Source organism: Gigantopelta aegis, unplaced genomic scaffold, assembly GCF_016097555.1.
Source record: "Gigantopelta aegis isolate Gae_Host unplaced genomic scaffold, Gae_host_genome ctg3076_pilon_pilon:::debris, whole genome shotgun sequence".
Lineage (NCBI taxonomy): Eukaryota > Metazoa > Mollusca > Gastropoda > Neomphalida > Peltospiridae > Gigantopelta > Gigantopelta aegis.
Window position 1 is genome coordinate 3,924 of NW_024533166.1, and position 72,089 is coordinate 76,012.

The window sequence follows — 72,089 nt, forward strand, 5'->3', positions numbered from 1 at the left end:
ACCGCAGATGAAGCTGCACCAGTGACGTCTGGCCGTTCTGTGACGTGGTAGGAGTGGTGGCCGAACAGCCTGGCGACGGCAGCGTAGATTATTGGCTCTCAGACGATTGCGTATGGTTTGATCAGACACTCGAGTTCCAGTCGCAGTCCGCAGATTGTCACGTAATCGGCGTGCAGTTGTTGTGCGTTGACGTAGAGCCATATTGGTGATGTAGCGGTCCTCTCTATTTGTAGTGCTTCGGGGTCTTCCCGAACGTGGACGATTTCGAACAGAATTCGTTGCTTGGTATCGTTGCCACAGTCGGCCAACGACACTCTGACTGACACCAAGTCTCAGAGCAACATTTCTCTGTGTATTGCCATCTTGAAGCCAAGCAAAAGCCCTTCCTCGATCTTCGATAGTCAGTTGAAGTGGTACCATTGTCGAATTTGGAGTGTGCACCGTACACGAACGCAAGCTCCAATTATACGGAAATTCAGCATTGGGAACATGGAATACACGTGCAAAGCGTGCAAATGAAGCGCTTTGTGAAAAAGCAAGTTATGGGCACTTAGCAGACCTCTCGCTTTCGCCTTAATTTACGTGCAAATGTAAGCATGTTTTCGCCATTAGAACTAGTCGACAGTGTCAATGACAGTGGATTTTAATTCATTTATGGGTTGCTTAGACCCACTTTCGTCAAAATGGAACAATACCATGCGTGACATTATGGTCTAGCTAATATAATTGACATTCAGAAAATAATGTCGAAAATATCGTCTGACCCTTAAATTCTTTTGAGTAGTATATATATATATATATATATATATATATATATATATATATATATATATATATATATATATATATATATATATATACTGAACAAAATAAGAAACTTCCGCTAACTTTGCTTGAACATAACTTGATGAAAACAAACCGGGGGAATAATTGTTATATATGCGTTTAAAGAGTGTTCCATGATGCATCGTTACCCTAGACGATTCGTACACACTACCGTTTTATACCCTAGACGATTCGTACACACTACCGTTTTATACCCTAGACGATTCGTGCCCAGTACATTTAGGACATGTTCTATGTTGAATTGCACAATGAAAATGTTTGGTCCGTCTTAGTTAGTTGTTCGCTTTAGGAACTGTAACTGGGTACTCTTTCCAAGGTTCAAACATGCTTACTGTGGGCATGGAAAAATAGCAATTTCTTTTTAAACATTTTTTTTAACGATATTTGACAATATTTTATCAATCCAAATATTATATAAATAACGAGTATGACGTAATGTCGCGTATCTATACAGTTATGTCGCGTAACTAAATACTAATTATACTATACAACACAAACAGTTATGATTATAATATTTTTATTGGGATTAACAGATTGTTAAAGAATGCATTAAATAAGAAATAAAATATTTGCATTGCATAGCACTCAAATCGATATTCAGTCATTTCATCAAATATCATAATTATAAAGTTAAAGTTTGTTTTGTTTAACGACACCACTAGAGCACATTAATTAATTATTGGCTATTGGATGTCAAACAGTTGGTATGTATGACTATTAGTGATCAGAGCAAACCCGCAACATGTTTCCTAATGCAGAAAGGGATCTTTTATATGCAATTTCCCACAGACGGGAAAGCACATACCCCGGCCTTTGACCAGTTGTGGTGCACTGATTGGAACAAGAGAAAAAAATCATAATTATAATGCAATAATATATCAATATTGAGATAATAAATTGCATACCACAAAATTACATATTAAATCAACGGTAGTGTGTACGAATCGTCCAGGGACAAAACAAAATGGGTACGAATCGTCCCGTAACCCTAAAGAAGCTGCAACAGCAAAAAGCTGTCCTATCCATTACGTGGCCCCTCCCTCACATATCTCCCACAACTCCATATTTTATATTTTTCTGTCATTCCATAACAGGACTCATAGACAGTGTGGTTGGACACATCCCCCACCCCCTCCCCTCCCCCCCCCCCCACCCCACCCACGTACTATAAATGACAGATTTTTCATACAGACTTGACCATCAGTAAGGTTTATATTCTGTGGTCATCTTTGTTGTTGATGTATTTTCTAATTAAACTTTGTAACACACGGCTTGTATGTACAGAGACGTCCACTAAAGCATTACGTATTACAGACACGACAGAACAGCGGCCGCGGCACTTCAGCCCCTTCCATAAGCGCACGAGACAGTGGGCAGGGGGTAGTGAGGCAGTACCCCCAGTGCTTGAAGAAATCCTCAAGTTCTGACAAAAACGAAAAAGATTTTCGGATCTCAAACCTTTTCACCATGTATTTCGATAAATCCACCCAAAATGTTAGTTGTAATTCATGTAAACATTTGAATAAATGCCGTTATTCAGATTCGTGCCAAACGCAACCTCTCCCCCCCCCCCCCCCGTACGCTCTTCAGTAATTCTGAATCTCTCTCTCTCTCTCTCTCTCTCTCTCTCTCTCTCTCTCTCTCTCTCTCTCTCTCTCTCTCTCTCTCTCTCTCTCTCTCTCTCTCTCTCTCTCTCTCTCTCTCTCTCTCTCTCTCTCTCTCTCTCTCTCTCTCTCTCTCTCTCTCTCTCTCTCTCTCTACTCCTTTATTGATCCCGTCGGTGGGCCCATTGCGCGATTTCTTGTTCCAGCCAGTGCACGACGACTGGTATATCAAAGGCCGTGGTATGTACTATCATGTCTGTGGGATGGTGCATATAAAAAATCCCTTGCTACTAATGCAACGATGTAGCGGGTTTCCTCTCTAAGACTATATGTCAAATTACCAAATGTTTGACATCCAAAAGCCAATGATTAATACATCAATGTGCTCTAGTGGTGTCGTTTTAGAGAAAAAACTTTAGTGCCCCCATCCCCACAGCCTTTGTCGTTATTTGTTTTGTTAGTGAATGTGAAAAATAATAATAAATCGTTTATTAATAGTATTAAACTACAAGGACATTGCAAACCTAAACCCAGTGTTTAATTTTGTGGCAGTGTGAATTACTGCCAGTAAACATTTAGCTCTGTACACAGGACATTTTGCAGGGGTGGGGGTGGGGGGGGGGGTGTTATACTGAAGCGAGAACTGTTTAGGGGGTCGCGTTTGACATAAAAAATGCATTAACAAAATTGCTTGGACCAGGGGATCGACCCCACCCCCTTCCCCCTTGCAAACGCACCCCCCCCCCCTTTGCAAACGCACCTGTAATTACGTTTAACATTTTCTAGTGAACTTAGAACGTAGTACAGACACGTGACATGGACAAAGTATCACTGCTTTACTTGGAAAGAGATCGCATGTCACACGACACCAATATCCATGACGTATTCATGTCAAGTACATTAATCAGGCGGTTATCTTTAACCAATGACACGATCAGTTTACGTATTGCTGACTCCAACCGCGTGTTTAAGATACCCTGATATACCGCTCAGACATCACTCTCGCTAGAAGACACCAGACGACAACTCGCTCGTTTAAAATAAGTCTCTCTTTGTTAAAAATAAATCTCACTCTCTTTGCTTCAGCTCAAAATTTTGCTGTGAACTGCTAAAAGAAGAAGGTAACTATAGTATAATTATTGGTGATTTAGTAATTAGTATTTTTAACTTTCGTGTTTTTTCGTGATTCCGCACCTGTAATTATGAAAAATAACGGGTGTGAAAGTTAGTTGTTGTTTTTTCAATTAATTACTTTAGCCTATTTTTTTTTTTTTTCATTATTATTATTATTATTATTATTATTAAGCGCCTACGAACATGGTAATAATTTACTTCTTTGATTTTGAATGACGGCATTATCACTATGCAGGACCGACACCGGATATTGATAATGTCGTAGCTATAATCTTAGGACATTTCTTAGCTCCACGATTGAACTATAATAATAAAATCCATGGTTTTAACATATTAACTTAAAGTTATAACTGATAATTAAGCAATTATAGATAAATTCTTAAGACTTTTAGCAAACAATTACGCCAACAGTTGTCTGAGCAGTGTTGGTTTAAGGATCCGCGGGGCCTGTAGCACAAATAACAGTGGTACCCCCTTCTCAGGATATACATATTGCAACCCCCTCGGGGATAGGGGACAAATTACCTGGCGGGGGGGGGGGGGGGGGGAATAAATGTACGTCACCGCGAGGACCGTAGCACGTGCTACATGTGCTACTAGGATAAACCGGCTCGGTTTCCGAGTATAAATTTAAACGTTCTTCGAAATTGTAAAATAACTGAACAAGCAATTCGTCGTACAGTCGCAATTTGAATTATCTCGCCTTCATGTAAAATTCTTTAATCTCATTGGTTGTTTGCCGTTGGACAAATCCCTTATCCCCCTGTGGGCGGAGCCAAATTCTCTTATACCCCGTCTGTAATTTCCAACAGTTTCCAGCCGCCCCAGTTAATGCTAAAGCAATAATTAGATTATAAATAACATTGATAATCAATCAAGTATACATAATTAATTTAATTTTTACTATAAAATACACTATTTCAATACTTTTAATAGCTGCAATGTTGAACTCTGCCACCTAATTACGGTCGAGGTGTTATTGTATTAATGCGCGATTAGCAACAGTTTTTTTTTTTTTTTTTTATTTGTTTTTTTTACATACATTTCTGATATAAAAAAAGTTTTTTTTTTATTTTGGTTATTAATATCTGTTTCAGACAATTTCGTATTACAAACATTTGAAGTTTGTAACCGAGACGTGGTCGAAAGTTTCCGTTGTAATTGTTGCGACGGAGTGTCACGAAGCGTAGCTGAATGTGGGTGCTGTCGGGTTTCTTTCTGTAGTATGTGTATTAGTGATTAATATGTGGATTTTTTTGTATCATTTAACTCGAAAATGATTGATGTAAAGGTATTTGACGTCAAACATAGGATTGTTGTGGTATTAGAGCGGGACTCGTTGCCTACCGTTTGGTAGTCAGGAATTGCCAAAAAAAGACATAGGTTGGTCTCTGACTGTAATGAGAGCGTGTTTATGTCCAAATGTCCGTCTAGCTCTCTTACAGTCAGAGTACTCGGGCTATATTTGTCTTTGTTTTGTGGGTCGAAACGTAGCCCAGTGATAAGGCGCTCGCCTAATGCACGGTCGGTCCAGGATCGATCTCCGTTGGTTGGCCCATTGCGCGCTTTCTCATTTCAGCCAGTGCACTACGACTGGTATATCAAAGGCCGTGGTATGTGCTATTCTGCCTATGACATGGTAAATATAAAAGATTCCTTGCTAATAATGGAATAATATAGCAGGTTTCCTCTCTAGGATGTGTCAAAATTACCAAATGTTTGACATCCAATAGTTGGTGGTTAATAAATCAATGTGCTCTGGTGGTGTTACACAAAGCAAACTTTAACTTTTATTTTATTTATTATTTAGTTAAGAAAGGATATGATGTAATCTAACAACGTGTCATCACATAAAATCAATTGTGCTGTCGTCATATTAATTACGTCACGTACTTCGGAGGCTTCCACTCCTGTTGAAGAGTATTCCATAAAAAAGTAAAATGGCAGGCGAAACATTGCATGTTTTTTGTCCTAGGAGATCTTAGCGAAGTCGAGATAGATGACATGTAGTATGTGGAATTTGTATCAATGTAAAAAAAAAATGCACGATTTTTGTTTGGAAAATTGTGGGTAAAATGTATTGGTAATCAGTGACGTATTCAGGGTGTGTGTGTGGGGGGGGGGGGGGGGGGGAGGCAACGTCCACCCCAATCATTTTGTTTCTTTTACTGTATTAGCTACATCTTATAAAATCATACATACATACCTACCTATAGCGCGTCACATCATTCTATAAACATTATTTTAGACAATATCAATCTGGTTTGACGTAAGAAGAAAAGTATAAGTGTTTTGGAAATTAAACAAAAAAAACCTATTTTTGTTTGAAATTTACAAATAAAAATTGGATCAAAAATAAATAACTTGTTGTACATTCCATAGTATGGAAAAGGGCGTTCCCCGTGGGACGAACTGAGTGTGGGTTGCATAGAGGGGATGATTTTCCGTTTCAGATTTTGCCACATTCCGTTTCAGATTTTTGCAAACTCCGTTTTCTCCCGTTTTTGTGTTCAATTAGTGTCATGTTTTATTGTTATAAACTATATACATTTGTTATATTGTTCCAGCTCTGAGCTGGTTTGCTATTGCTATTTTTTTAAATACCTGTAAAAATCATTTTTGAAACAAACTTTTAAAAAAAAGTGTATAAACCGCACCACTTAGTTCCCACCTTCATCCGTAAATAAACCGCACCTTTAAATAAGCCGCGGTTAAAACAAAGCCACAAACTTAATTACGGTTAATTTTTTTTTTTTTATTTAATAATAATAAAGAGATCCATTCTCACTTAAATTCAAGCAATAAATAATTGTTGATTGTGTGGCTTTCAGTTTCATTTCATCTGATGGATTATGGGTAAGATTCATTTATAAACAAAACACACCGTTGACAAACCCCGCTATTTTCACGAAAATATGAACAAGAACTTTGGTAATGTATTGTTCGTAATCTTACATTAGTTGCCAAAAAATATGTATGAATAAATAAATACATGATAACATTTTATTAGTTTCAGTATGATTACAAAACGTGAACCAAAAAAAAAAAAGGGGGGGGGGGGGGGGGGGGGGCACACGTAAGAATTTTAGTACTCACTCGATTACACATATATGTTTCTCTGTAACCTAACTAGTGTGCCGTGTGCACAAATTAAATATTCAAACGAGGTCGGGTCAATCTGGATATAGGCCAGTGGTAGTGAACCGAAACTAAACACTGTTCTGTCGATTTATAACTTTAAAAAATATATATATTTGCCTAGAATTATATATTCAGAGCCAGTTTAAGGATTCGCGGGGCCTGTAGCACAAATAACAGCTGGGCCCAATTTCCAAGATATATATTTTGCAACCCCCTCGGGGAGAGGGGGAAAATGTACACAATGCCTCACCGCAGGACCCCCTGAACCGCAGAGTCTGTAGCACGTGCTACATGTGTTACAATAATAAACCGGTGAGAAGAAAAGTAAAATGCTATTTTTGTGTGCAATTTAGAAAACAATCGGTTCAGAAATAAATAACATGTAGTAAATTCCGTAGCATGAAAAATGGCGTTCCCCTTGGGACGGACTATAAATGTGAAATGTTTCCGTACAAATTAACGAATATGCCCGAAGTTTTACGAAATTACGTTTTCTGGCGAAAGCGTTGTGTAAATTGGCTATGCTTTTGAATCGTAATAAGTATTATTGAAAAATATCGAAATTGAACGTACTAGAAATCTTATTATATAATCAACATTCTAAAATTGTATTAGTAAATGTTTATTTTTATATTTCAAGTTAAATTTCACTATGTAAAGTGACACGGGTAAACAGTGACATGCGTTGTTGCAAGCTTACAGTTAAGCGTAACTTCCGAGAATTAACGGTTCTGAAAATATTTAGGCATACAGTACACACCATGAAAGTTCGCATACCAAAACACTATGCGTATATTATCAATATTGAATCTTAAAACTACTAAAAATATTTATTATGGTGCTTGAACCAGAAATACAACTTTTGAAGGTTATTTTTTTAAAATTGCAAATTCCGTTTCAGTTACTAAATTCCGCGATTCCGTCCGTTTTTCCGTGATCGCGGAAAATCATCCCCTCTAGTTGCACCCCCCCCCCCAAAAAAAAAATCATGGTTAAGCCATTTTCGATAATTAATGGTAGGATAATAATTTCTTGTCGTTGTTAAAAATGTGGGTCAGACATGAGTTAAATTAATGATAGTCACAGGGACGGATTGGAGAGGGTGGGGGTGGATGTGTGTGTGGAGGGGGGGGGGGGGGGCGTTACGTGCCGCTTTTTTTGTTTTGCTTTTTTCTGTATTGTCGGTTGTAAAGTCCGGGTCGCAATTTTTACAGGTACTCCAATAGAGGACGAAATTCTCGAACAGAATAGAAGCAGACATAAATTTGATAATAACTGCTAACTTGTTTATTATCCTCTATGTATGTTGATAATTTTGATATATTTTCACAATAGATAGGCCTATTACTTTTATTGCTATCTCACATGCATTTATCTGGCTGTGATATCGGCTGAAAATATTTTATACTGTGTAAACACTAACATAATGTTTTATTTTTAATTGTTTTTTATTGGCCCTTCTGTCAATTTTCATACCCTTGTTTTGCTGCTTACACACACTGGCGTTTTATATTGGGGAGGAGTGGGGGGGGGGGGGGGGGCAGACTGGCTCTTACCTGAATTAAACAAAAATGCCCGAATCAGTATGTGTGTTACTATGTATGATTTTATAAATTTAATACACTAAAAGAAAAAAAGAAGAAAAAAAGGTTTGATTGGGAGGGGGCGCATAGACCCCGTGACCCCCCTCGCTAAGCCACTGCTTACAGTGTACACAATAAATATAAAGTCCGAACCAAATTGTTAACAACTACAATAAATAATAATCCTGTTGTAACATATCAAACACTAATTGTTTTATATGACGAATGGTAGGCCTACTTTTTATTTATTTCATCTTTAAAACTTAAACTTAATATTTGGTCTAAAATTATGAAAAATAAAAACATACCGACCTCTAAATGTCTGCTCAAAATATAACTTGAAATTATTTTATAGACTTGTTTTTTTTAATTATAATATAGGCTAACTAATTTAGAATTTTAATGACGTCATTATTTCAATGACGTCACTTAGCATCTCTTACGAATAATCTGGATACGTGACGTTTCAGTTTTTAGAACGCTGGAAAATTCCAATGCAAAATTGCTGTTCATTTTTTTTTTTGCTTCTTTAAAAAATACTAAAGCACCCGATTGAAGAAAAACCTTGCAATTATAAATCTGTACTGTATGAATTGGAACTCAAATTACGATAAGACTAAAGATGTTATATTTATTGAGTACGAAGAAAAACAAAACAAAGGTCGACCTTAAGCTAGGTAGAACAACGAAAAATTAAGAAATAAATATGTGGTCAAACTTTTTATTTCAAGCAAAAATATGTACCAAAAAATGTAAATTAATGAAAACCGGACGGAAAAATATTTAGTGGTTAGAAAATTATAGCCCTTTGAAGTTTGGCGTGCTGTGAAATATGTCTGCCAAATTTGAATCGCTTTTCTAAACTTGCCGGTTAAACTCAACTACTAATCACCATGTCTCGGTGGCGTCGTGGCAGGCCATCGGTCTACAGGCTGGTAGGTACTGGGTTCGGATCCCAGTCGAGGCATGGGATTTTTAATCCAGATACCGACTCCAAACCCTGAGTGAGTGCTCCGCAAGGCTCAATGGGTAGGTGTAAACCACTTGCACCGACCAGTGATCCATAACTGGTTCAACAAAGGCCATGGTTTGTGCTATCCTGCCTGTGGGAAGCGCAAATAAAAGATCCCTTGCTGCCTGTCGTAAAAAGAGTAGCCTATGTGGCGACAGCGGGTTTCCTCTAAAAACAGTGTCAAAAATGACCATATGTTTGACGTCCAATAGCCGATGATAAGATAAAAAATCAATGTGCTCTAGTGGCGTCGTTAAATAAAAAAAAACAAAAAAAAAACAAACAAACAAACTAATCACCATGTGTATATTTCACTTTAAAATCGATCTGAAACACGCCAAATATTATTCTGAAATATGTAATAGTGTTCTTGAAGCCACTGGAAAATGGTAACATATACCATTATAATGTTACAATGTAACCATGAACCCTAACGTCGTTATAAACGTAAAATCGGAAAATAAGCAATACAAAGTGACGTTGTTGTTTTCACAACTTAATATATTTAGTTAGCCTATCAGGACAATGCAACGCTACCCCATTCTTTTCCAACTTCTTTTATGCATAAATAGTGAAACAATGTTACATAAAAAAAATAAAGGCAGTGCACATGGGCGATTGAATGAGCACGTGACGAAAGCTAGTGGCAGGGACTAGTCCATTGTAATACAATAGGGTAAAACAGTCTATTTAATGATAGTGAAAATATTTTGAAGAAAAATAAAGTTGGTGGGGGGGTGGGAGGGGTGACTGGGGTGGTGGGGGGTTGTTTTTTTGGTGGGGGGGTTCTTGATTTAAGCTGAGTAACAAAAAATACATTTGGAAAAAAAATATAAAAGGCTGAAAAATATATATTTTTAAATGATAATAATACAAATGTGATTAATGATAGTGAAAATATTTCGATGAAAAATAAATGTTGGGGGTGGGTGGGTGACATGTCTTCTTTTTTGGGGGTGGTGGTTTGGTGGGGGAGGTCTTGATAATAATAATAATAATAATAATAATAATAATACAAATGTGATTATTGCATGCCACTGTAAATATAGATAGAAAATGTGCGTGTTCGTCTGGGTTATATGTTTGTTTTTGTTCTTGTTGTTTTTTTGTTGTTGTTGTTTTATTGTTTGTTTGTTATTGTTGGTTTTTTGTTGTTTTTTTGGGGGGCGTGTGTGTGTGTTTGCCGATGGGGAGGGGTATTTTGTATTTTATTTTCGGGTGGGTTGGTGTTACTGGGGTGGTTTGGGGGTGGTGGTGGATTGGGCTATTTGTTTTTGTTTTATTTATGGTTATTTATTTTGATTTGCCTGCCAGTTATGCTAACAACTATGTGTACAACAATGTCTTCATCTAACATGTTGGACATCTAGGCCCTACCTATCTTGAAAAATCGACATGCAAGACCAACATTATAAACATGTTTATACAAATACTAATGTTACAGTTACTAGGTCGATGTTTTTAGGATAAATTATTTTTGCTGTTATTACAGCAAAATTTGCAATTTAGCATGTTTATAATACAATTTAATGCACATATAAAATTAATTTGAAGCATTGAAACGAAATATTTTGTAAAACAGGCACCTGTGGAGGAAATTGTGTAGAGTCAAGACTGTGGCTAGCAAAGGTTTGTGTGTGTGTTTTGGGATGGGGGTGGGGGTGGGGTCATGTTTCCCTGGAAAATACATTAAAAAAGAACATTGCAATATAGCATGTGGGGGAGGGTACTGTGTGCTGATCGGAATATTACCTAAAATATCTTTAATATTTTTTATTTAACTGTCACACACAATTCTTTATAAAAACTGTAGGTGTGTTTCTAAGAGGTTATGCTAATTAATGTGAGGCGAGGTTGCAGCTTTAAAAAAAGGAAGACAATTTCCATGCAAGAAACAACCAAAACAATGTAATTGTGGGTGAGAGCTCGCTAGCCATAATGTATTTGGGCTAGATTCACCTCCGATATTTGACACATGGTCAGTTATAACAAAACGCAATTTCAGCAACTTAGGCCCTGATATTTATTTTTAAAAACTAAAACACATGTAACACACTAGGCAGTGCCACCTTGAAGCGATGCATTATGGGATTGATAAAATGGCTGCCGCCATGACTGCTGAGACATCCCCAGTTAGGACGCCTTGCGCTCAAATGCGCTAGGGTGAAATGACTTGAAACTTCAAAGAAAACATAGAAATAGGTTCAATTTAACAACTGAATATGTGAACTCGATGTGCCGAAGTATAGAAATATATTCAAAATCCATTTGAAGTTCAGTGTTTTTTAAAGTACATTTAAAATATCACATTTCGTTATCAGTGACAAAATCGACCTTTCTCTATAATGAGCCACGTCTTAAATGCCTCAAAACACTTCTAAAAGAAGCCATTGACGTCAGACGCCGCGTTAAGACAAAATTATCATGTGACCCTATCAGCTGTAAAAATGGCCGCGACGTCATACTTTTTACGCGACGTCATTGACAGAGCTCTCTTAAAAATCGTTATTGGTGTAGTTTTAACCGAATTACAAATTAAATAATTATATCAGCTGGAAAGACGATAAAACGCTATGTATGTACATGTATTTAATATCACTGTATTTTATTGGAAAGCTGTAATATTTGTGTTGAAAAGTGAGTCATTTAAGCTGGTGGCAGATATGCAGCGCAAAGTGACGTCAAACTTTGTCATACCTACTTAAGCTTAACGTTTTTGGTTTGTTTTTCGGGGGGGGGGGGGGGGGGGGGGGGGGGGGGGGGGGGTGTCTATTAAATATATTGTTGTATTAGTATTGCATTGTTATTATTATTATTTTGTTCTCTCTCTATTTTTTATAATTAATGTGCAAGTTATGAGTACACACACATTTTATCTGGATCACTAAATTCCGAACCACATTGTTAACACCTACGATAAATTACTCTCCTACCTTTAATTATCATTAAGGTCGACGACAGTCACTCTTTGTACCCTTGTTTTGGCTTCGTACACAATAAATATAACACAGCAATCTTACCATCATTCCACATGAAATCCATATTTCGTAAAAGGTACGTTTTTATAATCACAAGATTTTCTTTAAAGATATTCAGGTGCATTAGTAATGTTAAAAAAACAAAAAAACACAATAATAATAATAAATTTAAAAAACCCCAACTAATAATTCAATAGCTATTTTGCAATGAATTTTTTCTAGCGTTCTTTAAACGGAAACGTCAAATACCCAGTTTGTTATTGTAAGGAGATGTAAAGTGACGTCATTGGAAAACTGACGTCATTAAAAAAAAATAAAAAAATAGCTGTGTTATTACAGATTGTAATAGACCAAAGCAATTCCTATTGCCGATAATGTTAACGTGTAGTAATAAAACTGATATAAGCAACGTATCAACACACCCAGGAAGTACATCAATTAAAAGTGTGACACCTCACATCTAATCTACCTCAATCCTTGAACAACTTGCTAGATCCCATATAGGTTTAGTCTTCTCAAACTGCTTCAATAATAAAGTGGGGGTGGTAGGGGGCTAGTAATTTTTTCTGGGGACTAGTAACTTTCCTCAGCTACTAGTCCCCCGAGCCAGTAAAAATATTTCCTAATTTCTACCACTAGTACTGTGGTGATAATACTAGTGACTAGGTGTTAACCACTGTACAGTGGTGATAATACTAATGACTAGGTGTTAGCCTCTGTCCAGTAGTGATAATACTAGTGACTAGGTGATAACCACTGTACAGTGGTGGTAATACTAGTGACCATATGTAAATTAATAAAAGAAATTGTTCATAAATGCAGTAAACCCTAAAAGAACATTGGCCTATAATTATTTACAATGTCTATCACTACCTAAGTATCCATATATACATGCAGGGGTGGAAAAATACCATTGCCCGACTCCCGTGTACAGTAATATTTCATGGCCGGGCAACAAATATTGGTACGCCAGCTTGCCCGTGGGCAAGTAAGGAATTTATTTATTTATTTATTTTTATTATTATTATTTTATTTTTTTATAAATACTTACCTTAAGCTAGGAAAAGTTCTGTGGCTCACCTATATTTATGTCTTAAAATACTGTTAACTAGTAAGGTGAATAACTTACTCAACAAAACAACGAACGATCGATAACATGTTTTAATTACAGTAGTTATGTGCAACCGCCTATCAATAGTGTTAGAGTAGTCTCCCTTGTAAACATTTATTTTTATCATGACGCAGAAATCCAAATCGATTGAAAAAAGAAAAGGACCTTGGTAAATGAAACAATATTAGCAAAGAATTTAAAAAATGATGACAAAAATCGGAAACGTAAATTCGTACCGAGTTGGAAGGAACAGTTTCCGTGGGTCATTTACGATCACGAAGCTAACGTCATGACATGTTCTGTTTACTGTAAATTCCCGAGCGTTAATGCAAAAAAATCTGCAAATTAGTTGAGCTGATGTTCGTAATGAGCCCGTGCACAGCTATATGCGAGAGAATGTTCTCCAATATGAACTTAGTCAAGACGAACCACAGGACTGTTTTAAACCAAGAGACACTTGAAAACACTCTGACAATAATGACACATGGACCCAAGACACTGAGAGATTTCTGCCCTAGAGTTGCTATAAGGGAATGGCCTAGCCGGATTCAAAGTGCCCAGGGTACACGCCATATCCTGTCTTTAGAATCTGATACGGCTGAAGGTGGACCAGAAACTTCAACAAAACCAGTGGATTAAAGTAAACAAATAAAAATCAGAAAAGTTTCTTGTTATTCACTTAAAAATTCAACATTCATCACATAAAAAATCTGGGCAAGTATTGTATAATTCAGGGCAAGTACATTTATAGTTTTTACTTGCCCGAGGACAAGTACATTTATAAAACAATTTTCCACCCCTGACATGTATGTGTTCGTGTCTGATTAGCACATTTTGGTAGTAATTACAATAATGTGACATTACTTTATTCTAATTGTATTTTATTATTGCCTTTATTATCCTATTGTATTTGCATTATACTATTATCTCTATTACTGTATTGCATTTGTATTAATACCATTGTTCTACTGTCTCCTGTAAACAGTATCTTGTCACTACAGTTTATATATATCATGTTCCTCATATGCCGTTGTGTAACTGCCTGAGCGTAATACAGTTCTGTTCTGTTCTGACTATGTAGGTGATAACCACTGTACTGTGGTGTTGGCACTAGTCATTAGGTAATAACTACTGTACTGAGGTAATAGCACTAGTGACTATAGGTATAACTGATGTACTGAGTTTCTAATACTGTGGTGATAACTTCTGTACTGTAGAAATTATAAATATTATTAGTAACTGATAACATTATTATTTCACTGGTATTTTCAAATATTCAATGAAATAGGATAAATAAATTAATAAATATCCTCATCATATGATCATTAATATAAAAACAATTATTATTATCATTATTATTACTAATAATATTATTTATTACCCCAGCAGGCACTCATAACGGGGAAAATAAAAATCATAATTTCTCACTGCTATTGGATGATTTGACGCTTACAAACCAATGAACTTGTTACTAAATATGACGTCATCACGATTTGGCAAATACACACAATGACGTCATGTAGTTTAAAGAGTTAGCGTTTACGGCTGTCTGTTTTTGGTGTTAAATTTATAACAAAATGTCATTTTAATGCAATTCATTACAGATTTTGTACCAGATTAAAAAGAACTTTTGTTTTTGAAAATTATCTATGAAGTGACTAAATTACAAAGTTATAGGAATACTCAGAACAGAGCGTAAATCTATTTATATTGTTTCTATACATGTACGTGCATGTGTGTCCAAAATAAAGGCTTTTAGAGAAAAAATAGCAGAGGTAATAAATAGAATAACAAACTCGGTACCAGTTATTATCAAATTTATGTCCCTCGTGAAATAATTTTCATTTGTCACTCGCTAAAGCTCGTGACAACTGAACATTATTTCACTCAGGACATAAATTTGATAATAACTGGTAACTCGTTTATTATCCTCTATGTATTATTATTATTATTATTATTATTATTATTATTAAACAATGTTTCTTATTTCTATTCTTAGATATGGCCTCTTCATTTCTGGGATCTAGTGAAGACAGGGTATCCTGTCCCCTGTGTATCAGTGTGTACAAAGATCCAAGGAACCTGCCGTGTGGACACACGTTCTGCTCAAACTGCTTGCAAAGCCACATATCTGCCTCTATCAGTCCTGACAAAACCTTCAGATGTCCCATGTGCATGCTTTCCATCAACATCCCAGATAATAAGAAAGAAGCCAACAGGTGGGCCACACAGTTTCCCCTCAATGTGGCCTTAACCGACGCCATAGATGAAGTGAAGCAGTTGAAACGATGTGAGTTGACCAGCTGATGTTGAAAGTATAGTATGCATGAAGTTAACATTCACTTTTACCAGTAAAACTCTCCAGTATTGTCACGTTCAACATTGTTAATATTAATAATTATACAGATACAGATATCTTGAGGGTGGTGGGTGTGAAGTGTCTGGTTTGAGGTTTTCATGCTAGTTAAATGCTGGTAAATGTTAACAGTCTAGTTAACATATTTATGTGATCTAACTAAAATTATAATGCTGCAATTAGAAGTGATATTAATTAAAGCCGCACACCCTAGTTCCATCCAGCGAAAATAAATTATAATTTGGTTAATCTACAAACCTGTAACACACTTAGATCACGTTTTTATCAAATGGAGTGAAAAAGCAGGTTTTATATCGATAAATACCATGGGAATCCCCATGTCCCAATTGCTTGAAATAATTTTGAAAGTTTGTATTCTGATGTCACCGGTAGATGTCGCTCGAAGCACAACAAATTAATGCCTACGTCACGACAAATTTCACAGACTTGGGGTGCGTTCGTTTCACCTCTCCTGGATATGTTCCAACTGTTCTGTCCTGGTTGTATCCCCTCTCCAGATATCGTAAGACTTAGCAAAATTATTGGTTTTAAGGGTTTGTAACGTTTTGTATTGAGACACTTACTTGTCTGAACTTTAATGTTACTGAAAATGTTCACGAACTGTGAAGAAAAATCTCACAAATGAACAACAACAAATCGGATGTTGATTGCGCGAACCGTGCACGAGAAAACAAACCGAACCAAAATGATAACGGTCACGTGATATACCAACGTCTGTGACATTGAAATGGAAATATTCTCTCTAAAAATAGATTGGACCTCGCTTGCTTAACGGTTTTTTCTAGACAGCACGTCTTGTGAAAAAATGCAAAAAATGCATTTAGTGGTTTTACAAACATCAGGATTACCAAAAAGCACTTCAGGTGAATGGAAATGTGTATTCTAAATAATAAAATGTAAGTAAAGTGCAATTTTATTTGTGAAAAATGGGGTTTAATAGCGAAAAACAACGCCGTAATGGTTAACAAATAGCCGTAACTAGGGTTTTAAGTTTTGATTAGATATTTAATATTAATTTATAATTGTTTAACAGTAATAGTTTTAGGCCAACCTTTAAGTTATTTCTTGTAACCTTATATACACAATGTAACTGTGGAGTAAAATATTCATACATATAAAGATAATTAAAACATTTTTTATTGCTATTTACATGTCTCAGCGGATCAAATTATAACTTGTATAACAACAAAACATTGTTTAAGTCATTATTGTACGGTTATTTTACAATTTTATTATAATTATTACTATATTTATTAATATGCTGATTATTACAATTATTATTATACATATTATTATATATATTATAGATAATTATTATTATTATTATTATTATTAAGAAATACAGAAATAAAAGAAAATTATTTATACAGTTTTATTCGGACAGTATTCTGAGAAATGTTTATTTAAAAAAAATCACAATATTGAAATACAGAATTTATAATATTAGTTTGTACTCTTTAATATACAAGTATATTTTTAATCTTAAATAAACGCCACAATAGTAGAATGCAGATGTGAGTTGTTTTGGGGTTGTTGTTTTTCTTCTAAATAATACATCAGAAAACATTTAAACAAAACACTGAGTAGAATGAAGGGTTAACCAATTTGCATGTTGCTAATTATAACTATTTTACAGTGAACTCGCACAAATACACAAACACAGTATTAGGCTTAGACAAATTTTAAACAGCAGATCTCTTGTAATCTTTCTAAAAACTATAAAAATGTATCCATTAATTTCCATCATTCAGGTTACATAATTTTACCCTTCGTACCCTTTGGCCCTGGGAGTAAATATAGTAAAAATAAAATAAAAATAAAATAATAAATAATTCAATGTTAAGTTTTCTCATTTTCATTTCTTACAAACTAAAAGTCCTAGTTCAAGCCAGCTATAGATCTATCGTTGTTCAACTCAATGAATTAACAGGGGACAATATTTCGAAATCTGAGGGAATCGGAAGTTGGTTCACATAATTTTTACCTAGGTAACCAATTGTTCGGTTACGTGAATTATATTTGCATAACCCATGGGTTACCTGATCGGTTACCTTAAGATTACGCTGAAATTATATTTTAAATACATAGTTTTTAGCTGAAACAAAGTTAAGACAAATACAAAAGAAAACATTTTACAAAAACAAAATGTCTTTAATGCTTGCTAAAGTTAACAATATTATAAAAGAACTGAATACCAACCCCAGTACTGAAACAAAATACAGGGGCATAGCCAGAAGTTTTCTTACCATTACACACGCCAAAGGCGTGCCAGAGCGGGGATATTTGGGAGGCCTCCCCCTGTAAAACGTTTGAAACTCGGGATGCCTGTAGATGCAATCTGAGCCTTTTTGGAGGCTTTTTTTTTTTTTTGGTAATCTTGTTTTCGAGTCAATTTTAAGAGGATATTTTATAAAACAATTACAGACAGTCTCGACCTATTCCCGGATTTTGTTTTTGCATTACGCACATGCGTACAGTACTGTGCGTAATGCCTTTGAAATATATACATAATCATTTGGAAGGATTCCTTTTTGCGTTTTGCAGTGGCTATGCTACTTTCACTTTATCGATGGTACTTCTATACTACAGTGACGTTCCAAATGTTTCGTTTTTTAAAGCTCATTATGCGATGTTAGTATTTTTAAATTTTTGTGACACTTTTGGATTCCTGTTTACGTTAAAACTGTTTTTAACATATGTAAAATTATAGTCAATCCAATATTATGTCTACATATATTCCTTTAGAGATAAAATAGCAGCAGATAATTTAGCCGTTCCCAGCGGTCTGAGCACATTTAAGTTACAGTCTCTGGTTACCATATTATAACATCGTGTACAAATATGAAATACAAGCTCAAATGCACTTTTAAAAAACGTGTATGTTCGCTATGAATGGAGATCGTCAAAAGTATACGCTCGATTCGTCGCCTGTGCTGCCATTGCTCGGCAAAGCACAAACGACAGCCTGTCGTCAGTTCAGTTAACACGTGCATTTGCTGATTTCAAATTGTAGGGTTCGTCTCAAAAAATTAAATGAGAAATCTTGCAGCTGTACGAAGAACGTTCGGTTGAGGATACGGTACTAGTCTTTCGTTAAAACGGGTTTGATCTTGACAATGTATTATCGACAATCGTACCTTCCTATTTCAGAATTAATATTTTATAAAGTGTTAGTAAAACGTTTAAAGTTTAGTTTGTATACTAGTAACACATTGATCATGTATATTTATTTTTTTAAATAAAATATACTAAAGTAGACAATGAACATTTTCACTTCTTAATTTTACGTGTGTTAAAATCGACAAATTCAAATAAATATTCTTTCGTTTGGAAAGGGTAAAGTTAGTTGGTTTTTTTGTTTTAGTTTTTTGTTTTGTTTAACGACATCAATTGGATGTCAGACATTTGGTAATTTTGACATATAATCTTAGAGAGGAATCAGGTGCATGTTCAGGGGGAGGTATTGGCGGTCGAAACCCATACCTGCCCAAGCTTTAAAAAATTGAAATAGGCTATATTTTCTGGGGGAGCATGGCCCCATATAAACTTCGCTCAACACAGTCTATAAACCCAGCCCCGCTGAAATCCCTGCACACGCGCCTTGGAAACCGCTACATTTTTTTTTTTTAGCAAGCGATCGTTTATATGTACCACCCCACAGACAGGATATCACATACCATGGCCTTTTATATACCCGCCGATGGGGATCGATCCTAGACTGACTGCGCATTTCCAAAAAACACCTTTTTTAGGTCTAAGTAATGAATACAAATAACATATAGTCTTGAAAAATGTTACGTAAATCGAACACAACACCTTCTTCCTCTACCCCTAGAGCGTTACGTAAGTATTAACACCCCCTTACATGTAACGCGTATGCTAACCGCTGGCCACTGTCAAAATTTCAAGGCGAATCCCCCACCGACCTCTGGAAAGGTGTTGTACCATACCTGTATGGATATAAATATTTTTTGGAGATATGAGACGACCCCTCGATCAAGACAGTTAAATTTGTTGAAAATCACGTTAGAAGCTCAGCGCCTGTGCAAATCACGTAAAGTCCCAGTTCTACTGGCGTTCCACTAAATGAAAAAAAAGAAGCTGGCCAATGCATTTGTAGTTGACCTAGATAATGTAGATAAGCGAGCATTGCGAAACTATAGCAATGTGGTGGACCTTTTATCTACCAAACAGAACTGAATCATCTATTCTATATGCTTAAATAATAAAAAATATTCCAGGGACTGCAGCTTTAAAACTTTTGGCTCGACTCTATACTGAATATTTACTTTAGACTGGTTGCAAATTACAACTGTTGAAATATAATGTTGTTTACTGATTTGCTGCACATCAAGTATCTAAAATTCAGCCTAAAACATTTGTCAAAATACTAGTAGTATGTCTGCGTGAATAAACGTCCTGCAATCGTGAAGTTTGCAAGTTTTAATTTCTGAATGTTTACAGGTCATGACATAACCAGTTTGCGGTTCAGGTAAATTTAATTTTGCGTAACCGACACGCGAACAGAACGGCGGTTCGCGTGAAATATTGTGCCCTGAATTAAAAGAACATTAATGACAGCCAATGTATGTATTGTGCTGGCGGGGGTGTCGTTTAAACATTCATTCATTCATTCATTATTTTTTTTAAATGTATTGGAATAAATATTTTCATTAATAGTTTTATTATTATTGTAGTTAACTAAAATTCAAGATTGATCATGATTTCTTCACCATATAATGGATTTTACAAAATTAGTTATCTTATAAATTAATTATTAAACATATTATTACTTTTAATTAGCCTAGGTCTATTTATTATTAATATTGCATATTGAGGTAGATATCTATGGGTACAGCTGTGAGTTTATTGTTATTAATATCACATATTGAGGTAGATATCTATGGGTACAGCTATGAGTTTATTATTATTAATATCACATATTGAGGTAGATATCTATGGGTACAGCTTTGAGTTTATTATTATTAATATCACATATTTAGGTTGATATCTATGGATACAGCTATGAGTTTATTATTATTAATATCACATATTGAGGTAGATATCTATGGGTACAGCTACGAGTTTATTATTATTAATATCACATATTGAGGTAGATATCTATGGGTACAGCTGTGAGTTTATTATTATTAATATCACATATTGAGGTAGATATCTATGGTTACAGCTACGAGTTTATTATTATTATTGTCACGAGTTTATTATTATTATTGTCACGTATTGAGGTAGACATCTATGGGTTCAGCTACGAGTTTATTATTATTATTGTCACGTATTGAGGTAGATATCTATGGGTACAGCTACGAGTTTATTATTATTAATATCACATATTGCGGTAGATATCTATGGGTACAGCTACGAGTTTATTATTATTATTAATATCACATATTGACGTAGATATCTATGGGTACAGCTGTGAGTTTATTATTATTAACATCACATATTGAGGTAGATATCTATGGGTACAGCTACGAGTTTATTATTATTATCACGTATTGAGGTAGATATCTATGGGTTCAGCTATGAGTTTATTATTGTTATTGTCACGTATTGAGGTAGATATCTATGGGTACAGCTATGAGTTTATTATTATTATTAATATCACGTATTGAGGTAGATATCTATGGGTACAGCTGTGAGTTTATTATTATTAATATCACGTATTGAGGTAGATATCTATGGGTACAGCTATGAGTTTATTATTATTATTATTGTCACGTATTGAGGTAGATATCTATGGGTACAGCTATGGGTTTATTATTATTATTAATATCACGTATTGAGGTAGATATCTATGGGTACAGCTGTGAGTTTATTATTATCAATATCACGTATTGAGGTAGATATCTCTGGGTACAGCTGTGAGTTTATTATTATTATTGTCACGTATTGAGGTAGATATCTATGGGTACAGCTAGCTATGAGTTTATTATTATTAATATCACGTATTGAGGTAGATATCTATGGGTACAGCTACGAGTGTATTATTAATATCACATATTGAGGTAGATATCTATAGGTACAGCTGTGAATTTATTATTATTAATATCACATATTGAGGTAGATAACTATGGGTACAGCTTTGAGTTTATTATTATTAATATCACATATTTAGGTTGACATCTATGGGTACAGCTATGAGTTTATTATTATTAATATCACGTACTGAGGTAGATACATGTATCTATGGGTACAGCTACGAGTTTATTATTATTAATATCACGTACTGAGGTAGATATCTATGGGTACAGCTACGAGTTTATTATTATTATTATTATTATCACATATTGAGGTAGATATCTATGGGTACAGCTACGAGTTTATTATTATTATTATTATCACATATTGAGGTAGATATCTATGGGTACAGCTGTGAGTTTATTATTATTAATATCACATATTGAGGTATATATCTGGGTACAGCTATGAGGTAGATAACTATGGGTACAGCTGTGAGTTTATTATTATTATTATCACATATTGAGGTATAGATATCTATGGGTACAGCTTTGAGTTTATTATTATTAATATCACATATTTAGGTTGATATCTATGGATACAGCTATGAGTTTATTATTATTAATATCACATATTCAGGTAGATATCTATGGGTACAGCTATGAGTTTATTATTATTATTATTGTCACATATTGAGGTAGATATATATGGGTACAGCTATGAGTGTATTATTAATATCACATATTGATGTAGATATCTATGGGTACAGCTGTGAGTTTATTGTTATTATTATCACGTATTGAGGTAGATATCTATGGGTACAGCTACGAGTTTATTATTATTATTATCACATATTGAGGTAGATATCTATGGGTACAGCTACGAGTTTATTATTATTAATATCACGTACTGAAGTAGATACATGTATCTATGGGTACAGCTACGAGTTTATTATTATTAATATCACGTACTGAGGTAGATATCTATGGGTACAGCTACGAGTTTATTATTATTATTATTATTATCACATATTGAGGTAGATATCTATGGGTACAGCTACGAGTTTATTATTATTATTATTGTCACATATTGAGGTAGATATCTATGGGTACAGCTACGAGTTTATTATTATTATTATTATCACATATTGAGGTAGATATCTATGGGTACAGCTATGAGTTTATTATTATTAATATCACATATTGAGGTAGATATCTGGGTACAGCTATGAGGTAGATAACTATGGGTACAGCTGTGAGTTTATTATTATTAATATCACATATTTAGGTTGATATCTATGGGTAGAGCTGTGAGTTTATTATTATTATTGTCACGTATTGAGGTAGATATCTGTGGGTACAGCTAGCTATGAGTTTATTATTATTAATATCACGTATTGAGTTAGATATCTATGGGTACAGCTACGAGTGTATTATTAATATCACATATTGAGGTAGATATCTATAAGTACAGCTGTGAATTTATTATTATTAATATCACATATTGAGGTAGATATCTATAGGTACAGCTGTGAATTTATTATTATTAATATCACATATTGAGGTAGATAACTATGGGTACAGCTTTGAGTTTATTATTACGGTATTAATATCACATATTTAGGTTGACATCTATGGGTACAGCTATGAGTTTATTATTATTAATATCACATATTGAGGTAGATATCTATAGGTACAGCTATGAGTTTATTATTATTATTGTCACATATTGAGGTAGATATCTATGGGTACAGCTATGAGTGTATTATTAATATCACATATTGAGGTAAATATCTATGGGTACAGCTGTGAGTTTATTATTATTAATATCACATATTGAGGTAGATATCTATGGGTACAGCTACGAGTTTATTATTATTAATATCACATATTGAGGTAGATATCTATGGGTACAGCTACGAGTTTATTATTATTAATATCACGTTCTGAGGTAGATACATGTATCTATGGGTACAGCTACGAGTTTATTATTATTAATATCACGTACTGAGGTAGATATCTATGGGTACAGCTACGAGTTTATTATTATTATTATTATCATCACATATTGAGGTAGATATCTATGGGTACAGCTACGAGTTTATTATTATTATTATTATCATCACATATTGAGGTAGATATCTATGGGTACAGCTATGAGTTTATTATTATTAATATCACATATTGAGGTAGATATCTGGATACAGCTATGAGGTAGATAACTATGGGTACAGCTGTGAGTTTAGTATTATTATTATCACATATTGCGGTATAGATATCTATGGGTACAGCTTTGAGTTTATTATTATTAATATCACATATTTAGGTTGATATCTATGGATACAGCTATGAGTTTATTATTATTAATATCACATATTGAGGTAGATATCTATGGGTACAGCTATGAGTTTATTATTATTATTATTGTCACATATTGAGGTAGATATCTATGGGTACAGCTACGAGTTTATTATTATTATTATTATCATCACATATTGAGGTAGATATCTATGGGTACAGCTATGAGTTTATTATTATTAATATCACATATTGAGGTAGATATCTGGATACAGCTATGAGGTAGATAACTATGGGTACAGCTGTGAGTTTAGTATTATTATTATCACATATTGCGGTATAGATATCTATGGGTACAGCTTTGAGTTTATTATTATTAATATCACATATTTAGGTTGATATCTATGGATACAGCTATGAGTTTATTATTATTAATATCACATATTGAGGTAGATATCTATGGGTACAGCTATGAGTTTATTATTATTATTATTGTCACATATTGAGGTAGATATCTATGGGTACAGCTACGAGTTTATTATTATTATTATCATCACATATTGAGGTAGATATCTATGGGTACAGCTATGAGTTTATTATTATTAATATCACATATTTGAATTAGATATCTGGATACAGCTATGAGGTAGATAACTATGGGTACAGCTGTGAGTTTAGTATTATTATTATCACATATTGCGGTATAGATATCTATGGGTACAGCTTTGAGTTTATTATTATTAATATCACATATTTAGGTTGATATCTATGGATACAGCTATGAGTTTATTATTATTAATATCACATATTGAGGTAGATATCTATGGGTACAGCTATGAGTTTATTATTATTATTGTCACATATTGAGGTAGATATTATGGGTACAGCTATGAGTGTATTATTAATATCACATATTGATGTAGATATCTATGGGTACAGCTGTGAGTTTATTGTTATTAATATCACGTATTGAGGTAGATATCTATGGGTACAGCTACGAGTTTATTATTATTATTATCACATATTGAGGTAGATATCTATGGGTACAGCTACGAGTTTATTATTATTAATATCACGTACTGAGGTAGATATCTATGGGTACAGCTACGAGTTTATTATTATTATTATTATTATCACATATTGAGGTAGATATCTATGGGTACAGCTACGAGTTTATTAATATCACATATTGAGGTAGATATCTATGGGTACAGCTACGAGTGATGCCAAATTAGGTTATGCTAGGGGAGATACTTAATTTCATGTAAATATACATGTAATTATTTATACTTTGTAATTTTGTTTCCTAGGTGATGTCCTCTCTGCACAGAAACGACCACTAAAAAACACTTTACAGTTAGTCTGCAAGACGCTGCGATCATTTTGCGGAATTCTTGAGGATAACATCAAGAATGAAGTGGACAGATTACAATCTGGTCTGGCAGTCAGCGCGGCGGAGGTGTCTGCAGATATCGACTGGAGAGGGGCGGAGATAATCCAGAAACTAACAGAAACAGTCCGCACGGAGCAGAACAGGCTGAAGAAATATTTAGAAACTTCTGTTGCAGCTACTAACAATGACATTCACACAATATTCACTAAAGATAAACATTTATTGCAAAAAGCAAAAGAAAACTTAAAACTGGGCGAAAACCTCATAAAATCAGGGTCAGATTCTGACATCAAAAGAAATCTTTCTAAATTACAAAAAATAGCGTTAGAAATTTCTCAAACAAATCCTAAAACTGAAATTCCCGAGTTGAAAATTACTTTGACCGACTCGAAAAAGAAAAACACTGAAACTTTTTCTGTTGACATTGGAGAAATATTAAAACCCGACATAAAATCTCTGACAGACAGGCTGACACTGACAGACACCCGGACAGACAGGCAGACAGACAGACTGACACTGACACAGACATTTCACACAAAGATATCATCAGATAAACTTGATCCTTGTCTACGTTCCATCGCGGTGCTGGGAGGGGAAAGATCTAAGAAAATTGTTGTAAGTGATCGTGACAACTCCTGTGTAAAATATTTTTCTGCTGAAAACTTTGAACTGTTTATTAAATATGATCTTCGCTGTAAACCATGCGGCCTTGCTAGGTCACGTGATCAGCAGGTTGTTGTCGTCCTGCCATTAAAACGTCAAATATTATATCTGGATATACAAGATGACATCCGCCTGACAAACACACTGAACACTGAGAAACAGTACTGGTTCATATCAGTGTTACCTAGCAACCATCTGGCGGTCAGTGAGTGGGGTGGGTTGTTAGGTTTCTTGTTTGGTGAGTGTGTAGACATACTGGATGAGGGGGGTCACGTCATTCAGTCTCTCCCCAACCACTTGATCCCCTGCCCCTCGCGTCTCACAGTGAAAGGCGACTCTCTAGTTGTTGTATCAAAGGGAAACAGTTTGAAATGTGTGACGTCATCAGGACGCGTCACGTGGCAGTCACGTGATTCAGCAAGGCTACGTCATCTATTCGGTGTCGCGTGTGACATGGAAGAGTTTGTTTATGTTTGTGATGATCAGAGAGATTGTATTGTCCAGTTGTCACGTGACGGAGAGGTCATCCGTGACGTCATCACGGGCCAGGATGGATTGTCCGGACCTGAGTCTGTCTGTTGTGACCAGGATAAACTTTATGTCGCCGATGAAGATGGACACGTTAAAATATTTAGATGGCTGACAGCCAACCCGTGAAACTCTTCAGACTGACTTTGTGTTTGTGAAACGAGACGGTTTAAAATGGCGAAACAGATCAAATACTTTAACACTTTTAGTAAATGTCCGCTCAAACTTCTGATAATTAATACATTAGCTAATTAATTCTCAAAATCTAATTAAAAACAATGTCTGGTAATATTATACACAAAAGACAATTACAAGTTTTATATTAATGACAACTGAACGGTTCGTACCATTTACTAATTAATTTAATTAAACAATTAAACATCTTTTATTAACCTAAAATCAGCAAGAAAATATGTAAAATCAACAAAGAAAAATTATTATTAATTAATTAATTATTTAATTAATTTTAATGTTTAATTTCTTTCTGTTTTTAAAAAACCGACCGAGTATTAATTCAGTGTGAAGACAAAACTTATAGAAATGTTTATCAGCTAATTAATGTTCTTACCTGTTCACACCTGAATCCTTTGATGTTGAAACACAACAGAAAATATGAAATCCAACAACGCGAAACATTTCACACATTTCTCCACATTCAGAAATAATTTAACAATCATCCATTTGAACAAAAAATATTTCAACATCCAGAAATAATTACGAAATCTGAGAAATATTTAATCACATCCATTGTTGTAAGAAATCCACATTTCTGAAGAATTTTTATCTTTTTAATATCGCATCCTCTTTCAAACAAATTCATTCTTTCTTCTTTGTTTTTAATTGAACACATCCATGAATTTTGTATGAAATTAGTTGTGAAAACCTTTCAACATTCAAAATTCCATTATTTGTTTGTTAAATCCTTTCCCTGTAATATTTCACAGTTTATCTCCTGTAAGAAATCTCTCTGCAGATTGTAAAATATTTTCTTTCTTCACGTCCACATTTTCCTCCTCCAATCTCGCATCGAGACCCAAAGTCTTGTCCAGTGACGTCATCTTTCGTTCCTCCAGAAAAATTAGAAAATTCATCAAAACAAAGTAATTTTTTCAATAATTCTATTCGCGATTTTCTCTTTCACTCAGGCAGATTAGAGAAATCACCAAAACCAAGTCTTCTTCACTGATGTCGACTGTGAAATCAATAAAACACAAATAAAATACGTTCTGCCTCTACTGAAATGACAAACTTCCCGTCACGTGGTCGACAGGGCCAGGGTTAGTTGGGGTGGGTGAAGGGGAGGCTGTAAAATGATATAAAAACTCGAATGTAATCCTCAAAGAACGCAAAAAGTAAATTTCATTTGAAATTTCTGGATCCATATCAAGTTCTAATATTTATGTACACCAGTACAAAATGCCTCACCTCCCCCACCCCCAAAAATAAAAAAAAAAAATAAAAAAATAAAAAATAAATAAATAAATAAACGCCAACCCCCAACCAGGTGGGCCCTTATCAATTAATGACGACTCAGCTTACTATATACAATTTGCACTAATCACACACACAGTAGAATAAAACGCTGTTTATGTTAACAGACCCGCATGAACATGTTTTGATGGGAGGGGGAACACGAGAACCTTGGGTCTATTGGGAGGTACACATTCCCATTGGGGGGGGGGGGGGGGGAGATATGAATCTTTATTTACAAAAACAAAAGTAAAAACAAACATAAAAACTAAACATTTTCCTCTTCAAATGGGGGTATGCCTGCTGCCTCCCCCCCCCCCCCCCCCCCCAACCACCACCATCACCGCCTACCATGAGCCTGATGAGTTGATTAATCATTAGGTTTAGTAAATTAGCATTTTGTCTGGTTGTTCATCCATTAAGATTGTATCAAAAGACATTTAGAGGTTTTCGCCCAGGTTTTATAATCATTTGGACATAATATTATTTATTTTATTACTTTTTTTTTTTTTGGTAATGATTGTTTAAACTTATTTTGTCATTGTCTTCATGCTGTACCAAATATGATTTTATCTCGGCAAGTTCTGCTCCGTGTAGGTCGATATCTGTTTAAATATGTTTAAAATTAATTTTTGTATATACATGTACTTATTTTATCAATGGCGCGTGTGCAGTTGGGGGGGGGGGGGGGGGGGGGGGGGACATTTTGTTTGTTTCAAAAAAAAAAATTCGGGGGAGTATGACTCGACCCCCCCCCCCATAAACTTCGATGACCAGTCTAGACACACACACCCTCCCCGCTAAAATCCCTGCACACGTGCCTGTATCACACAACATGTCAGTTATGATGTTATTAAAAACTCATGTATTTTCACTTAGTTCTGATTCGTATATATATATATATGTAGTAGTGTTGGTATAAAGTGTTCCTACTGGCAGTAGCTGGTGGGAATTTCCCTATTAGCTCAGTTGGTAGATCGCTGGACTCTCGTACTGAGAGTCCGTGGTTCAAATTCACTCAGTGGAGGTTGATTTTTCTGTTAATTTGGAGCCGACGTAGGGACCGGGTGTGTTCTTAATACAAGAATAGAACTGTAACCCAGTCAGGACCGGTTGAGTTTTCTGTTAATTTGGCCCACAGCTCCGGGACATAGCTTCAATTGAGGGGGCAGTATTAGTAGTGTTAGTACAAGAATGGCAGAACTGTAGCTCAGTTGGTAAAGCATTGGTCTGATACTGAGAGTCTGTGGTTCGAATCCCCAGTTTTCTGTTACATTTGGAACGTGCCCGTGTTCTTAATACAAGAATAGAACTGTAACCCAGTCAGGACCCGTAACAGTTCAACTGCCCGTGGCCCACAGCTCCGGGACGTAGCTTCACTTGAGGGGGTGAGTATGTAGTAGTGTTGGTATAAAGTGCTCCTACTGACAGTAGCTAGTGGAAATTTCCCTATTAGCTCAGTTGGTAAACCGCTGGACTCTGATACTGAGAGTCCGTAGTTCGAATCCCCTCAGTGGGAGGGAGGGAGGGTTACATTTAGTTTTTTCCAATTTATTTTTCGGTGGAGTATGACTCGACCCCTCCCCCATAAACTTCGATGACCAGTCTAGACACACACCCTTCCCGCTAAAATCCCTGTACACGCGTCTGTATCACACAACATGTCAGTTATGATGTTATTAAAAACTCATGTATTTTCACTTAGTTCTGATTCGTGTGTATATATATATTTCATTTTTAGGTTAATTTTTGTAGATAGTTAATATAGTTAGAGAGTAATATGTTTATGGAACGTTATCTACAATATCGTTCACGATATAAATGTACATGTATCTGACTACATATGTTTTTAAATATCAAATAACGGCCGTCATATCCTGGACCCCCGACTTTATCTACCTAAGTAGGTTTATGGGGTGGTAAGGGGTCAGTCGCACATGTATATAGGCTGCAATTTCAAACCAGGGCCGTCTGATCCTGGAAGGGGCGCTGGTCCCTTCCACTTTTGTCTTTACAAGTAGGCAAATGGTAGACAAGCTAATTAATTTAAAATGTAGCCTAGCACAATGTGATTCAGAAACTTAACTTGTTTTTATCATTACAGATCCGTACGGAGAAGGGGGCAAGGGATGTGGGGTCAGTTGCACGCCTAAAAAAATCGATGTTGTTATTTTTAATCAACAGGCGACTTTTCTGGGCACAGACTCTCTATTACTATACACCGACTCTTTTTGAACTGACACCCCTCTTAGTCTAGACTAGGTACGGACCTGCATTATTTATATTTATGATCCCCCTCCTCTACTGTTTTAAATCTGTCAGACGGGCCTGGTAAAATAATTACGTCAACTGTGAGATATATAAATATGTACAGACCACATTTTTACACGTTGTTGCACTGTGTAACAGTAATTAATCAAGCACTTTGTATGCCTTGTAATCAAATAAATATGTATTGTTAAAAACGTCTTGTTATTTTGTGCACTATTTGTGAATTGTTGTACACATGAAAACAACAGTATGCATATAACACTGACTGACTTTATACGCAGGTCGGATTCAGAAGGGGTATCCTGCACCAATCAGTCTGCCGGGGGATTTGATCCTATGACCCATCGAACATCTACAGTGGTGGAACTGGGGGTCGTATACAGGATAGGAACGGCATCTGAAGTGGAGATCAGTCTATTTGAGGGGGGGGGGGGTTACAAGTCGATATGAACGATATCTCAATTGGGGATCAGTCTATTTGAGGGGGGTTACAAGTCTATATCAACGATATCCCAAGTGGGGGGTCACAGTCTATAGTTGGGGGGGGGGGGGGGACGTTACATGCCGATAACAACGATATCTGAAGTGAGGGGTTATAGCCTCTAGTTAGTGCATGTGTGGAGGAGGTTACAAGCTGATACCACCGATATGTGAATACTGAAGTGGCGGTTACAGACTAGCTGGGAGGTGGGGAGGGGGAACCTGCTGATAGGAACGATATCTGAAGTGTGGGTGGGTGGGGGTCGCCTGTTCTACCCCACCTCTTCCTGGTTCCTATGGGCCTATCTATGTTCAGTGATAGAACTGTGGTATGTACTACCCTGTCTGTTGGTTAGTGCATATAAAAGATCCCTTGCTACTAATGGAAAAAAATGTAGCAGGTTTCCTCTCTGACTATATGTTAAAATTACAGTAAGTTAAAATAAAAGTTAGTTTGTTTTGTTTAATGGCACCACTAGAGCACATTGATTTATTAATCAGCTACTGGATGTCAAACATTTGGTAATTTTGACATATATTCTTAGAGAGGAAACCCGCTATATTATTCTAAATTGTAGCAAGGGATCTTTTATCTTTTATGCATTATCCCATAGGCGGGGTAGCACATACCACGGCATTTGATATACCATTCGTGGTGTACCAGCTGGAACGAGAAACAGGCTAATGGGCGCGTAAATTGTCCACGGTGAGCAATAAAACTGTTTCTTTATTTTTTTTCTCTTTTATTATTATTATTTTTTTTTCTTTCTTTCCTTCTTAAATTTATTTATTAATAAAACAAAATTGAAGTCACTTGGTTCAGCAAGTTTGTTTGTTTTGTTTAACGACGCCACTAGGGCACATTGATTTATTAATCCTCGGCTATTGCATGTCAAACATTAGGTCATTTTGACACAGTCGTAGAGAGGAAGAAAGGAATTTTTTTATTTAACGACACACTCAACACATTTTATTTACGGTTATATGGCGTCAGACATGTGGTTCCCACACAGGTATTAAGAGAGGAAACCCGCTGTCGCCACTTCATGGGCTACTCTTTTCGATTGATGATGATGATAACTAGTTTAACGTGCCCATATACCACTAGGGTTTCAAACACGCCCATCCCGAGTCCGACCTCCGATAAGATCGGTGGCCTGACTCGGGATGGTGTGTGTGTGTGTGTGGGGGGGGGGGGGGGGGGGGGGGGGGGGATTGAAAATGGGCAGAATTTTGAAAATAGCAATTAGTAAAAAAGTTAATAGAATAAATAAAAATCAATAAAAAGGTTACAAGCCAAAAATAAAAAAGAATTGACTGCTCGGCCGAATATTTATATAATTTGGAGCATTTTAGAAGGACAGTCTAAAATTAAATAAGAGAAAGAAGAGAGGATCGGACTATTTAATAATATAAAAAAAAAGAAGTAATTTCCACATAATTTTTTTAACGCAGATCTAAAAGTTTAAAGTCCGATCGATATGTCCATGCGAGTGGCCTCGTTAAGGCCGTTTGGGTGCACAGCTTGAAGGGACGAGATGGGTTGCATCCCGTCAAGAAAACCCCTAGATTGACAGTCGATAGACGTTGAAGGTGTAGTGCTGTGCTGAAATACAGATCTTGAGAAGCCAGATTCGTCTGAACGAGAGAGTATCAGACTAGGGTATAGTCCAGTCGTCATGGGTTGGTATAGTGATGCGGACGGGCCCGACTCTAGAGGATACGAGATGGTATCACTATAAAGCAAGGTAAAGTCTAGAAAAAGACTTAAAGTGGGGCGGTCAATCTTCTAGTGCTGCTAGGACAGGCTCGGACATGTAGAGACTAAACGCGAACAACCGTGACGTTCTGCAGAATGGCCGTCATACGAGTCACGAAAAAAACAAGTCGACAGTCAGACGGAGAAATGACGGAGGTAAGGAATCTCGCTAAAAAAAGAATCCAACCTGGTGGTGCAGGCTGTCGAAACGAGAAGCGTTCCAGCGTTCAATCAGTTCCAATGGCCGCATACATCCCAGTAGAAAACTGTACGGTGTGTTGCAGTGCATCCACCACATTGGGTTACTGGAGGAGAATCTAATCAATTCGACCCTCCCAAAATCACTAGCAAGGAAGGTGGAGGAGCTTAACTCCTTCATCAAACCGGCACGTCCAAATTTAGATATCACATTCGACTTGAACTTGACAAATCAAAATTGGGCCAATCAAACCATGAACGTGTTGATTAAGCATTATGCTAATTCTCTAAAACTACTGAAGTCTAAGATTATTTCGGCCATGTCATCAAAAAACTTAGACTTCGATCGTGCTCAATTTACTGCTATCAAGTGGGGAAGAAAAAACTACAAAACAAAATTAACCGATTCTAGTCTGTCGGAATTTTCCCGTTATCTTTCGGACCTTCTCCCCAACACAGAGAATAGTGTGGGTAGTTCTTGTCAAACTATTACTCCTCTGCCACAAAGACAAAAACGAGCACGATCCCCACGTGTTAACACCCCTTCCAACCGTCCTGACCTTAAGGCAACACCGCCCATTGCCAAACGGTCCACTGCACCTCACCTAACACCGCTGCCTAACTCACCACCCACCCCACCTATCCCATCTAACTCATGTAGTTCAGTACCTCGTCTGGGAACTTCTTTTGCTGACGCATTAAAGTCTCCCACCGCCCCGAATCGCAACTCTGGGCGGGATACAAATTTTCGACAAACAAAATTCTATCAATTTCGGCACAACGTTTCGGACAAATCTCAATGGCGCCTTCCAGAAATTAAGAAAAAAAACTCTTCTTTTTGGCTCATCAAATCTCTCCAGAATTAATTTGGACACGCATCCTGAGGTGCAAGTAGAATGTTACCCAGGCGCCAATTTTAATCATTTTCGAACCATGGCCTCAAATTATAAGGGCAAGTCTCAACCCGAAACCATTGTTCTTAACATTGGTATAAACTCAAAAGATTAAAATCCAACCAGTGCAATAAATCAGTTGCGAAACATGATAAGCTCGATTCGGAAACGTTTCCCTAGGTCAAAAATACTTTTTATCGACCTTAACTTTTCGGACAGACTTTTGGCTAGTCAAAAAACCTGCCTCAACCAAATAAATTTGGCTGCAAAAAACAATGAGGAACATACAAATTATACCTGCGCTTCACGCGTGTGATTTTGAGGTTGGGCAGGACAACATTCACTGGACAGAAACAACTGCCAATAAACTTTATCGCAGTTGGATGAGGTACTTAAATTTAAACTAAGGCCGGGAAAGGGTAATGTCCACCCTGATTTAGGACTAGGAACTAACATTGTTAACCTAACTGGTGACACTAACCTTCTAACATCCGCTGAAAAATCATTACTGGACAGGGGTTTGAATTTTGTTCCCACACCCCAACCAAAAACAGGCTTAGAGGCTAAACTTGACAATGGTGTAATGGATACGGCAGTTTTTGACCACAAAATGAAACTGGCCGACTATTTTCGACGTTCAACTGGAGAAAAAATCCCATTCACGGAAAACTCCGGCTGGTTACCCCCAAACTCTAGTGTAGATCCTGAAATCATTAAAGCTCATAAAAGGATAGTGGAAAAAGTGGGTGATATGACAGTTTACACAAATCAGCAAAATCTTTCTGTCATGGAACGTCGTGCTCTCACCAAACTACGCAAACGACGTAGACGAGTTACAAGATGCCAAGACTAAGCCTGCCGAATCGAAACATTTGAATAGGCCGCCTCCAGTTATGTGAATCGCAATCAGCAGTCACACGCCACATGAACGTCCATCAGAACATCATTTCACGTCTCTGGGACAGGTACCAGCAGTTTCAATCAGCTCAAGACCGGCCCAGAAGTGGAAGACCTCGCATAACAAGCCCAGCACAAGATCGCTACATCCGGGCTCTGCACTTGCGTCACCAAACTGCCACAGCAACGAACACTGCTGGACGCATACCCTTTTGAGAAGGGTGTCTGCACAAACCATTCGGAACCGACTTCGAGAAGCTGGTTTACGGGCTAGGAAACTTGGGGAAACTGGCGGCGAGTATGGTTGAACGACGAGTCACGTTTCCTTCTACAACGACGTGATGGACGACAACGTGTTTACAGACGCCGCAATGAACGTTTTGCCAACAACTGCGTTGCCCAAGTTGACAGATTCGGTGGAGGGAGTGTCATGATGTGGGGAGCCATCTCATACACCGGTAGAAGTGAACATGTGTTCGTGCAAAGGAATCTGACAGCTGTACGCTACCGGGATGAAATTCTTCGCCGTCACATGCTTCCCATTTTGGATCGACAGAGAGAACTCTTTCAGCAGGACAATGCCAGGCTGCATACTGCACGTGTAACAATGGATTTCCTACAGAATGAGAACATTAATGTGCTGCCATGGTCATTAAGATCGCCAGATCTCAACCCCATTGAACATATATGAGACGAACTGGACAGACAAGTACGCCAGCGTGACCCGGAGCCTTAGACGCTTCCGCAACTGTCACATGCACTACAGGAAGAATGGGCTAGGATTCTACGTACCCGGATTCAGAGACTTATTCAGTCTATGCCTAGGAGATGTCGTGCAGTGATTGCTGTTGCTGCTGGTGGCCACACAAGGTACTGATTTCAGCGTCCTCGTGCGACACTGTTTGGTGACGAAAACGCCGTCAGTCCATAGCAAGAACATTGTCACATATTCATGTCAAATTTGACTGTGATACGATCATAAATAACAAAATTATGCCACTTTGTATTAAAGAGATAATTCCATGAATATTTCGCCTATGCGTTTCTTTTTTGACAAAGTATATATTAATGAATGCAGCGTGTACAGTATCCGTATAATACACTTGGTTTGTAGATTATATGTATAATAATGAATGAGGAGAGCATATTAGAATAATGAAGAGCAATTAATGTGGAGTGTAGCTTATGTGTATAATAATGAATGAGGGGAGCATATTAGAATAATGAATAGCAATGAATGTGGAGTGTAGCTTGTATGTTATAATAATGAATGTAGAGAGCATATTATAATAATGAATAGCAATGAATGTGGAGTGTAGCTTATGTGTATAATAATGAATGTGGAGAGCATATTATAATAATGAACACCAATGAATGTGGAATGTAGATCATATAAAAAATAATGAATGTGGAGTGTATGTTATAATAATGAAGAGCAATGAATATGGAGTGTAGCTTGTGTATATTAATGAATATGGAGTGCATGTTATAATAATGAAGAGCAATGCATGTGGAATGTAGATTATATGTATAATAACGAATGTGGAGTGTATATTATAATAATGAAAAGCAATGAATGTGGAGTGCATATTATAATAATGAAGAGCAATGCATATGGAGTGTAGCTTATATGTATAATAATGAATGTGGAGTGTCTGTTATAATAATGAATAGCAATGAATGTGGAGTGTAGCTTATATGTATAATAATGAATGTGGAGTGCATATTATAATAATTAATGAATAGCAATGAATGTGAAGTGTAGCTTATATGTATAATAATGAATGTGGAGAGCATATTATAATAATGAATAGCAATGAATATGGAGTGTTGCTTATATGTATAATAATGAATGTGGAGTGCATATTATAATAATGAATAGCAATGAATATGGAGTGTAGCTTATATGTTATAATAATGAATGTGGAGAGCATATTATAATAATGAATAGCAATGAATGTGGAGTGTAGCTTATGTGTATAATAATGAATGTGGAGTGCATATTATAATAATGAAGAGCAATGAATATGGAGTGTAGCTTATATGTTATAATAATGAATGTGGAGAGCATATTATAATAATGAAGAGCAATGAATATGGAGTGTAGCTTATGTGTATAATAATGAATAATAATGAATGTGGAGTGCATATTATACTAATGAAGAGCAATGAATATGGAGTGTAGCTTATATGTATAATAATGAATGTGGAGTGTAGATTATATGTATAATAATGAATGTGGAGTGCATATTATACTAATGAAGAGCAATGAATATGGAGTGTAGCTTATGTGTATAATATTGAATGTGGAGTGCATATTAGAATAATGAAGAGCAATGAATGTGGAGTGTAGCTTGTATGTTATAATAATGAATGTAGAGAGCATATTATAATTATGAATAGCAATGAATGTGGAGTGTAGCTTATGTGTATAATAATGAATGTGGAGAGCATATTATAATAATGAACAGCAATAAATGTGGAATGTAGATCATATAAAAAATAATGAATGTGGAGTGTATGTTATAATAATGAAGAGCAATGAATATGGAGTGTAGCTTGTGTATATTAATGAATGTGGAGTGCATGTTATAATAATGAAGAGCAATGCATGTGGAATGTAGATTATATGTATAATAACGAATGTGGAGTGTATATTATAATAATGAAAAAGCAATGAATGTGGAGTGCATATTATAATAATGAAGAGCAATGCATATGGAGTGTAGCTTATATGTATAATAATGAATGTGGAGTGTCTGTTATAATAATGAATAGCAATGAATGTGGAGTGTAGCTTATATGTATAATAATGAATGTGGAGTGCATATTATAATAATTAATGAATAGCAATGAATGTGAAGTGTAGCTTATATGTATAATAATGAATGTGGAGAGCATATTATAATAATGAATAGCAATGAATATGGAGTGTAGCTTATATGTATAATAATGAATGTGGAGTGCATATTATAATAATGAATAGCAATGAATATGGAGTGTAGCTTATATGTTATAATAATGAATGTGGAGAGCATATTATAATAATGAATAGCAATGAATGTGGAGTGTAGCTTATGTGTATAATGAATGTGGAGTGCATATTATAATAATGAAGAGCAATGAATATGGAGTGTAGCTTATATGTTATAATAATGAATGTGGAAAGCATATTATAATAATGAAGAGCAATGAATATGGAGTGTAGCTTATGTGTATAATAATGAATGTGGAGTGCATATTATACTAATGAAGAGCAATGAATATGGAGTGTAGCTTATATGTATAATGATGAATGTGGAGTGCATATTATACTAATGAAGAGCAATGAATGTGGAGTGTAGCTTATATGTATAATAATGAATGTGGAGTGTAGATTATATGTATAATAATGAATGTGGAGTGCATATTATACTAATGAAGAGCAATGAATATGGAGTGTAGCTTATGTGTATAATAATGAATGTGGAGTGCATATTATACTAATGAATAACAATGAATATGGAGTGTAGCTTATGTGTATAATAATTAATGTGGAGTGCATATTATACTAATGAAGAGCAATGAATATGGAGTGTAGCTTATGTGTATAATAATGAATGTGGAGTGCATATTATACTAATGAAGAGCAATGTATATGGAGTGTAGCTTATGTGTATAATAATGAATGTGAATTATATTAATTGAATAGTACTTAATTTATTTTATTACACACCCGTCGGTGTTTATTACACACCCGTCGTTGTTTACACATGTACGTGTGTTAACAATTTCAAGACATACGACTGGCTCCTCCTAGGTGTCACCACTGCCATACATCCAATGAAAACCTACACGATGGAAATGGATTACACTGTGAAATATAGTTAACCTGACAATCCTAGGTCAGTGACGCGTAAAGCTGGTATCTCACGAAGACAAATTTCACTTGCGTATGGTATGCGACTGAAATTCGCCAATTCGCCAAATATTAGTAAAACAGTAGCAAAACTGTTGCGTGAATTCGCAGACATCGCCAAAGCATCGCCAGCAATTTTGAACATGTTCAAAATTTTCAGCGAGTATTTTGCGACAGTTGAACGCCAAATGTTAGCAAAGTGTTTGTAAGACATTCTCACCAATGTAGCACTAATGTAGCACTAACGTCGCATGGCCGGATGGCCTCTGGTTTTTCACGACATTAGTGAGAGGTTAGTACGAAGTTAGTGCTAATATTTTGCGACTGTTTGGCGTAGCTTTGGCTTTCATGTCTTGACGTGAGACATAGTCACTTACAACGTGCATGTGTTGCACGTATACGCACGTACATGTCACAAAATTTTCGCGTGACGACACTGTACCACGTGACCTCGCGTGCCTATAGATAAGGTGAAATTGAAAACTGCTGAAGTGTGGTTTTATTACATTTTTGTGGATATTTCAGTTAGCCATCATGCTGTACTGCTGTCCTCTGTACTGCTGTCTTCTGGTACTGGTTCAGGTTGTGGCTGTGGCTGCTGTTCTGGCCTCTGGACCCACTTCTTTCTCTTCTTAACGATGTATGCTGGATCTACCATTCTGTCTTGCCACTCCACACTTCCAGATCCATTGTAGTAATCCATCAGAAAGTCTTTGAGATCCTTTCCTGCCTTGGTTGTTGTGTTTCTCCCAGTATTCTGGAGTGGTAACAAGACCTGGTCTTCTTGGCGCCAACTTCCCTCAACTAGTTCATGGGTGTCAGGATCTTCAAAGTCCACTCTCCTCTGCACTTTCTGAGGTTTCCTCTCTACCAGCAGGTTGTGCAGGCAACAGCATGCCAACACGATCTTGATAGCTCTGTCTGGTCTCACCAAGATTGTACCAAGAAGGCACCTGAAGTGCTGGGCCAGAATACCAAATGTATTCTCCACTGGATTTCTGGCCCTTGACAGCCTGTAATTGAAGATCCTCATCTGCTTGGTCAAGTTCCTCTGGGAGAAGGGCTTCACAAGCCAACTCTTCTGTGCAAAGGCAGCATCTGCAACTAGGTTATAATGAACAGGCACCTGGCTGTTGGGTAGTGGCTCTGGAGGTGGCAGGCCAGCCTTCCCCTGGTCAAGGGCCTTGTACAGACTAGTGCCCTTGAATACTCCCCCATCAGAACAGCTTCCATTGGCACCAACATCTATGTAGAGCAACTTGTACTGGGAATCAACCACTGCCATCAAAACAAAAGAGAAAGTTCCCTTGTAATTGTAATAGAGACTCCCACTATTGGCAGGTGCTTGGATCTTCACATGCTTGCCATCAATCGCCCCAATACAGTTGTGGAAGTTCCATCGATCAGCAAATCCCTTGGCCACTTCTCTCCACTCATCAGGGCTACTGGGACACTTGATCAACTCTTCATGGAACTTATCGTAGAGAGCTTGACATACTTCAGGCACTACACTGCAGATGGTGTTAGGAGCAACCCAGAAACCATAGGCCATGGACATGTATGTCACCAGTGGCCAGATATCTCAAGGTAATGGCAACCTTGAGCCCAGGTTCCAAGCATCTTCTCATGTTCGTATCTTGCTTCTGTATCCTTGGAGTGAGTCTCACCACCAACTCATGGAAAAGGTCTGGGTCCATTCTAAGAAAGTTCTTGTACCTGGTGATGTTACCTTTTTCAAGGTAACCTAACAACTTCTCGTACCATCCGTACTTTGGCCTGTCCTGCAACCACTTGAGCATCCAGATTCTCTTGGGTCTTCTCTTCTTCTTCTTTTCTTCCTCCTTCTTTCTCTCTTCTTGCTGAATGGCAACAGCAACAGCTGCAAGCAGGTAACATTCCTCTTCAGCAGCAACTGCAGCCTGTAGATCAACTTCCATAGGTTCAAGGTCCATATTTTTAGAGGTTTAATAGCTCTTCTAGAGGTCTTCTTGGATGTCCTACACTGATGATGATCACATTCAGATTGATGCTCCACTGGTTTTCAACAGAGGGTTGTATAGGTAGCTTCTAAATGCCAAATGTTCGCCAAACATGCGCCAAACGTTCGCATTTTGGTTGCAAAATTAGTGAGATGTTAGTGCAACATTAGTGCGACTGATGCGAGACTGTCATGCGACTAAGACGTTGCATGCGACGTTAGTGCGTCAGTTGCACTGATGTTGCACTAACGTCTCACTAATGTCTCACTAACTTTTGGCGAATGTTTGGCATTGATTACTCCATATGAGGCCAAATACGCCAAAAATTCGCACTAATGACACTCAGTAATGTCTCACTAACTTAGCACACATGTTTGGCGATTGCTTGGTGACTTTTTTGGCGCAAAAATATGTCTGCGACAATTGCGTTTTCAAAAATGCAATAGTCGCAAAATTAAACGTGACAATTTGTCTTCGTGAGATATAGGCTTATAAGTTAGCTACAAGTGCAACAGCTGTAAATAACTTTTAGTCGAAACTATTTTTAATGCACATATTACTTTTTTTTTGCTCTTCCTCACTTACATAAGTATATATGAAATTGCCATATGAATTGTAAGCGCATGAGGCATTGGCACTCGGACACATATTTGAGTATTTGGCGCCTCTAAGCTACTAATACTTTTGCGCCGTCACCCCACCCCATGGGCGTCTGAAGACTTTTTTCAGAGGGGGGCAAGACATGTTGGCACTTAATATTAAAGCATATGCATGGTCAGGCATATGCAGGCATGGCGAGAGCTAGTGAACATTTGGGGAGGGGGCTGACTGGTTGTAATTGTGTACGGAGGTTCGGGACACGCTCCACCGGGGAAATTGAAAAATAGATGGTCTTTGTATTGAAATAAAACTGAACTCTGGTTTGACGTCTTTGGTGGCGCAACCGGCCTCGGTGGCGTCGTGGCAAGCCATCGGTCTACAGGCTGGTAGGTACTGGGTTCGGATCTCAGTCGAGGCATGGGATTTTGTATCCAGATACCGACTCCAAACCCTGATTGAGTGCTCCGCAAGGCTCAATGGGTAGGTGTAAACCACTTGCACCGACCAGTGATCCATAACTGGTTCAACAAAGGCCATGGTTTGTGCTATCCTGCCTGTGGGAAGCGCAAATAAAAGATCCCTTGTTGCCAATCGGAAGAGTAGCCCATGTAATGGTGACAGCGGGTTTCCTCTCAAAATCTGTGTGGTCCTTAACCATATGTCTGACGCCATATAACCGTAAATAAAATGTGTTGAGTGCGTCGTTAAACAAAACATTTCTTTCTTTCTTTTGTGGCGCATTTACGTCATTTCTATGGGGACTCGAGATCCGGACATCTTTCCACGTAAATTTTTAAAAACTTTATATTCTAAAATGCAATTTCTGCTTTTTACAAATAAAATTCATCATGGCAAATTTTGGTAAATGCCAATATTTTAAATATGTAAATGTAACATATACTTCAACTGAGGAATATAAGTAAAACAATTTTTAATTTCAGATCTAAATCCAGGAGGGTGTAAGTGCCTCTCTTGTCACCCGCTTCGGGAGCCCATAATATTGGTGGGTGGTGTGGGTGATCATATAGATTTAAAAAGTATAGATTCTACTACTAATTAAGTGGAAACATTTAGAGATAGGCGATGAACATGAGCGGGGATCTGGCATAACGAGTAGATTCAACTTAGAACAAATTAGGGATAGGTGGCTAAACATGAGCGAGGGGATTGGTGGTTTGATGGTCTGACATAAAGAGCAGATTCTTCTATTTACGGGAAAGGTGCAAAACTCGTTTTTTTTTTTTACAAGATTTTTTTCGCCACTTACAATTTGGCGCCTTGAGCCTAATAGGCATGTGCACTAATACGGCTTTGGTGGTAGTCCCACGACGTAACTGGGGTGTGATCGGGGGGGGGGGGGCACATGGGTGCAGTGGCCCCCAATCACACTTTTTTGTTATCCCCATCACGCTATATATATGTGTGTGTGTGTGTGTGTGTGTGTGTGTGTGTGTGTATGTGTGTGCATATGTATTATGTATGGTCCTGTCGCCCCATGACATGACTCGTAAATTATGTGGTTCCCCCCCCCCCCCGATCCACCCCTAATGTGGATGCCCTCCCACCTAATGGTTGCGCCAGTGGGTAGTCAATTACTGATTTTATTAGGTTTTTTAAGGACAGACCCATAAGGACAGACATTGCACGTGTGGTCACGTGTGTCTACAGGGAGAAGGTGCAGACGGAGGGGGTGTAGGACGTGTGGTCACGTGTTCGTGCAGGGAGAAGGTACAGATGGAGGTGGCGCAGAAGTGTGGTTACGTGTGTGTGCAGAGCAGGTGCAGACAGAGTGTGTGTGTGTGTGTGTGTGCGTGTGTGCAAACGTGTCGTCACGTGTGTGTGCAGAGAGCAGGTGCAGACGGGGGGGGGGGGGGGCAGACACTGGTCACGTGTGTGTGTGCAGAGAGTATGTGCAGACAGATGGGGTGTTGGCGTGTGGTCGCGTGTGTGTGCAGAGAGTTGGTGCAGACGGAGGGGGTGTTGACATGTGTCCACGTGTTTGTGCAGAGAGTAGGGGCAGGCGGAGGGGTGTAGACATGTGGTCACGTGTTTACGTGTTTACGCAGAAAGCAGGTGCAGACGGAGGGAGTGAATACGTGCGGTCACGTGTGTGTGCAGAGACCAGGTGCAGACGGAGGGGGTGTAGACGTGTGGTCACGTGTGTGTGCAAGGTGGGGGGGAGGTCTAAATTGTGGTGAGCGACGTTTCTAAGGTGTACGGGACATGACACGTTCTCTGGGAAAATATATTAACAAAAAAAAAAAAATATATATACACATACATACATACATACATACACACATACACATGCTCAATGGGAAAATATATTCGAAAGCATGTCCCGTACCCCTGAGAAACGTCACTCACCAAAATGTAGACCCCCCCCCCCACCTGCACACACACCTGACCATACGTCTGCACCACCTGCCCCACCCTTACCCCTGCACACGCGCCTGCTGGTGGTACTTGGTACTCTGATAGCTACAAGTGTGTGCTCTCACTATTTTTATATACAATTGTTTTATAATAAGGGTAAGTGATAATGCTCCAACATAAATAAATGTGTGTGTGTGTGTGTGTGTGTGTGTGTATATACATACACCCAGATAAATTACTCTTAAAACGAAAACGTAAGGTAAGTATAACGACATTGAGCGGATTCGAACCTCAGACCCACTACCAACTGAGCTAAAAAGGATTACATGCAGGTTGATTGGTTTGTTATAATTTTAATATTGTTGAGTCTTCATAGTGAAACACTGTCCTTACATTTAATTTTATTTATTTTATTTTTCATTTTTATTGTATGGTTTTGTGATATGTACTAGTGATGTGTTGTGTGGTGTGTGTGTGTGTGGGGGGGGGGGGGGGTAATTATCGGTGGCGAGCTATCCCATCTTGCTTTTCCTTTGTTTTTCAGCTTGGGGCTGAACTGGACTGGTCTGTCGATGTGAGCAGTTTACTCACTACTGCCATTGGTTGGTTTGGTTATATGCTGTTTGCATAATTTCAGAGAGATAAGAGTGGGAACATGTGGAATACGTTTGTTCAGAATTACGTATTTGTGTGAGAAAAAAATCAGCCGTCATCTAAAAGTGAAGGTTTGTACCATGTCCTTATTTAACCTATTTAAACTGATATGGTGTATGCTAATAAAAATAACGTAGATAAACATGTAGGTTTGTGCAGATATTAGCTCTGTCTGACAAAATGTCCGATTATAAAAATATACATAGGTACTCACCAGTGACACAAACATTACAACTTTTTGTTATTTTAACATTGTCTAAACAGTGAGAAAGGACACTCGCCGTTACTAGATAAGACTGCTTTACTAAATGCACTTCACCACAAACAACCCATCAATACAATGAGTTTTTATATATCAGACCATAGTGAGCAGAATTTATAAAAAAAAAAAATCTGCCTGTTAACCCCCATTATATTGAAATAAATGGAAACATCACACTAACTCCAAAACTAATCCGTATTGCCCCAATTCTAGATGCAACTCTAACACTAAAATTAACTCTAACCTATTGGGTAATTATTGGTTGGATATTTTGCCCCCCTCCCCCCCCCCAATTTTTTTTTTTTTAAATAAATATCTTTGGCATGAGTTCGACCCGTACCCCCTTTCAATGGTTTAATTTTAAGGTTAGGCGTAGGGTTAGTCTTAGAGACTTTGATACAGAGGGGTACAGGTCGAACTACATTTCCTCAAAATTATCAAATGTTTGACATCTAATAGCCGATGAATCTTAATAATTCGCACAGGCTTTGGAAGGTGCCAAAACGTGTATGGGGGTGGGGCACACATACACACACACACGTAAAATATATAAAAACCATCGCTGCTGCCAATGGCGTAAGCAGGATTTTGTATTGGGGTGGGGGGGGGGGGGGTTGGGGGGGATTGCACCTGGCAGCCAAGTAAACAATGATATCGAGTAATAATAATAATAATAATAATAATAATAATAATAATAATAAATTCTTTATTTAGTGAGGGTAACACAGTTAGCAAAAGCTAATTTACCTGAGGCCCTCAGGTACAAACAATACAGAATTACAATACATACATTTATGAACAAGTAGAAAATACATATATGGCAATAAACATATGTACAAATGATATTATTTTAGAAAATATTTCTTGAGTCTATATTTAAAAACAGCAGTATTTGGCGATGCTCGGGTAGCTTTAGGTAACTGATTCCAAAATACTGGTCCAGAGTAACTGAAAGCATGTTTAAATAAAGACATTTTAGGTTTTGGAATTAATAGATTTCTATCCTCTACATTTCGAAGGTTGTAGTGATTTTTTTCTCCAACATATATTAATAAGTTTGAAAGATAGTTTGATGCTTCATTGTATAGACATTTATAAATTTGTAAACATTTGTGATAGTGGATTCGTGTTTCTATTGTCATCCATTTTAACTGTTTAAATAGTGGGGCAGATGGAGTAATAGGATCTACATCTAATATCATCCTTGCAGCTCTCGTTTGCAGTTTTAGTAAACGTTCTAATCCATCCTGATTACAGTTTCCCCAAATTACACAGCAGTAATCGATGAGTGGTGAAATATACCTATTGTAGAAAAGTTTTCTTGCAGTACGCCACTGATCACCCTTAATTTCCCGGGATTGGGGGGGGGGGGGGGGCACTGGCTGCTGCTACAAAATGAGGTGCACTTGCCCCCCGCCCCCCCCCCCCCCCGCTTCTATACGCTAGTGATTCGATGTGCTCTAGTGGTGTCCTTAAAGAAAACAAACATTTTACTTAATATACACCTGTCTTCTTATATATATAATAATTTTAGGTGATGGTTACAGCACTATTTCTAAAATAACACACACAAAAATATAATAATAAAAAAATAATAAGAATAATTTTTTTTAAAAATGCACATTTTTACACAATTTGACTTGATTTCGATCTGAATTCAGCGTGCTGAATCATCGGAGCGGGCTGAATCTGCGAACTAGGACCCGCCCCCTTTTGACTGGGTAGGCTTAGTCACGCTAAAAGTACACCCTGCTTCAGGCCCGTAGGAACGACTTTAGGAGTGTGGGGGGTGGGGGGTGGGGACATTAGGAATCGGGTACAAACTCTATATCAGATTTTGGTTACAATGGCAAAGAAAAAAGGCTCCAAAGTGGGGGGGGGGGGGGCACGTGATCCCCGCCTCCCCCCCCCCCCCGGTTTTTACGGGCCTGGACTTCCCTATTACTAGTGTATACATACTAATGTTTCAATAAATTATCTAAATTCATAATCACACAAAAATAATAATTTAAACTTTGATATTCCAAAGTTTGTTGTATTACCGCAAAAGTTTGACAGCAGTGACCCGGATGTACAATTAATACTTATCTGGAAGGTCAAGCCGGCCATTGCTTTTCAAGTGCGCGTCAAAGTAAACACGTGATTTACAAATGCTCAAATGTCACAAGAAACTTTGTTTTGCGACATGACGCCTATGGAAAAATAATTTGGGATGTACAAGGATTCTAATTATAACATTCATTTGGATCGACAGTCATCTAAAGTCGAAAAAATGGATATAAAACAGTAGGTAAGTTGGCCGCTGATAACGATCTCATACCAGAGTTTTGTGAGCGGCAGTTTACAATTATAAAAATCGTAATTCTCAACACTAATAATAATTACTAAAATAATGAATCCTCACAGTCTGTCCATGAATAATATATAGCTTTTATTATTTGCTAATGCACGACAGGTGTTAAGCTGAAGGCCACATTCCCTTCTGGTGGGGGGGGGGGGGGGGGGGGGGGGTTGGTGGTGAGTTCTTAATGTTGTGATGTTCATTATTAGTCCAGGAACATTAATTAGGGTTTAATCTGGAAATATATAATAAATAGCTGATTTTGTTTTCCAGGATAGATGTAGACCATCATTAGTGAAAAAAAGTAAAGTTTGTTTTATTTAAAGACCCCTACAAGAGCACATTGATTTTTTATCTTATCATGGCTATTGGACGTAATCATATGGTCATTCTGACACTGGGTTTTTTTTTCAGAGGAAACCTTCTGTCGCCACATAGGCTACTCTTTAATGATAGGCAGCAAGGCGCGATCTTTTATTACACATACCCATTGAGCCTTGCGGAGCACTCACTCGGGGTTTGGAGTCGGTATTTGGATTTACCGGCCTCGGTGGCGGTGTGGATAGACCATCGATCAACAGGCTGGTAGGTACTGGGTTCGGATCCCAGTCGAGGCATGGGATTTTTAATCCAGATACTGACTCCAAACCCTGAGTGAGTGCTCCGCAAGGCTCAATGGGTAGGTGTAAACCACTTGCACCGACCAGTGATCCATAACTGGTCCAACAAAGGCCATGGTTTGTGCTATCCTGCCTGTGGGAAGCGCAAATAAAAGATCCCTTGCTGCTAATCAGAAAGAGTCGCCTATGAAGTGGCGACAGCTGGTTTCCTCTCAAAATCTGTGTGGTCCTTAACCATATGTCTGACGCCATATAACCGTAAATAAAATGTGTTGAGTGCTTCATTAAATCTGGATTAAAAATCCCATGCCTCGACTGGGATCTGAACCCAGTACCTACCAGCCTGTAGTCCCATGGCTCAACCACTGCACCACTGAGGCTTGTAACATCATTAGTAATAACATATCAATTCTCCAAATTTCTGAGCTGTGCTAACATCACAAGAGACTTTTCTTTTGTAAGGCTACTTAAAAAAAAGAAAAAAGATAACAGAATGGGCTAATACATTTGACAAATTTATTTAGATAATTAATTTTTTTAATATTAATGATTAAAATAAAGTATTAAAAAATATATTTATTTGATTTGTATCTGCAAAACATTTCAGTCGTATTCATGAACTAAGCAAATCATCTGTTGTGGGCTATTTACAAAAGTAGTAAAGTTGCGTTCCCAAACACATTTACGGGGTACTCCATAAAAAAATAAAAAGAAGAAAGAAAAAGAATGAAAGAAAAAGAATTAATGTTGTTGCTAAAAAAAAAAAGGTCCACAATCATGGCACATTATTAATACACAGTATATAAAAAAAATACACAAAGATTACATTATTAACCATAAAAAAAAAAAAAACCCACCCCAGTTATTAATAAAGTGACTTTTTGTAAAATGCTCGGGGGGGAAACACTGATCCAGTCGATTTGACCCGCATCTGAACTGTGACGTAGCATCAGGTGAATTCCACTCATTCATTAGTAGGTTAGCATGGCAATAGCATGTAATGATTCTTCGGAAAATTGCTCATTCTTATCAGACGTTAGTTTGGACATTTCGGACTTGTCGCATTTGTCTATTTATTCTAATGCTACCTCGATTGGTGAGTAAGAAAGAGAAAATCCATTAGGGGTACTTCCCTATCAGTTTGAACCGGAGTACACCGATGATGATCGGGCGAGCCAAATGTGGTCAGCCTATTTGCAGCACGGAGCCCGGACGTTGCCCGGAGACAAAAACAAAGCGCGAATGTTAATGCGAGGTGTACATTGTTCATATTGGGCACAAAGATACACCTCAACACGATGCATTTATATATGTTAAAAAAATAAATGTAGGAAAAATATTTTTTTAGAAAAAAATACTAATTAATATTAACTGATGACTGGATAGCATTTAAATAATTAATGTATTGCAATTATGATTAAAAAACAACAAATACATACATTAAATATGTTTTTAAAAAACATTAAATATAAATTAAACAAGGCGCATTCATCGTCAGTCTGATCATTACTTGGTTACAGACATCTACTAGTACGATTGGTACCTGTTTTGTTTACAAAATATGAAAATAGAAGATTTTATTGTTCGAAGTTAATCCTTTAATTGGTCAACTAAAGGCTTATTTGCAAAAGCAATACATGTCTACAGATTTCACAGACATCGGTAGCTCGGACAGCATGTGACACAGTCGGATCACTACGAGATCAAGGAATCTAAGTGGTTGTGTGTGTACTGCCAATATGCTACGGTATCTGTGATTATGTAATGTTGTTGTAAAGAGGTGTTTTCAGACGGATGCACGTTTGTTCCTAATTTGCTCTGTCAGTGTCTGAAGGTGTGAATTCCATTGTAATGAACAGAATAACACTGATGTATGTTTGTTCCCGACAGTTTGTGGTCAGATGGTGTAAATGTCGCAGTAACGACGGAACATTCGGTAGACCTATCTGTTTTTGTCTTCGGGCGATGTTCGGGATATCGTTATGTACAGCCAGAACATGAAAAATGCTTTTTTTTTCTAAACAATATTTTTCCTACATTTATTTTTTTAACATACATGTATATAAATGCATCGTGTTGAGGTGTATCTTTGTGCCAAATATGAGCAATGTACACCTCGGCATTAACATTTGGGCTTTATTTTTGGTCTCCGGGCGACGTTCGGGCTCCGGGCTGCAAATAGGCTGAACAGGGAGGATACAGGCTTGGAACAGACAAGTTCTTTAACAAAAGTTTTGGTGCCATTCCCATCGACCATCTTAGATAATTGTCGTAATCCCCAGGTGTGAAGTGGTCACTGCAAATTGTATCCCATCTTGACGATCCTTTTCAATACGCATGTGTTCGGTTTAAGAACTGCTTCCGTGCAAACAATGTCAGTTTGTCTTTTGGAAAAATATGCAAACTTCTTTTGCCTTTAACTGCAGCTTTTGTACATCCATACACCGAACAATGGTTCACCATGTTTCACATTTGAAAGATATCTTCAAAATAATATTCCAAACATATAATTCAATTCAATAGATAGATGTTCCACATTGCCACTGTCCTTTTAGGGTCGTACATCACTTGCTGGTTATAACTGGTGTGTGTTCCACATCGCAACTGTCGTTTGGGGTCCAACATCACCTGTTGATAACAATTAAGATTCAAATTAATATAATTCCATTTTATAATTACTGTTTTGTAATAGGCGTCTGGATTGGTTAAAATGCTATCACGTGATCTAAAAAAAAAAAAAAGACGTTAATTCTTACATGAACTAGAAAACTGCACTTTTTCAGTAAACAAATAAAAACAGAATGTTATTACCATTTTCGCTTGTTTGAAAAATACACGCGTTCCACTTCCATGTAAAATGACCGAAAGGCTGCAAATCACGTGTTCATGTTATGCCAGTTAGCATGTTACGGGATCATGTGACTTGACTCTTGGAGTTCAGAGGCTTTTTGGCAAGCGATGGGGAAAAACGCGACTTTTTATTGCGAATATATTAAAAACGGGTAATTTTTAAATTTTAAATTTTATTGATACTTCATATACAGGGCTAGAAATGAAAAAAAAAATCTACATGCACCAGGTGCATGCTGAAAAAAAAGTTACATGCACCATTAAAATTCTGCATGCACCAAAAATAAGGTAAATCCTGTTAACAATGAGGAAAATACTATTTTAATTACCTTGATTACAGTGTTGATTTTTTTTTTATACAAAGCTATTCGGAATTATTCGGCAATACCTATATTTATTTATTAACAGTACCGAAACGTTATACAACTGCGTTTATTACTGATTCTTGATCAAATTTGAAAATTTCACCCAACATAAACGCCTTACAGAAATCTATAATAGGCCTATTACAAAAACGTACGCATATTTGTGTTTTGTATTAAGCAAGTTATCAACTTTTTTAACTCGATAAGATCTGTTGGTATAATATAAATTAGCCTACGGAATGCGACGAGAAGTTGCGATTGAAATAATCACTGGCTGACTTCGAGTCATAACTACGCGAGTAACACACCTGCACGTTCGCAATCATCTGATCAAGTGCCCATATCTGAGGTTGAAAATGTTCAAGGCAGTTACGGTACTTTGTATTGATCACAGATCTGGTGGAGTTCAATTAGTCAGTGACGACAACAACTGTGTTATGCACGTGGATACCCCAAAGTCGGTCTCGACCACCTTCCCTAATACCGTTCACGGATATAACCGAGATATTGCCGGCAATTTTCGCAAATATATTTCACGGAAATGACCGAAAGGGCGCCATTGTTGTAAGTAGGATTATGGGATACAAAATGGATGCGCCCATAAGATAAAAGTTATCGTTTTCATGTGGTGAACAGATTACGAAATGCATACGCAAAATTCAACAACTTGAGTCTGAATCTGGTAGACAACAGGATACTAGTATACGCAATACACAGTACTTGAAAAATATTAGCATGCACCGCGGGCACCCAGTTTTAAAAGTTACATGCACACGCAAAAATCAGCATGCACCGGTGCATGTACTAACACTGCATTTCGAGCCCTGATATATATTGTAAAAGGTATACGTAGATACCAAACAATAGTGAATTACGTTTTTGATAAATGTAGACCTTTAATTAATGTTCCACGTTAAATTTCACGATGTATCAAGTCCATGTATAATTAAAGGTTTTGAAATTTACTTTAGAAGCTGTGTCACTGTTATTGGTTACATGCAAATTTCCGTTCTGTACTTACCTGTATATATCATAAAGACTTTCTGTATGTATCATGTTAGGGCAAGATGGAATGTCATTCTTCAAGAACTCTGATTCTGTTTCTTTTTTCTTTAGATTAATAATCACTAAATTGCTGATAAAGAGTACACCTGTGTGTATGCAAAGAATATCGGGTCTACTAAAGTATAATTTCATTAGGTTGATATGAAACTAAGTGCTCTTTACATTAATTTCTACATTAGAGTCTAAAGTACCTATCACCTCAGTAACAACACATACCTCAGGGTGTGCACTTCACAGTCACCTAATTGCCCATGGCGAGTCAAAATAGCGTTGGGCAAGTCAAAACCTTATCACGTGTAGCCCGCCTGGCAACTGAAAATTTCCGCATATTGTATTATGTATTAAAATGCAAATTTACCTAATCTTGTAAGAGATCAGAAAGTTATTTTTTATTTATTGTTTTCATCTGGTTTTCTATTAGTATCTGCGCAACCAAACCCATATAGGACATAATAGCGACCACTTTCCCAGTCATTCGAACTGTCTAAAACCATTCGAAATGCCTTGGCTGGTTTTGAATATGTATTCAGAAAACCACATAAATGTATTCCTATGTCAGGGCACAATATTTCACGCGAACCGTCGTTCTGTTCGCGTGTCGGTTATGCAAAATTAAATTTACGCGAACCGCAAATCGGTTACGTCGTGACCTGTAGATGTTCAGAAATTAAAACTCGCAAACTTCACGACTAGAGGAAATTTATTCATGCAGACATACTACTAGTATTCCGGCAAATGTTTTAGACTGATTTTTAGTACTTTCGGCAAACCAGTAGACAACTGTATATTAATTGCAACTGTTGTAACTTGTGACCGACGGTTCAGTATAGAGTCGAGCCAAAAGTTTTAAAGAAATGTGCACAGACCGCTAATTGCACCAAAATTATCTGCTGCTATTCTATTTCTAAAGGAATATATGTAGACATAATATTGGATTGCCTGTAATTTTACAAAGGTTGAAAACGGTTTTAACGTAAACAAAAATGCAAAAATGTCACATTGTATAAACAGTCCTTGCTAAAAAATGTAGCGGTTTTCCTCAGCACGTGTGTAACAATTTTAGTGAGGGTGGGATTATAGACGGTGGCGAGCAAAGTTTATAAGGGTTCGAGTCAAGCTTCTATTGAAAATATATTTTAAAAATAGTTTACTTAAAGGTAGGGTCAACTCAAACAAGAGCCTTATGTGTTGGAAAGATGTATACCCGGACCACCAACACATACTGGCACTTTAGCAAATGAAAAACGCGTAATTTTAGAGTTAATAAAAAAACATGATTATTCCTGCTAACTGGGGGCAGCCATTTTGTTTTGTTTTTGTGACGTCTGGTGGGATAGCTTGGGGCGAAGTGACGTCAGCTCCTGACCATCTCCTGTATGTACAGTGTAAACAAAAGCAGTAATTTTCGACAAGGCGCTTCTCTTTGATCAACTTGACTTGTAAAACAGCATAAATGACGTAATAATATAATAAACTATTTAACTAAATAAATTTCAAGTTGCATTAACGGAACAAAATGGGGTTATAGTATTTTTCTCTGTTAAATAATCCAAAGGAAAAATGTACACTATTAGGCCTATTGATATGCTACGTTGGAGCAAAATCGACAACCCACGATACCCAAGTGATGATTTTCTTTTCTTTGGGACTACGTAATTGGTCAGTTCTGTGCTTTTAGATGGAAAAGTCTGCCAGTGCAGGCGGTCCCTCCTCTCCCCTTCCCCCACCTTTCCTGTCATGGACGTGCGCTACAACAGCTTGTTCTGAATGTGCACGTAAAACCCTATGACATGACATGGCAGAACTATTTCCAGTAATAAACCCATGTCCATTACAATTTTAGGGGCGACAGGTAATATTCCACAATACTGGTATGTATTTTTGTGTAATTGGCTTGTCTGGTTACCAATCAAATACACACCTGCCAATCAGGAATCACAGGTAGAAGCAACTAACAGCATAAACCAATTAACTAAGAAAACACTCCGTGTATCATTTCAGTACGTAGGTTAATGCATGGACAAAACATTGTTAATTATTTCGACTTGTTGTGTAGCCACTTTGACAATGGTATTTTATTTTGTATTGAAAAATAATATATATAGTGCTGGATATACTTATTGCTGGCTTATTGGGATGTGTATTATTACAGAACATTGCAATGTATGACTATTTATCATCCCGCAAAAACCAGGTAGATTGTGTTTCTCTAGTTCTAAGGCTCATTCCTGACGTGACACGTTAAGTATTAGGTAACCACCAGCTCGCCAGAGGGCGTACTCACAGAGATGGTACAAAATGGCTGCGCCCATTATATATAATAGCCGTCACATTTAACCATTTTATTAATTAACTATATGATTATACGTGTTGATATTAAGCAATAATGTGCATTATATATCGTTGAATATGCATACCAGGCTAAATGCCTTAATTGCCCTCTCCTTTAAGCCAGGAGGGGTTTAGACCCCCAATATCATCCGTCCCCTGCACATGCGCCTGTTTCCGCTCTAAGAGTATATGTTGAAATTACAATAGCCGATTTATCAATGTGCTCTAGTAGTATTGTTATACAAAACAAACTTTTAACTTTCCCAACATAATATATGAAACAATATTTTATTTGAATTTGTTGGTTTTGACACTTGTCCATTTAATTGTTTTGTGGTTAAATTATGATATGATATGCCTACAATCTGATTAAAATTAGCTCTACTGGTCTACCAGTAGATATATCAGGATTGCATGGACTCCCATGTCCAGGTGACAATAATAATTTAAATATTGACCAATTACATTTCGCCTTTTATAATGTTATTTGGAAGCATACAAATTCAAAAAATATTGTGCGAGACTATTTATGTGGCCACCATACCGCGAGCAATACCAAGAAGTACGTGCCAGGTTAATTTAGGCGACTGCTCAACTGCAATATATATATATATATATATATAACTCCACGTGTTTAATTTATTTTTTAAAGAACTAAATGAATCTTCAATTTTAAATTACAAATTATTTATTTTTAAAAATAAAACATGCCGAGATCGGCTGGTGAGATATAAGTTTGTTTTGGTTTTTTGTTGTAATGACACCACTAGATCACATTGATTAATAGTCTTATTCAACTTACTGTACTAGCACAACAACTATGCTATACAACCTGAGTCATCTCCTCTAATGCAGAATTGTCTTCCCTTGCCGGATGTATATCCATATCCGCGCATGGGCAGACCATCGTTCTCAATTCTGCAGTCCTCCATTGTAGACGTTCTGTTACGAGCTCTGCAAACTTTTCGGTTTTTTCGTTAATTGTCTCACGTGAAACATTTCATTAAAGTGTATTTTTGTTTATCTATTTTCCTTAGCCCTTACCAAGGCATACGTTGTTTTTGGGATAATTGGGGTTACGAATTATTTTGGAATGTCTGACACGGCCTCATCGGGCTCAACCGCGAGGTTGACCGTGTGTGCCGAAGTCGGCTGTGGCAAGCGGCTTCCCCGGTTCGACTCACACTTGTTGTGTCGGTCATGTAGGGCCTGTTCTTTTGACCAACAGTGCGAGGTTTGCGTGACATGGCCTTCATCCATTTGGACGAAATTTTGTCACCAGGTCCGGGAGGCGGACAGGAAGAGGAATATTCAGAAAGGAAAGGGAGAGAAGAGCGAGGAGGCAACCGTGGGGGTTGTACTCCAATCGGAGGTGCCGCCGGCTTCCGAGAAGTCTGGGGGCACTGTTCGTGCGAGGAAGGGTGGTAGGCGTAAGAACGCCTCCTCTTCACACTGCCATTCGGATGGCATTGCTAGTGGTTCAGTGACGCCGGCCGGCGCCACTGGTTCACTAAAGTTCTCTGTTTTGGCTGAAGCAGAGAATCAGTTACCTGTCGGGGAGGCTGCTCCGACGGAGGCACCTGTATCTCCGACGGCAGAGGTGGCATCAACACGGGTTGTGCGTAAGGAGGCTGTGGTGGCTCCGGCCGCCGCGGTTCCCCTTTTTCCCATCCAGTGGATGGAAGCCGACTGGACCGGCTCCAGTTTGGTGAGTCTGTTTCGGACGGCGGTGTGCGGTTGACGAGGCCGGCGTTGGCTAGCGCCGTGTCAGTCTCGGTCGTTTTTTTGTTTTTACGAAATCCGACGTTCCGCCCGTTGCAGGGTGAAGCCGTGGGGATGCTGTCGGGGGCGGCGGATCCTCACTTTGCACACTGGGTGCAGGACTCGTTGAGTCCTCCCTATGTGTATGTTTACCCGGAGGGGCCGGTTCCTCTGGCTCCAGAGGTTCCGCCATCGGTTACGTCGGGTGTGCGGGAGACGGCGGCTTTTTTAGGCGCTGCTTTGCCTACCTTGTCGGACCGAGGTAGAGGTTCACAGCGGTACCCTTCGCAGAGGTGGCAGGAGCCTTTAGTTCCTGTAGATTCTCAGGGTTGACCCGGAGGTTTTCAAGAAAGTTTGTTTGAAAACTTTCTCTTGTGGCTACGCGCTATGCCGCAGGTGGGACTTGTGTCTCAGCCTTCGACTCCAGCCGTGTTGGCTGTTCCGCCGCCGCCTGGTTTTCCAGCGTGGTCAGTGCCTGTTTCCACCCATGATCGTTTTGGCGATGCGGGGGTGACGCATGGACGGAGGTTTGTTCCCGTCCCTTCCCTTCAGGGTCAGCCGCGGTCTTCGGTGCCGCCGGTTTTGAGGGAGGACTCTTCCGAGGAAGATTTGCCTTCCGGTTCCGGTTTGGAGTCGGAAGAGGTTTCGGACGATCCGGATTGCCGAGCGGCGGGAGTCGACGCCTCTGTCCCGCCTGCAGAAGATTTCGATTATGCAACGGTTCTGCAATTCGTAAGTAACAAAGTCCGACTTGTATGCGCTGACGCTTTCCCAGCGGAGGTGGCTGTTCCCACTATTCAGGACGTTTCTTTTGGAAATCGATCGCTGGTGGTGGAGGCTCCGCAGCCGGAGCTTGGTTTTCCGCTTGCCCAGGAGGCACACAAATCCTTATTGGAGATTGATACTTTGATCGCTGGCACCGATCGTATCATGAGAGCGGTGGTGGAAGAGTTTCCGGTGGCTTTAGCCATCGGGAAACTCTTACCCGGTACCAAACGTTGGGCGCATCTTTCCTGAACCATGCTGCAGTTGTTTCTGCTCGGGTTAAGACTTGATTGTCGTCCGGCGTCTTTTGTACGTGTCGCCATCGGAGACCTAGAGATGATGGAGAAGTTATCGAAACTTCTCTTTCAGGTGAACAACCATCTAGGTACCTTCCTTTTTGGGTTGGATAAGGCTGTGGAGTCTTCCCCCGATGGCTCAAGATTGTTTGGCGGCTGCCGCGAAGGCGTCGCATCACATTGCCCAGATGTCTGGGCGTTTGTGGGCAGACAATCTCTTGTTGCGACGTGATCATTACTTGTCTGGGCTACGGGCTACTGGTGTGGTGAAAACGTATTTCCGCAGCCGGTCAGTGAGGGAGACCTTGCTGTTTGGGTCGGACTTCAGCCTTGTCATGGATAAGGAGTCAGTCAAGTTCGTTCCCCTGCCCCAGCCTGGTAACGCTCGCAAGCGCCGTTCCGGTGCTGCTGCATTTCGCCCACCTTCCTCCAAGAAACCAGCTTTTCTTGAGGGGGTTCAGAATCCTAAGGTTTCTGCACCTACTTGGCAATCTGGGACGGCGCCACCCCCCCGTCAAACAGAATCGTGCTCGTCTGAGGGCAGCACGTTTTCGGGCTACCGCTAAGGGCAGGGCACCTAAGAGTGGTAAGCCGACGGGGTGAGGGTGTTGCGACGACCGGCAACTGTTATCGGAGGTGCCGTTAGCAGACGTTTCCGTGGGCAGCAGGTTACGTCATTTTCTGCCACAATGGCGTCTCCTGCCAGACCTGGACCCATGGGTTCTGTCGGTCGTCAAGGAGGGATATTGGATTCCCTTTTCTTCGGCTCCCCCTCTCACTTCTTCTCCCCAGATGCCTCCGGTGCCGTCGTCCGACAGGCGGGTTCTGGTGGAAACGATGATTGCTGAGTTTCTCAGCAAGGGTGCCATCCACCAGGTGGATTTGGACTCCCGGGGGTTTTACTCCCATTTGTTCTTTGCCCAAAAGAAAAATGATGAGTGGAGACCGATTCTCAACCTCAAGCCGCTGAATGCATTCGTGGTCATTCCTTCCATGAAAATGGAGACGGTGCAGTCTGTCCGGGGTTTACTCCAGGTTGGGGAGTGGGCGGCGTCAATCGACCTGAAAGACGCCTACCTGCATGTTCCGATTCATCGGGATTTTTGGAAGTTCCTGCGCTTCCTATTCGACGGCAAAGCTTACGAGTTTCGAGTGTTGCCGTTCGGATTGGCCACGAGTCCTCACGCCTTTACTCGTGTAGTCAAGGCTGTGGTAGGCTGTGTGCATTTGTTGGGCATTCGCATGCACAACTACCTAGATGACTGGTTGATTCCAGCTTCGTCTCAGCAGGCATGTCTGACAGGCGTGAGTCTGGTCATCGACATGATACTTCGCTTGGGATTTATTCCCAATTGGGTGAAGTCGGAGCTGGTGCCAGATCAGGTTTTCACGTATCTCGGAATTGTCTTCAACCTTGTGGAGGCATCCGTTTGACCGACGGATGCATGCCTCCACAATTTCATGGCGCTGGCTCGGCATCTTTCTCGGGAGCAGCGCATTTCGGTGCGCACGCTGCACGGGTTGTTGGGACATCTCGAGTCGTTGGCGGCATTGAATGTGCGGTTAAGACGATTCAAGAGACCTCTCCAGTGGCATCTCTCACGTGTGTGGGACGGCCGCTGTTGGGATACATTGATTCCGGTGGGGCCTTGGTTCGTGCGGACGATCCAAGAGTGTCTGGTCGACAAGTGCTTGTCCCAGGTCATTCCCTTACACCCTCTTGCTCCGGAGTTGGTCCTGTTCATTGATGCTTCCCTAGAGGGGTATGGTGCACATCTTGGGGATCAACATCTGTCAGGTGTGTGGAGTGCCTTCGAAAGGAGCCTCCATATCAATCTGTTGAAGATGGAAGCTGTTCGCCGGGCTTGCCTCCAGTTTCGGAGCATTATTCGAGATTGTCGAATTTTGTTGAGGTGCGACAACACGGCAGTCGTCACATACCTCAATCGTTGGGGTGGCACCAAGTCCGAGTCACTGAGTCACAGGGCCTTGGAGATCCAGGAATTGTGCGATCAGTGGGGCATTGTGTTGACGGCAAAACACATTCCCTCTTCAGTCAACGTCTTGGCGGACGCCTTGAGTCGTCGTTCACCTGTCCAAACAGAATGGATGTTGCACAAGGTGGTTGCGGGCAGGATTCTGCTATTGTGGGGGAGTCCACAAGTGGATATGTTCGCAACCAGGCTGAACCACCAGTTACCGGTGTTTGTGTCACCGGTTCCCGATACTCTGGCTCTGGAGTACGATGCTTTGAGCATGGACTGGACGGGGTTGGATATGTATGCCTTCCTGCCCCCAGTCTTACTCAGCAAGGTTCTGACCACGGTCGGAATGCAACCGTGTCGAGTGACGCTCGTGGCGCCGGGTTGGGCAGCCCAACCATGGTTTTCTCAGCTTCTGTCACTGTTAGTGCAGGAGCGGGTGCGCTTGCCACCCCTTCCAGATCTGCTCAGCCAGCGGCTGCGGCAGCCAGTGTAGCACCTGAAGCCGGAGGTCTTCCGGCTTCACGAGTGGAGGTTGTCGAGTTTTCCTTGCGAGGCAGAGGCTTTTCAAAACGAATTGCTGAACTCGTCTCCTCTTCGAAGCGCCGGTCAACTGAGCGAGTTTACCAATGCCACTGGAGCGCTTGGGTTCGTTGGGCAGGTGAACGGGATTTCGATCCCTTATGATCTACTGTCAATGACTTAGCTGAATACTTTCTGGCCTTGGTCCAGGAAAGGAAGCTTAAAGTTCAGACAGTCAAAAGTCATCGTTCTTCCATCTTCACTACTCTCAGGCAGTGTGGTCGGACAGACTTTTCCACGAATCTCGTATTGCATGATTTACTCAAATCTTTGCAATCCACGGTTGAGAGGCTTTCCATTTTGCCAAAATGGGACGTCTTTCTGGTTCTTCATGTGCTTAAGGGTCCGCCTCATGAGCCATTGCAGTTTGCCACTCTTCGACTTTTGACTTGGAAGACACTTTTCCTGGTCTCTTGCGGTTTGTCGCCGTATTAGTGAGATTCATGCTTTCTTGCATGATTTGGTTGATTATAACCCTGATGGGTCGGTTACATTGCGGACTGATCCCATCTTTGTGGCTAAGAACCAGGCGCCAGGGGAGGAGTTTCCTCCAGCAATCTAGTACGTTGCCTTCTGATAATTCGGACCGTCTTCTTTGTCCGGTCAGGGCATTGAAGTATTATCTGCATCGTACTACACTTCTTTGTGGTGGGAAGAAGAGGCTGTTTATTTCTTACACTAAACAGCCGGGAGATATTACTAAGAATGCATTGTTTCGATGGATTGCTGCAACAATCAAGCTGGCGTATGAGACGGCAGGAGATCATGTTCTGCGGAACTTCTCAGTTCGGCCTCATGAGATTCGAGCAATCTCAGCTTCCCTGAATTTTCACGATTCCTTGGATATTATCAAGGTGATGAATGCAGGAGTGTGGAAGGGTCGACATACGTTCGACAATCGGTGATTGCTGGTCAGCAGGTTGTTTCTGTACGACGAGCCACGAGACGAGGGAGACCTCTATTCCGGTAGGCAGCTCGTACAGGTCGTGTCGGGAGATAGTTGAGCCAACTTTTTCGGGAAAGGGTGTGGTTGCTATCTGGGGCAGTCTAGTGGTTTCCTTTCACTTGTGAGATGGTTTTGCCTCACGCGGGGGGTGGAAGATGTTTATCAATTCGGGTATTGATAATTAATAGTCACTTAGACTTTTATACCTCGTATGTCGAATGGGTAAGTACTCACGTTTTCTTACCTTCTCCCATTAATGTTGAATTCACGTGCTCTAACGGTGTTAAATCACGTCCGTTATAGCATAGTTGTTGTGCTAGTACAGTAAGTTGAATAAGACTATTAGAAAATTTGTTTCTAATTTTCATTATTATTCATACTTACCTAGTACTAGCACAACAACAGTAACCTCCCACCCGCCCCTAGGTCTTCCCTGGATTCGGTCATTACGGACTTTGAATCGAGGACGATGGTCTGCCCATGCGCGGATATGGATATACATCCGGCAAGGGAAGACAATTCTGCAGTGGAGGAGATGACTCAGGTTGTATAGCATAATTGTTGTGCTAGTACTAGGTAAGTATGAATAATACTGAAAATTAGAAACAAATTTTCTAATATTATTAAAATGTCAGATCCTTCCAATATTGAGGCTTGTAAATTTGTTTTCTCACTTTTTGACTGTACACGTTTCACCCTCCCAGGGTTCATCAGTGCATGCAGCTTGGGTTTCATATCAATTAGTATTGATAAGAAAACTGCAGACGTGTTTTTTGGTGAGTTCATCATACTTTGTAATAAGTACACATATAGTTCACATAGTTTTATAATTAAATTCAATGTTCATAAATCTATCACCAGTGATCAGTGTTCGAGATTTATAAGTTTTGGGCAGTATCCCAGTTGGATACTAACATTTCAAAATCTGGTATCCCACCTGAGAATTTAGTATCCCACGTGAAATCCATAAATAACACCGTAACACACTTGGACGACACTGTTTTTGTGCCCTGCCTATGCTACACTGATATCACAATCGAAATAGCAGAATTCACAATCAAACGAAATGGGCAAACAGATTTGCTTCATCCATGTTGGTGTAATACTGACATAAATTAGTATTTAGCAGTAATTTATAAACCTATGTATTGTATATATTTTCTGCAGACGTGGAATCAATATCTTGAATAAAATTTGAAGGGAGGAAACATCCAAAAAAAACCCCAGCAACTTAGCGGTTCCCCGTCTATTGCTGTACTTCGAGTGAGAGTTAGGGAAAATATTGTTATGGCGTAGCATTAGACTGGGTATGAGCTCGAATATGATGTTACTTAACTTCACTGGCAAATGACGACTTTTAGTTTTAACGAAAAATAAAAACTCAGGATTAAAAAACCCAACATTATATGGTATCCCGGTGGGATACTGGTTTCTTGAAGACTGGTATCCAAAATTAAAATCTGGTATCCCCGGGATATTGGGATACCGTTAATCTCGAACACTGGTGATACTAAATACCTGTAAATGTGTACAGTAGTTTGTATTCGAAAAGTTATTTTCTTTTAGTTTTATTAGCACATTTCATTTTCTTCACTGCCACTCCATTCCTATAGTCAATATAATACCACTTTCCAGTGGGTGCTTTCTTTAATTCCATACAAGAAAAATGAAACCATTCAAATGGCTTGTGGAGACAATCTGCTGTGTCGCATGCGATCATTGGTGAATCATTAGTAGAATCATCGCAAATACAATATAGTGCTGGATCTTCATCTGATTTGTCAAGTGTAGCACCAGAAGTTGATGGATCAGTCGGCAGTTCTGGTACACTGTCTTTGGGCAAAGTACTCTGAGGATTTTTCATTTTCCACATTAAAACTTGTGTCAAGTGACTGAACAGCAGTTGATACTTTTTTCTTGCTCACCAGCTGTTTACTTTTCTCAACCTGGTTAGTGGTATCTGTCATGGTAGTATCTTTCCTGCTAAAAAGCTGACCCACAAGTTCTGTCATGTGATGTAGGTAAAACAAAAACTCTGTCAGACTTCTCTGCAATGGTTTCCCAAAGCTCGGAGCAGGGTTCAATCCTCTGGATAAAAATATAATTACTATAAAGTCACAGTAATCAAAATTACAAACATGCAACAGTGAATGCACTTGGTAAAAATATGGATGGTTTCTCTTCAGCTGAAGACTGCCGTCAACTGTTTTAAAGCAGGATTTTTTTCCATCTGTTATGCTGTTATCTTTCATACAGTATGGACATATTATTTCAATACATCCCAAGACCACAGCAATCGCATTCCACTAGGCCATCTGGTGAATCACCAAAATGTGGTTATACTGAACTCAGAAATTGTCCACAACTACTTATTTGAACGTTATGGTGATCTGTTCTCGCCTGTTCCGGTCTTGCTGTCAAATCGTGTTAACATCCCAATGTAGGTGCTGCAGTAGAGAAGTTTGCCTCAACTAGATAGCATAGATGGCTTCTCATACGAGGTACTACAAACTGCCTTCATTCGACAAGCTGTGACCCGACCGGTTCGAAATCTATGCCACAGTTTCGAACTGGCCTGTTCTTTGGTGGCCAATTCAACATTAATAATCACTTCTTCCTCTGTGTCAGTAATGTCCTTAACCAGTAACTTGCAGTGAGTTATTATTTCAGATTTGGATACAGACTGAAAGTCATGTGAATAAATCTGAGTTAGGATAACAGGATATTTTGGTTCGAGTTCCTTTGGAATATAACATTCATTGTACTCTCTTCTTAAGCCAAGCATGTTGGTTTTTCGTCCTTAATTGCATTGAAAAATACAACAAACTCTGCTGATGTGGCCCCATGAATTTCCTTTCTTTAATGAGCTGTTGATTCCATTGCATTTTTCGGTGGAGGCTGATCTACCTGCTCATCCAGCCAGATTTTTTTTTTAAAGTTCTTGACAAAGTGAAGTTAATGTTTTTTAGTGGTGCATAGTCAACAGAAGTTCGTGATGCAGGCAACATTCAGTAGGCTGGTTTCTGTGTCACAGTGCTGCATTCCCTTAACCTCACACTGGCTTCAATATAAAATAATGTAGATGCCACATGAGAAAATGATTCGCCAAGTCCTGCTTTACAATTACAATGGACACAAAGAACTTTACCAGCTTTATCGAAAATAATCCACGAATAAAGCGATGTGTCACTAAGCCGTTGTGAATGCATCACCCTTGCACGTATCACATGGACTGAATTATGGATGTAAACACCAACATCCCTCACCCAACCACACACAAAACGGTCATATGCAGGGTTTCTGCCAGAGGGTAAAACGGGTATGGCGCCATACCCAAAATATTATCTTATCATTATTGTATGATTTTCTTAACACTAACCCTAAATGTAACCCATTTTCTTTGTGGGGGAGGCCCCCCCATACAGTTGACTGTGGTTGCATTCAATTTCATAGCGCCATACCCAAAAATTTCTTTCTGGCAGAAACACTGATATGCATCCAAACTTTTATAATTCTGGAAGTCCTTCAGCATATAAAAAGGGCTTGGCTAAAAATCAGGTAATTTATCAGATCTGCATACGTAAATGACGGATAGAACTGGGGGTCCTGAAGCCATTTTCCATAGCGATTTTGTACGAATCCTGCTTCCCAATATATCCAGTTTTTCCCATATCTGCTCTTTGTCGTCTTATCCAGTGTATCAAAATAATCCTGCATGTTATCAAAATAATGCTAACAGTAAAAAAAATTTATTGAAACGGAATTAAGTTATAAATCTAACTGCGAAGCTCGTATTTGTATACGACAATGAAACACTATTGTTTGCCTTCCACGATGGCCAGCTGCACAGAGGTATGGGTAATATTGCTATTTTTAGCACATATCGCGGAACCCTCAATTTGACATCAAACATATAGTCATTCTGACTGTTTTTTAGAGGAAACCCGCTGTCGCCACATAAGCTACTCTTTTACGACAGGCAGCAAGGGATCTTTTATTTGTGCTTCTCCGCAGGCAGAATAGCACAAACTATGGCCTTTGTTGAACCAGTTATGGATCACTCGTCAGTGCAAGTGGTTTACACCTACCCATTGAACCTTGCGGAACACTCACTCAGGGTTTGGAGTCAGTATATCTGGATTAAAAATCCCATGTCTCGACTGGGATCCGAACCCAGTACCTACCAGCCTGTAGACCGATGGCCTAACCACTACACCACCGAGGCCGGTGGAAATAAATAATACATAGCTGATTTTTTTTTCAGGATAGATGTAATCTAACATCATTAGTAATAATATATGTCACGCTTCAGTTAGCTGACACCCATGTGTCAAGAGACGTCGTTGTGGACATTAAACAATACGATTACACAGAAGTAAATCTTGATGTAAATTTGTAGAAAAACAATAGTTGTTCGCATCAATGAATACCTAACTACACTTTCCTTTGTCTTTGTTAATTTCGTACTCATGGTCGAGAGCACGTATGCAGATCCCGATCGTGGGAAATGAACATGCAGTATTTATGCAAATTGCAGTTAAACGTACACTGAATAAAATTTGTTTACAATAATCATATTTGTTAGATAATATTGTAAATTTGTAAGACTGTGAGGTGACATTTAATAAGTTAGCTGGACTTTAAAAAGACCATAATTTTTTTTTTTATTAACGTTTTTGGGGTGGGTTTTTTTTCAATAAATGGAATATACTGTGGAGTCAGCATTCTTAGCCTAGGTATTTTGCAAGCAGAAATCACAACACACATTTAACACATTTATTTGGGAAAAAGGAAGAAAGAAAAAACAACAACACCTTCCATAAACATCCACTCATTCCCATATTTCTGTATGTTTGTTAATTTAATGTCATAGGCCTTAGAAGTAGGGGTGGGTGTACGGGGTACTGCATGGCTTCCAACTGTGAAGATAATGCATCTACCCCCCACTGAAAAATCGAAGTAATATATATATTAACTGACCCTACCCCCTTTGCTGTCTTTGATTTTGATCAGGTAATATGGGTTTGTTATTCAGATTTATTCCAGTTGGTACAAAATTAGCTGAAAAAGATGCATTTTCTTATCCATGTATAAATACTCAATACAGTAATGCGTAAAACAATTTTGGCTAAAACATTTTCAATATGGCTAATAAACGCCCTGATTAACGTAAAAAATGTGGATGTAAAACAAATCCATTCTGGTAAACAAAAGTGAAACACCCTCCGGTAAGTCGCATGTGCGGTTTGTCATTTTCCATTTTTGAAGCCACTACATGAAAAAATATATGTTTCTTAACTGTGCACAATTGACAAACACTTAGTTTAATATTTTTTCAAATTTAAAAATTTAATTTGTCAAGCGTTCTCGTCCGGTCCGCATTTTATCAACACACATGAAAAACACTTAATGTCAATTCTGATAGGCATTACCTTTATACCAGTGAATAGTATATAAAATATAATTTTTTTAATGAATTGATTCTTAATTAACACAATTTATACACTCAAAATTATTTACATTTTTTATGAATGGATTATGAATACTATTCACTACAGTAGAGGCAAACAAATGTACGTAGCATACCTTTTGCAGATCGAATATAATAATTAAAAACAAATTCTAACAGAGGTCTTAAAAATCATAAAAATTAAATGCTTTGGCCTTGTTGATCTGGCACGTGTGAGGTCATGTGACACGCACCGAATGATATCGGTAATTTTAGGAATAAACAAAAACGACTTAGTAAAATTAATGGTTTTGGGGGTTTGTGAAGTTTTATATTTAGATATATACTTTTCTGATCTTTATTGTTTATGAAAATGTTTCCTGAACTGTGAAGAAAAACCTCATAAATAAACGACATGCCGATGACAACAAATCAGATGCTGACTGCACGAACCGTGCACGAGAAAACAAAGTGAACGGAATTGAAAGCATAACGCAGTTAGGGACGTTGACGATACTTGATTTTTTTTTTTTGATAATTGAATGGGCTAATACATTTGACAAATTTATTTAGATAATTAATTTTTTTAAATATTACTGGAAGATAAAGTATTTAAAAATATATTTATTTGATTTGTATCAGCAAAACATTTCAGCCTTATTCATGAACTAAGCAAATCATCTGTTGTGGGCTATTGACAAAAGTAGTAAAGTTGCGTTCCCAAACACATTTATGGGGTACTCCATAAAAAATAAATAAAAAAAAGAAGAAAGAAAAAGAATGAAAGAAAAGGAATTAATGTTGTTGCTAAAAAAAAAAAAAATCTCCACTCTGTATGAATACACTAATTTATCATATCACTACTAAGGAATAGCATTGGGCACGCCCATTACATAAATCACATATTTTGAGACATAAGTGTGCAAATATTTAGAACATAAGTATGCAAATTACATTATTACGCAAATTATATACCAAAATGTGGAACTATTTTCACCTGTCAAAATTGTTGACGAACAAACATGGCGTCTTTTGAAGTTGTCTTTTGCAAGTATGCAAAGTATGAGAAAATCCCCGCGATTGCAGAGACGTTATTCCAAAAATGTGGGCAAACACACAAAATCCCCTTCGATGTCCCGTTGAAGTTTTCAAGTTTTATTCTTCAAAACGACCGCGAAACGTTTGTGCTGACGACCCATTCTACATTGCTACACATACATATACACACACACACTCGGTATGCCGAAAGCAGGAGAACAGTGGTTCCTCGGTCAATGCATTGGTAGAAATAAACTTGCTGGACTGATGAAAAACATGTGTTCGAGTGGTAATATTTGTACCACTAAACGCCTGACGAACCACTCTGCACACAAATATCTGGTCCAAAAACTGAACGACAATCACGTTCCTGCTCATTAAAACATGCAGATAACAGGACACAAAAATATTCATTCAGTTAATGCATACAGCCATATAAATCACGACCAACACAAAGAACTGTCGCACATTCTGTCCGCGATATCTACATCTTGTGAATCCTCAAGTTTGGTTCCCGTGTGTTCGTCTTCGAAGGAAATCCGACAACACTTTTAAATTCGAAACAATCACAGATCATCAATATTTCCGGCGGTGTGAACACCATGTTTGGAGGCAATGCCAGTGGGGGCAACATCGTAATAAATCTGGCTCAGCCTAAAAGTCCTGTCGTCCCCATAAAACAACGAAGAATAATTTTTGACCGTGATTCCGACGGCGACTGAACTTGATGAAGCCCTTAAATAGGTCAGTGACGTAGATACGCCTATGTCTGACAATGACGTAGTATTCAGCAAAATGCCGCGAAAAGTTATTTTGAAAAATTTGGCTATTGTCAGTTATTTTATTATAATTTCATTGTTTATATATAAAACTGTTAAATTAGTATTAAATTGTTTAAATAGCTACAATCGTTCTGTCCACTTTTAACCTAGTTTCAGAAAGCATAGATAACCTTCAAGGTGTATTGACAAACCGATTATCAGCTGAGTGATTGACATGTAGGGCCTACATGTATTCATACGTCATAACAAATTGTTAGTCCGAGCGTTGGGGTTTTGTTTATTAATCATTTAAGTGAAAAATAAACAAAATTGACAGTGATATGATAAATAGAATTCGTCACGAGTATTTTTTAATATGGTAAATATCAACCTCGGCCTGTTAATCTGTATCTCGCCAAAGGCTCGACAAATACAGATTAACGAAGCCTCGGTTTATATTTCCCATATTAAAAAATACTCGTGACGAATCCTCTATATATTAATAAGGCGTATCATAAAATATTATTTGTTTCCGGTTACCCGACCGACCCTAATTTGAACCTGCCGACCATAAAACCTTTTTTGTATATCCAAAAATTTTTTTTTAATATATTATAACAACGATTTCCACGAAAACATTCCAAAACTATCACAAGCACTAATTTGGTGTCATATTTAGGGGATAACCCTACTGTGTTTTCCGATTTGCGGACGTATTTCTGTGGTTTTACTGCCGCAAATTTAGTTTTATTGGCGACCCGTTAGCCACGAAATGTTTTCTTCTAACAGTTGATTGATGGAGTTACTTCCCTTCAAATTGAAGTTCGATAACTTTCGTGAGATATCGGGCGAAGAGTCGGAAAATAGTTTTCACGAATATATGCGATCTTTTCCGATTTACTCTACATTTAGCGTAGCGAGGTGTTCCGATTAATAATAATAATAACAACTATATTTAATGATTTACTCCAGCGACAAACTGGCCTTGTAGAAATTTAGTGACCTTCTGATAAACTAGGGGAGGGAATGTTTACGGATACTGATGGAGTTTACTGCCAAATCAAATGATTAAATATGTCAGTAAGATCTCGATGCGTTTTTGTAAGTGGTCACTGGGAAATTCGTGGGTTTCCTCTAAAAACAGTGTCAGAATGACCATGTTTTTGACATCCAATAGCCGATGATATTAAAGATAAAAATCAATGTGCTCTTATGGTGTCGTTAAATAAAACAAACTTTACTTTTCAACATTCGTTTGAACATCCTGAGCATTTGTACTGCATTTCTATTCATTGGACCAATTGATTGCTTCAAACCAAGTGTGTACTTTAATACTGGATGCATACAGAATAAAACTAACATTTATGTATATTATAACAATTACAAAATTGGTATTGGTTATAATATACATAATTTTTTTTTTACATGTTATTGTTGGACAGATAAATATAGAACCCTTCTTGTCAGTTTTCATTAAAAGAAATTGTTATAACTTATTTACTGGTTTCTATCCAATTAAGGTTCAACCAAGTCTGTCCTGGACCAGTACAGAAGTTAAGTGTTAGTATGAGAGTAAACCTGCCTATTATTAAACAGCAAGGGGTCTTTTGTATGTACTCTCCCACAGATAGGTTAGCACCATGTTGCCCTCAAAATCAAAATGCCTTGCCTTTTATAAATTTATAAGTTGACCATGTAAAAAGAAGCCTTTAAACACACCTATGTGGATAGTACTACATATTTCCTTTTTTTAATTAAGTTATGAAATAGATATAGAAAATAAAATGGCCATAAGGTTTTTGTCCTTTTGAAAATTGTATAATGGAAAAAAAAGCCCTTATATTTAAAACTGCACATAAAATATGCCCCCAAAACGTCACTTTACCATGCCTTACTTCATTTCTAGGGAAAACACTGTGATGAATGGTATTGTTGGTTTGCATAATGCATTTCTATACATGCAGAGGTTATTTTGGATACCGGTAGTCAACACCTTTATATAATATCCATAAATAAAATTATTTTCCAAAATAAAATGTTTTTCCTACCTACCTACCCTATATTTTTCCAGCATGTAATAGGAAACAAGTAAAACAAATTTTTCGGCCTAAAGATAAAAAGAATATTGCTTGTGACCCATTGCTAGACCCCGTTATAGTAGAGATTGTTCTGGTTCTGAACATTGGTTACGTAAGGAGCATTTCCAGACAAAAATTAAACCACAATTTCCTTCACAAAATAAAAAATACGGCTATTATTAACTAGATGTTTAACATTGGGATGGATACTAACCTACCAGTATGTATATTTTCACTGTAAATACAAATATTTTATTTGAATTTCACAAGGCCTGAAACTTTTTCATTAAGGGTCGAAGTGGCTTCTGTACTTACCTGTATATCATAAAGACTTTCTGTATGTATCATGTTAGGGCAAGATGGAATGTCATTCTTCAAGAACTCTGATTCTGTTTCTTTTTTCTTTAGATTAATAATCACTAAATTGCTGATAAAAGAGTACACCTGTGTATGTGCAAAGAATATCGGGACTACTAAAGTATAATTTCATTAGGTTGATATGAAACTGAGTGCTCTTTACATTAATTTCTACATTAGAGTCTAAATTTAGTACCTACCACCTCAGTAACAACACATACCTCAGGGTGTGCACTTTACAGTCGCCCAATTGCCCATGGCGAGTCAAAATAGCGTCGGGCAAGTCAAAACCTTATCATATGTGTCGCCCGCCTGGCGACTGAAAATTACCGCATATTGTATTATGTATCAAAATGCAAATTTAACTAATCTTTGTAAGAGATCAGAAAGTTATTTTTTATTTATTGTTTTCATCTGATTTTCTATTAGTATTTGCGCAACCAAACCCATATAGGACATAATAGCGACCACTTTCCCAGTCATTTGAACTGTCTAAAACCATTCGAAATGCCTTGGCTGGTTTTGAATATGTATTCAAAAAACCATGTAAATGTATTCATATGTTCAATCGGAACACCTTCCATTTATTGGATTGGTATTGTAGCTGATGGGTTCCTTTACACTGTTGCATAAAAATATTTAATGCAAAAATATTCAATTGTCATAAATTAGATTTTAAAATTGGGTAACTGAGGATCATAAAATGACTCCATTTTTTCATATTTCTGTACATGTTAGGTATCCATCTAATACTGGAATTAGTATAACTGAAATCAACAATATAAATCTAAAATATATCATTCAGTAATTACATGTATATTTTTAATAAAAGTCAGTGCTCTTCCAAGCAAGTTCAAATTTACTCTTTCCTAGCCAGTAAAGTATAATATTTTAGTCGCCAGCCGCTTACATGTATATTTAATAGCCAGCTAATATATAAACCACATGCTTTTAGTGCCATTTTACGGCACATATTACTATTAATGTCGTAGTTGTTATTATAGGACCGCATTCAAATGAAGTCGTGAAGGGGTAATTCGGAGTTCTTAACTAAAGTAGTGTCGGAAATAGAATAAAAATGATTTTTGTTAATTATTTCTTTCATGTTAAACTGACAAGTAAATATTTTGTAAATATCTATTTAATGATACTCTACCTAATTTATCATTTATTTGTTTGGGCTCTCATTGATGTACAAGGTGGTGTTTACTCTTAAAATTAAAATAAAAATGTCAGTAAACAGGAGATTTGTGACCTTTATTGGAACAGACTGTAACACATGTTGATGGATATGTGTCAATTTCATTTACCCTTAAACAAACTTTTAATTTAAAACTGCAAGATGACTGATTATCTTGAATTGCAGCATAAATTATTAATTTTGACCAGCATATTTAGTGAATATAAATTCAATATAGGTACAGTAGAAATGTATACAATCGTGCAACCTCTTAAAGGTGCTATATCAGAAGTTATATGTGAGCATCTGTTTGTGATAAAGATTCTCCCATAAAAATGTATTTTCTACTAGTAGATAAAATCATTTCCTATAATCATTTATGGGCATATAGTTAAAGGTGTAGTCTTTAAATGTTAAAGCAAAATTTAATAAAAGCATTATTTGCAATACATGTAGCTGTCATTATGCAACTTTGAGATAGCACCTTTAATACCGGTATAATAGATCACAAACACAAAATGGTTCTTGACAGTTTTGCTCAAAAGTTACTTATAAATGTCTACAAACATTTTGTTTTGGAGAGGAATAGGGGTAAACCATCATCAGAAATGGTCCCTCACATATAGGGTGTATACTACCAAATCAAATCCCATAGACGACAATAGTAACATATGAATGTGGCTAAAACTCCTACCTGCAACGTATCAACCGACATAAACGCCACAGATATAAATTCTACCACCCCTTACACTTAAAGTGAATCAGAAAAAAATGGGGGTCAAGCTGCTCGTTTCTGAGATAACGGGTAGCGTCTATGACTACCCTTGTTTTGCACAAAATTCAAGTACTTTTTTTTACAGGTACCCCATACATGTTTCAAGCACAAGGCTACTTGACACATTGGTACTAGATGAAATAAAATTGCAATTTTTTTTTACC

The 72,089-nt window shown here is 37.9% G+C and overlaps 1 protein-coding gene across 1 annotated transcript; it reads left to right on the plus strand.

Annotated features, from left to right (window-relative positions):
- Window positions 1-13,775: 13,775 nt before the first annotated feature.
- LOC121391900 lies at window positions 13,776-26,775 on the plus strand. The gene is made up of 3 exons (XM_041523367.1): window positions 13,776-13,971; window positions 15,409-15,699; window positions 25,373-26,775. Exons 1-3 carry the CDS (start codon window positions 13,776-13,778, stop codon window positions 26,773-26,775), a joined length of 1,890 nt encoding a protein of 629 aa, XP_041379301.1.
- Window positions 26,776-72,089: the final 45,314 nt, after the last annotated feature.

Excerpts from the sequence above, each read along its gene's own strand:
- LOC121391900 (XM_041523367.1), top strand. The coding sequence starts at position 13,776 with ATGAGCCCGTGCACAGCTATATGCGAGAGAATGTTCTCCAATATGAAC. Across the intron at positions 13,972-15,408 it reads CCGGATTCAAAGTGCCCAGG|ATATGGCCTCTTCATTTCTG; the intron begins GTACACGCCATA and ends TTCTATTCTTAG. Across the intron at positions 15,700-25,372 it reads AGTGAAGCAGTTGAAACGAT|GTGATGTCCTCTCTGCACAG; the intron begins GTGAGTTGACCA and ends TTTGTTTCCTAG.